At 41.3% G+C, this 72,089-nt stretch overlaps 1 protein-coding gene and 1 long non-coding RNA gene across 2 annotated transcripts; both read right to left on the bottom strand.

Moving 5' to 3' along the window:
- Positions 1 to 15,418: 15,418 nt before the first annotated feature.
- On the bottom strand, positions 15,419 to 36,091 carry LOC135561923 (uncharacterized). Its single transcript, XR_010459804.1, has 2 exons — positions 35,874 to 36,091; positions 15,419 to 16,449 (listed from the first exon to the last, which is right to left on the bottom strand). It is a non-coding gene; the product is annotated as an uncharacterized LOC135561923 (long non-coding RNA).
- On the bottom strand, positions 24,598 to 31,805 carry LOC115146692 (foot protein 1 variant 2-like). The gene is made up of 2 exons (XM_065004356.1): positions 25,976 to 31,805; positions 24,598 to 25,453 (listed from the first exon to the last, which is right to left on the bottom strand). The coding sequence occupies exons 1-2, from the start codon at positions 26,076 to 26,078 to the stop codon at positions 24,603 to 24,605; spliced, it is 954 nt and encodes a 317-aa protein (XP_064860428.1). The 5' UTR covers positions 26,079 to 31,805; the 3' UTR covers positions 24,598 to 24,602.
- Positions 36,092 to 72,089: the final 35,998 nt, after the last annotated feature.

Genomic DNA, 72,089 nt, shown 5'->3' with positions numbered 1-72,089 from the left:
GGACATGTATCTCAAATCAAATCAAATCCAATGTTATTTGTCACATGCGCCAAATACAACAGGTGAAATGCCTTTCACCTTACTGTGAAATGCTTACTTACAAGTCCTTAACCAACAACGCAATTTTAAGAAAAATAAGTGTTAAGTAAAGAATAATCCACTGCTGATGGCTCTATTTGAGCTACTGGTTTAGTCTGGCTTTCATTCCAGTTTGTTAGTCTGGCTTTCATTCCAGTTTGTTAGTCTGTCTTTAATTCCAGGTTGTTAGTCTGGCTTTCATTCCAGTTTGTTAGTCTGTCTTTAATTCCAGGTTGTTAGTCTGGCTTTAATTCTAGGTTGTTAGTCTGGCTTTAATTCCAGGTTGTTAGTCTGGCTTTCATTCCAGTTTGTTAGTCTGGCTTTCATTCCAGTTTGTTAGTCTGTCTTTAATTCCAGGTTGTTAGTCTGGCTTTAATTCCAGGTTGTTAGTCTGGCTTTAATTCCAGTTTGTTAGTCTGGCTTTAATTCCAGGTTGTTAGTCTGGCTTTAATTCTAGGTTGTTAGTCTGGCTTTAATTCCAGGTTGTTAGTCTGGCTTTCATTCCAGTTTGTTAGTCTGGCTTTCATTCCAGTTTGTTAGTCTGGCTTTCATTCCAGTTTGTTAATCTGGGTTTAATTCCAGTTTGTCTACAAATTAATAATGGATATGTTGGATTCTTGTCTCCATCTCAACCAAAAATCCAAGTTAAAGAATAGGACTAAATCAAATCAAACTTTAAATGCAACTTTGATTTGATTAATCCTAATCTTTAATTTAGAGTTTTGGTTGAGATGGAGAAGTGAATGCGACATATCAATTATTAAATTGTAGAAAAACTAGAATTAAAGCCAGACTAAGTCCGTGGTACAGATGGAACCATCCAAGCAGAAGATAAATATCCTTGACAACCAAACACAATTCAATATCACTAAATATCATTACACTTGAAATCAACCAGAGCTTGAAACTCTAAGCCTATTGTATTGTCTGTTTTTTTGTTACATTTACTGTTGATTTGAAACAATTGCTGTTGATGACTTTGCAAATGCTATACAGTATAGGCCTAACTAGCGTAATTTATGATATGAGTATGCTCAGATTGAATTAAATTTACCCTTTGGAATGACTTAAAAAAAAAAGACTTTTTAAGTAGAGATCTCTCAACAATCATTCTCATGATAGCACATTGGTAATAATCAGTGACAAATATCATGGCTGGGCTTAGTTAAAACCCTGGATGGGAGACTAAAGGGGAGCTGTAGATACAGTAGATCTCCAGTAGGAGGTGCTGCACAACCTGATAGTTGATATAACGTTGAAGATCTTGTATATTTTTAGGTTTGAGGTTTGACTATGTTGAAATTTGAATACCTTCAAAACAAAAGTTAATGACAAAAATATAAATGCAACATACAACAATTTCCAAGATTTTGCTCCTACCCTCTACTTTTTTGAACATTTTGTTAAAAATCGCGCAACATTTCAGCGCCCTGCTACTCATGCCAGGAATATAGTACGTTCATATGGTTAGAATGTGTGGATAGGAAACACTCGGACGTTTTTAAAACTGGTTAAATCACGACTGTGGCTATAACATAACGTGCGTTACATCGGAAAGCGCAGGAAAACCTGATCACAGAAAATGGAAATAAATATCCTTGCGCCACTTCCAGCAATTGTTCACAGTGAGCCGAATTAGATAAGACCGAGCATTCAACTCCCACAGCATCCCCATGTTGTCTAGAGTCTTGTGAATTGAATCATCTTTGATTCTTGGTTGAACCGAAACAGGGGAACCACTTACCTCCAGTCTCCGCCCAGATCATTTTGAAGAGCTCTCTCGTGAAATTTTTTCCAAGACGACAGCTAATGATTTTTACATCGCCTCCTGATGATTTTTATCGCTTATTAACGTTTACTAATACCTAAAGTAGCATTACAAACGTATTTCGAAGTGTTTTGTGAAAGTTTATCGTCTACTTTTTGAATTTTAAAAAATGACGTTACGTTGTGAAATCGCTGTTTTTTTCGTTTATCACACAGTCTACATATAACGATATCTTGGCTTTATATGGCCCGATTTAATCGAAATAAAGACCCAATAGTATTTATGGGACATCTAGGAGTGCCAACAAAGAAGATGGTGAAAGGTATTGACTGTTTTCTATTTTATTGTGCGGTTTGTGTAACGCCGAAATGCTAATTATTTTGTTTACGTCCCCTGCTGTGCTTTTGTGTTGTAGTGTATTGGTGCATGCTATCAGATAATAGCTTCTCATGCTGTCGCCGAAAAGCATTTTAAAAATCTGACTTGTTGCCTGGATTCACAACGAGTGTAGCTTTAATTTGATACACTGCATGTGTATTTTAATGAACTTTTGAGTTTTAACTAATACTTTTAGCATTTAGCGTAGCACATTTGCATTTCCAGAGCTCTAGTTGGGACGCAAGCGTCCCGAGTAGAGGGAAGAGGTTAAAGGTCATAAAAAGAAATCAGTCAATTGAAATAAATCATTAGGCCATAATCTATGGATTTCACATGACTGGGCAGGGGTGCAGCAATGGGTGGGCCTTGGAGGGCGTAGGCCCACCCACTTGGGAGCAAGGCCCACCCACTGGGGAGCCAGGCCCAGCCAATCAGAATTAGTTTTTCCCCACAAAAGGGCCTCATTACAGACAGAAATACTCCTAAGCTTTTTGTGCATATGGAACATTTCTGGTATCTTTTATTTCAGCTCATGAAACATGGGACCAACACATTACATGTTTACATTTTTGTTCAGTGTATTTTCCACGTAGATTCCACGTCACAATACATTGACAATTGATGTTGAAACAACGCTGATTCAACCAGGAAGAAAGTGACTGAAACAAAAGTAAAAATGTTTAAAAATCTGGCTAAATGTACTTCATGGCATGCTACTGCATTTCTGTTCTATGCTAATATTTGAAAGAGACGATTGTACGTGTGCTTTAAGGATAAAGTCAGCATAGGGGGATTGCTGTAATAAAGTATGAGCTAAAATAAAGTAATATAAAGTATGACCTTTGAAATTGTACAGCTGTGGCTCATCTTTAAGACACCATTGCATCAATCCAGAGTCCTCTACTTTGGCATGCTACATACAGAGCATTCGGAAAGTATTCAGACCCCTTGACTTTTTCCTACATTTTCTTACGTTACAGCCTTATTCTAAAATGGATTTTTTTTTAAATTCCCCTCATCAATCTACACACAATACCCCATAATGACAAAGCAAATACAATAAAAAACAACCGAAATATCACATTTACATAAGTATTCAGACCCTTTACTCAATACTTTGTTGAAGCACTTTTGGCAGCAATTACAGCCTTGAGTCTTCTTGGCTATGACGCTACAAGCTTGGCACAACTCTATTTGTGGAGTTTCTCCCATTCTTCTTTGCAGATCTTCTCAAGCTCTGTCAGGTTGGATGGGGAGCATGGCTGCACAGCTATTTTCAGGTCTCTCCAGAGATGTTCAGTCGGGTTCAAGTCCGGGTTCTGGCTGGGCCACTCAAGGACACTTCAGAGACTTGTCCCAAACCCACTCCTGCGTTGTCTTGGCTGTGTGCTTAGGGTCATTGTCCTGTTGGAAGGTGAACCTTAGCCCCAGTCTGTGGTCCTGAGCACTTTGGAGCAGATTTTCATCAAGGATCTCTCTGTGCTTTGCTCCGTTCATCTTTCCCTGGATCCTGACTTGATGCTGCCACCACCATGCTTCACCATAGGGATGATGCCAGGTTTCCTCCAGACGTGACGCTTGGCATACAGACCAAAGAGTTCAATCTTGGTTTCATCAGACCAGAGAATCTTATTTCTCATGGTCTGTAGAGTCTTTAGGGGCCATTTGGCAAATTCCAAGTGGGCTGTCATGTGCCTTTTACTGAGAAGTGGTTTCTAACTGGCCACTCTACCATAAAGGCCTGATTGGTGGAGTGCTGCAGAGATGGTTGTCTTTCTCCCCCGATTGCTCAGTTTGGCTGGGCGGCCAGGTCTAGGAAGAGTCTTTGTGGTTCCAAACTTCTTCCATTTAAGAATAATGGAGGCCTCTGTGTTCTGGGGAACCTTTAATGCGGCATACATTTTTTGATACCCTTCCCCAGATCTGTGCCTCAACACAATCCTGTCTCGGGGCTTTAGAGACAATTCCTTCGACCTCATTGCTTGGTTTTTGCTCTGACATGCACTATCACATGTTGGATCTGATATAGACATGTGTGTGCCTTTCCAAATCATGTCCAATCAATTGAATTTACCACAGGTGGACTCCCATCAAGTTGTGGAAACATGTCAATTTCGAGTCCCAAAGGAGTACTTATGTAAACAAGGTATTTTTGTTTTTTATTTGTCATAAATGTGCAAAAAAATTGAAAAACCTGCTTTGTCATTGTTGGGTATTGTGTGTAGAATGATTAGGACAAAATGTATTTAATCTATTTTAGAATAAGTCTGTAAGCTAACAGAATGTGGGAAAGTGAAAGGGTCTGAAAACTTTCCGAACGCACTGTAACAATCAGTTATGGCACGTTTACCTATTTTAGGTCCTAAAATATTTCCCATATCAGTTAGCCATGCCAGAAAAGGCACTGCTCAGCAAATATGACAGGCAGACATAGTCATACAGAAAATGTGTTACACATGACTGTTTTCTACAACCTCTGTGAAGCTTAAGAGTTTTGAACACATTTTTCATCTAATTTCAACAACTTGATATTTGTTCGTCAGGTGCATGAAAATGTGCTTTGCCTGTCTATTTCTCTCTCACTCGAGATCTCCCTCTGACTTCTCCTCATACCACCCATCTGATCTCCCAGAATGCACTCAGAGGGACGTATCTCTCTCTCTCTTTTCTCAGATTAAGATGTGTATATCAGATCGATCAGAGAGAAAGGCCAAACATTGGGGCGGTCATCCAAGAATTACAGTGTAATGACCCAGACAAAAGTGCTTTCCCAAGTGCCACTGTTAATCCAAATGATTTGATCTTATTTTGGAGGCGATCATTGATCAAGTGTCTCTGTTCAAATCAAATTAAAAGTGTCTCAACTCAATTTCAATCGCACCTGTCGCAACAGGTAACTCTCTACAAGTATAAAAGTAATCTGTATTTACTGGTGTCGTCTGTCAATTATGTTTTTCTCTACGCGAACGAGGCAGAAGCGGAACCACTTAAAATATTGTAATTGAGGTTGGTTTGGTATAGGAACATCCAAAATCTGTATTTCTTAGATTTTTGACAATGCTTATCACCTAGAATAGCACATTATTAGTCCATCTGAGACTTTGTGTGTTTTGGGAAGCAGACCTGAAGACAAACACAACTGTTGTAATGCCTGAAAGCTCTGGTCATCAGAGTAGCTGGGCTGTATCACCCATTATTACACACAGATTGTTTGTCTTTAAAATGGAATTCTGGAAGTATTCCATGAATGCAACGAAGATGGGACTTTGAAAGAAAAAGCAATAAAAGGGTTACTGTTTAGTAGGCACACACATTCACATATAGAATATCTATGTTTTTTTGTTAGCAGATGTTTTCATATTTGTTATCCGCCACAGCAAACAGTGAATACAGACCACGAGAAGCATCTACTGAAATGAGGACAAGCTAAGTCAAGCACAAACTGTTCTACACTGATGTGAAAGTATATCGAAAGGACATTGGCCTTTTTTTGGGCAGCAAACTGCAGCTGTCAGAAATGGCTAAGTAGCCTGGTGGTGAAACTGACATTCTGACAAACGTTTACATCAGCACTGCAGAGTGTGTGTCATTCCCCTTTCGAGATATCCATGACCTGACCTTTTATTGTAGGCCCAGAAGTTGGTTGATGATTATCACAGTTACTACAGCTGTAGTAAACCGTTGTAGTCCACAATATTATAAGCCTAATCTATTTACCAATATATGTATGTAGCAGATATAATCGACAATGTCCTCATACCAGCAACTACTGTGACTTGTTACATTTTTACTCCTGAACGTATTTAGGTTTGCCATAACGAAGGGGTTGAATACTTATTGACTCAAGAAATGTTAGATTTAAATATTTTTTATTAATTTGTGAACATTTCTTAAAAACATAATTCCACTTTGACATGATTGGGTATTGGGTGTATGCAAGTGACAAAATTCTCCATTTAATCCATTTCAAATTCAGGCTGTAACAACAAAATGTGGAAAGAAAACCATCGGGTATGAATAGTTTCTGAAGGCTGGTTATAGGCAGACTTTCATATTAGACCTATACCTTAGTAGACCATATAGCAGAGTCATTGTTTTACAAGTCACAAGTAAGTCTCAAGTCTTAACACTCAAGTCCCAAGTTGAGATAGGCAAGTCCGAGTCAAGTCTCAAGTCAAGTCTCAAGTCAAGACCGTCAAGTGTCAAGTCTCAAGTCCTAAATTTGAGTTGAGTCCTAAACAAGTCATAATGTGCCCTTCACCAAATGTATTACCATTTCATATTTTTAACAAGAGTAATAGTATATTACCTTTACACAAATCATGAATGCTTTAAAAAATATCTATATATTTATTACTTTCCAAATAAACGTCATATTTCCATGGAAATACATGGGTAGCCATGAGAAATACTAGGATCACTATGGGGTGCAGTCGGGCGATGTAGGCTTGTACACAACCTACACGCCCAACCTTAACACACACACACACACACACACACACACACACACACACACACACACACACACACACACACACACACACGGTGGGGTTACAGTAGGCTAACATATGTCAATGGTTTTAGGAACAGCAGTAACATCAGACAGGATTTAGGCTACCAACTGCCTAGCCAGTTGTAGCTCAATCGTGGGTGCAATAATCATGTTCCCACACTGACTGACTGTGTGGAGGCTCATTGATGTAACGTTGGCCTACATTATACACTAGTAAAGTAATAAAATATATAGCTGTCGGCTATATTAGCCACGACTTACCGTTCTTTGTGCAGCTTCAAATGTCGAACAAATTTGGAAATTGTTGCGCCTGTCTAATTTTCTTCCTGCATGTTTTGTAAGTTGCAATATGTTTTTTGTTGATACAGAGTTGTCTTTATATCCGAAAATAATCATTTTGGGTATCATCTTTCCAAGGGCTCCATCTGAATTCACCCGCCTACGTTCCTCTGCACTGCCACGCACAACTTTTTCTCAGCTGGCACAATTTGATTGGCTGCTGTCCGATTCAAATTGTTTTTTTTTTTTTTAATAGCATAATTTTTTATATTTGGGCTTGGGGAGGGTATCAAGTCAGGTCGAGTCATAAGGCTCACGTCCAAGTAAAGTCAAGGGTCATTGGTGTTAAAGTCAAAGTCGAGTTGCAAGTCATCATATTTGTGACTCGAGTCCAAGTCCACACCTATGCCATACAGCCCATCTATCCTATTTAAAAAAGGACTGAAGAAAGAAACTGATCACTTGGTTCCATTTCAACATATTTATTAGTGAAACCAAAGTGTTGTAACATACATAAATTATATCAAAAATAAACACTAAAACTTTTCAAATGTTCAAATCAAAAGGCTATTGCACAGAAAAACGTGGAAACACTGGACAGCGCGTGGTTAATACATAAGATCAAGATCAGAATGATTGTTAATGCTCGACCCATAAATTAAATAAATAAGTAGCCTAGCCTACAAAACTAAAAGAATCCGTTCAAATCAAAAGGCTATTGCACTGTTTTGCAAGGAGGAATGGGAAAAAATTTCAGTCTCTCGATGTGCAAAACTGATAGAGACATACCCCAAGCGACTTACAGCTGTAATCGCAGCAAAAGGTGGCGCTACAAAGTATTAACTTAAGGGGGCTGAATAATTTTGCACGCCCAATTTTTCAGTTTTTGATTTGTTAAAAAAGTTTGAAATATCCAATAAATGTCGTTCCACTTCATGATTGTGTCCCACTTGTTGTTGATTCTTCACAAAAAAATACAGTTTTATATCTTTATGTTTGAAGCCTGAAATGTGGCAAAAGTTCGCAAAGTTCAAGGGGGCCGAATACTTTCGCAAGGCACTGTATATATACATAGATTTGGAATCACTAGCCACTTTAATAATGGAACACTAGTCACTTTAATAATGTTTAAATAATGTTTGCATTCTGCTTTACTCATCTCATACGTATATACTATATTCTACTCTACCATATTTTAGTCAATGCTCCTCCAACATTGCTCAATATTTATATATTTCTAAATGCCATTCTGTTACTTTTAGATTACTGTGTATTGTTGTGAACTGTTAGATACTATTGCACTGTTGGAACTAGGATCACAAACATTTCGCTACACCAGCAATAACATCTGCTAAATATGTGTATGTGACCAAAACCATTTGATTTGATTTGATTGCACTGCAGCCAGGCTCAAATGACAAAATGTCAATAAACGACTAGCAATGTCTTGAAAGAAAAACCCATGAGAGGTCATTTTTGGCACACAAGCAACCAGAGCCCTTTTCAGCTGACTCATACCACTGCGTCTTAAGTGTTCTATGTAGTCAGTCAGTCTCTGTCTTTCTCAAACTTCCATTATCCTAGAATGACTGTTTTAGATTGCCCAGTTCCATTCTAAATGTTTTAGCAAATCCATGAAATTGGTTCCTGCTGCAAATAGGTATAACACATGCAAGTAATAAGGAACTATGTGTATCTATACTGTAACTATCTGTCTAATGTAGCCAACCATGCAAATACACAGTTTTTCCAAATACCACTTGGTGTACTGTGGGACCACAAATACACCTGGAGGAAGAACAACCAGATTCTATAAGCATCTTAAAAAGGACGCCAAGTGACGTTCACAGAGACAAATGTCTACGTTAGTGCCTCCGAGGCGTTCCCTCGAGCTAAAGAGATATTGATTTTGTGTCCACTGTTAATGTCGGGCGATTCTGACGCCCCACAGCATTGGAAACATCTGTGCGATTTGCTTGCAGTGGAGACGAGCGTGAGCAGCAGGCTTTGGACTAACGAAGAAGTGTGTTTGAGATGCACTAATAGTTCAGACACCTTTCACTGAGGATGGAGGGGTGGGGGGGGGAGACATTATGAAATTGCAATTCTGTCCCCCCAGTTTTGTAATTGGAATGTGATACAAAACGAGGCAACAGTGTGTTTTATGATCATGCAGATGACTCAGTCAGTTAGGCTGTTTGGAGTGTTTATCTATATATATATATATTCACCCCCCCACTTCTAAAAACAAAAGTTGCACCCCTGAGTTCAGATGTCAAGTTGACAGCCTTTCAAAGATGCTTCCATGTGTAGCAGAAATAAATCAAGTTCAGATAAAGTTTGACAATCAAAATTCATCATACTACTGACTCCCTTATACTTCTTCCTGAAATTCACATGTTTAGTGAAGATACTCTATGGCAGCATGCTCTTCTGTGTGGTATAGTTGAAATAACTTCTAGATCAGGCTGTTCAATTGCGGTCCTGGAGGGCCGAAACACTTCTGTTTTTTGTTTCTACCCAGCCTGGTCTCATAGACTAGACGTAACACAGATGACGTAACATAAATGTAAATCCGAGGACACTCAAATTAGTATGATATGTTACGTTTGGTATGTTTACATGACATAGATAGTTATTTAAAGGAAACCTTCACCCACAAGTTATATTTTGGTATTTGTTTCATTAGTCCATTGTTGACATAGTGACAAAATGTTTTGCTTGTCAACACTCAAGATATGTAATTTACATAATACAGAAATCATCCCAGGTATGACGCAAAACGCAGCATCTTATGATACAAAACGCAGCATCTCATGATACAAAACGCAGCATCTTATGATACAAAACGCAGCATCTTATGATACAAAACGCAGCATCTCATGATACAAAACGCAGCATCTTATGATACAAAACGCAGCATCTTATGATACAAAACGCAGCATCTTATGATGCAAAACGCAGCATCTTATGATACAAAACGCAGCATCTCATGATACAAAACGCAGCATCTTATGATACAAAACGCAGCATCTCATGATACAAAACGCAGCATCTTATGATACAAAACGCAGCATCTCATGATACAAAACGCAGCATCTTATGATACAAAACGCAGCATCTTATGATACAAAACGCAGCATCTTATGATACAAAACGCAGCATCTTATGATACAAAACGCAGCATCTCATGATACAAAACGCAGCATCTTATGATACAAAACGCAGCATCTTATGATGCAAAACGCAGCATAGTACAATGCAAAACGCAGTATCTTATGATACAAAACGCAGAATCGTATGATACAAAGCGCATCATACACAGGGATCATTTCTGTATTTTGAATGTTACACAACTTGAAAACAGGGAATTGTATTGATTTATTGCCATCTCACTCGCTGACATCCCTTTTTATCATATGTCAGGTATTTCCCCACTTTTACTTGTTTTTTTTTACTGTATTAAGCTCTGGTTGCTTTGCTTTATCTTGGCCAGGTCGCAATTGTAAATGAGAACTTGTTCTCAACTTACAAGCATGTATTTAATTAATTTATTTATTTTGTCTTGAGATATCCCCCGAATGCAATAGATTACAGGCTGATGGTTAAAGGTTGCGTGGTTTTATGGTTATTGGTTGTCGGTTATGTCGCTCAATCCAGAGGCAGTAAAGAGATTCCTAAGTGTGTTAGCTAAGACCCAAGCAGCAAATACATCAAATGACATTGAATGACATCAATCACTTTGTCTATTTACGATTGTTTGAATTGCTGAAGAATCTGAAGGCACTATACCTGCAGATGTCTTACTGATCAAGGAAAAATGTAGTTGAATCATCAAATTGAATCTGGAATCTAATGCAGATGTACAGTGATGTGTGACTGTCCTAATATGGATACCACACGGCTGCACAGAATTCATGTCTGTGTGTCTACCGTTACCAGAGATCTGTATATAATGATGAGATGCTCATGTCTCCTCCCTAACAATGGGAGTCATTGTCCCAAAGGCAGGAAGACAGGTTGATAAGCTTAGGTTTAAAATAAGCCCATAGAAGCACATTGGACACATTTTGAAAGATTTTTGGCAAAAGTGAAAACTCTCGCTTCACATCTTCCTCTCTGCCTTTACTCTTGCTGTACAGATGTAGGATCTTAATTTGATCACCTTGTTGTTGTAGAAAATGTCCTGCACAGTAGAAAATGCAAACTTGTAGTATATTCAAGGTTTAAAAAGGCTTCTCAAGTTTGTCATTTCCCCTTTAACATAGACTTGATTTGCTCCAATGAAAAATGTATCAACCCTAACAATTATAATCCACACAACAATTCAAATGTCTTATTGCTGCAGGATTATTTTTTATTTCTGTGAGAAACTGGTCAAATTCAGATCCTATATCTGTAGGTCCATTTGCAGTTGTCGAAAGACAACAGCCACAGAGATTTCTTCAACAATTCCAGACCTTCAAGGTCACAAGAACAATACGGACACCTCTGATTTGTCCCTTGGTGGATAAAGATATCTGTCAACAAACCTGGTGAGTGGAAATAGGCCATCGTGGGCTGAGAATATGATTTTGGATTTCATACGACACACGAAATTCACACCATAAATGGAAAGTTAGCTCCAACGAGGGATCATTGCCTGGTGTCATGCTGTGAGCTAGATCTCCTGTATCTATTTTCTAGAATCGCAAACAAAAAGCAATGTGAAAATCATCTTCTTATCTCTGCACCTAATATAACACATTTTAGTGGATCAGAACAAAATGGATGGGAATGCCTCTGACTTGATCATGTGAAAAAAATGTATTACTTTTGTCAGGTCTGTCTGAAACAGAGCAGTGATCTGGTTGCCCTTGAATGGTAACTCTGTGATGAAAGTGCGCTAAAATAGGCCTGCGTGAGTACAGTGGAAGTGTTCTTTCGATTGGCAAAACACTGTCATTCAAGACTATAAATATTGATTGAAATTGAGCAGAAGAGGTACATCCCTTTAGTGAGTGCTGTACAAAAAAAAAGAACCTCATAAATTCTTTTCACGTTTGACAATTAACATATGAGAAAATGGGTTAAAGTCCAAAACTCTGAATTAATGTAGGGAGACCAGGCCAGCTGCTGCTCCCCTACCACCCAACCCCGTTGAGGGATCACCATCACTGTCTGACATTCATCTCTATTTACATGGGCGTCACATCACCCCCAATTCAACTCAAACCAACATACAGAGGTAGCGTGGAGAGAAATGTTCAATAGAAATGATGAAGTCATCTGTGGAAATCCAGACACGCTTAAATAACTATAGGATTATATAAAACGACTGGCAGTCCATCTGTGTAATGGTTTAATTCTACACACCCTGACAGATATTGGATATGTAACAAAATTATAAATATATTATTACACCGTTTTATACAAAGAGCATGTTGTCCACTGTTGTTACATGCTCAAGTGAGGGAAAGGGTGTAGAACTGACCACTATCTGGGATAATAACAGACAAAGAGAGTTAAACTGCTCAACCATTATATGACACAAACATGTAACTACACCCACAGATGGGATATCCGGGGTCGGTTGCACACCAGCCCGGCTGAATCTAATTGCCGAAAGATGTTGGCTAGCTTACTAGCTAGTCTCGGTTAATTCCAGACACAAGACCTGGTTAGACTGTTTCAAGTCATCAAGAATGGTGAGTGACTAACTGTGTACTGTTCCCTTTCAGTCGGTCATTCAGTATAACAGTCAACGACCAATCATATTCACCTGAAAACTGAAATCCCACCCAATGAGACAATGGATGCTGAGCCCGCCCTCGGAAGCACTGCCTTCCTCGCTATAATACCAGGGCATGTATTCATTTTCTAAACGATTTGATCTTCTGCTGGCCTGAAGTAAGAACGTGTCACGTAATTTACAAACTTTTCAAGCACACGAAGACTATGACAGTCGACTCTGACTTAGGCGTCTGTTAGTGGGGAGAGAATACTAGTCCCCCTAGATGTTGCAAGTTTTTGGTCTTGGTTTTTGTGTCTGCTAAAAGCTAACTACATTCTGCTCTGCTTGAGTAGTAGCTAATGCTTCTTTGCTTGGGTAGGATTAAGAATAAGTGTCCAGTGGTAAGAGTAAGTTCAAAAAGGCTAACCAGCCAAGTTTGAACCTCCAACTGTGCCCTAGGATGCCAAGAGTGTGCAAAGCTGTCATCAAGGCAAAGGGTGGCTAGTTTAAAGAACCTCAAATATAAAATCTATTTTGATTTGTTTAACACTTTCTATGGTTACTACATGATTCCATATGTGGTTTTTCAGAGTTTATGTTTTCACGATTATCCTACAAATGTAGGAAATAGTAAAAATAAAGAAAAACCGAGAAACTTTTCACTATTACTGTACGTGGATAAGACCAAGGACATCCGCATTTATGATCAGCTTTTGTTTCGCTAATCCAGCTCGGGGTAGGGCGCTTTCTGAGCAGTGTCTTACTCATTTCTCCCTGGCGTATGACAGCAAAGGACAAGGGTTTCCAACAAGTCAATTCGTCAAATTTCTTCCCTGCTAGAGCTGCCCCGGTCAACTTTAAGTGCTGTTATTGTGAAGTGGAAATGTCTAGGAGCAACAACGGCTCAGCCATGAAGTGGTAGGCCACACAAGCTCACAGAACGGTACCGCAGAGTGCTGAAGCAAGTAAAAATCCTCAGTCTTGGTTGCAATACTCACTACAGAGATTCAAACTGCCTCTCGAAGCAACGTCAGCACAAGAACTGTTCGTCATTGAGTTTCATGAAATGGGTTTCTATGGCTGAGCAGCTGCACACAGGCCTAAAATCACCATGCGCAATGCCAAGTGTCGGCTGGAGTGGTGTATGACAATGCCACAACCTCAAACAGTCACACTCCAAATTCCACTATGGCCAAGACCAAAGAGCTGTCAAAGGACACCAGAAACAAAAGTGTAGACCTGCACCAGGCTGGGAAGACTGAATCTGCAATAGGTAAGCAGCTTGGTTTGAAGAAATCAACTGTGGGAGAAATTATTTGGAAATGGAAGACATACAAGACCACTGATAATCTCCCTCGATCTGGGGCTCCACGCAAGAGCTCACCCCGTGGGGTCAAAATTATCACTAGAACGGTGAGCAAAAATCCCAGAACCACATGGGGGGACCTAGTGAATGACCTGCAGAGAGCTGGGACCAAAGTAACAAAGCCTACCATCAATAACACACTATGCCATCAGGGACTCAAATCCTGCAGTGCTAGACGTGTCCCCCTGCTTACGCCAGTACATGTCCAGGCCCGTCTGAAGTTTACTAGAGAGCATTTGGATGATCTAGAAGAAGATTGGGAGAATGTCATATGGTCAGATGAAACCAAAATATAACATTTTGGTAAAAACTCAACTCGTCGTGTTTGGAGGACAAAGAATGCTGAGTTGCATCCAAAGAACACCATACCTACTGTGAAGCATGGGGGTGGAAACATCATGCTTTGGGGCTGTTTTTCTGCAAAGGGACCAGGACGACTGATCAGTGTAAAGGAAAGAATGAATGGGGCCATGTATCAGCAAGGGCATTGAAGATGAAACGTGGCTGGGTCTTTCAGCATGACAATGATCCCAAACACACCGCCCGGGCAACGAAGGAGTGGCTTCGTAAGAAGCATTTCAAGGTCCTGGAGTGGTCCAGATCTCAACCCCATAGAAAATCTTTGGAGGGTGTTGAAAGTCCGTGTTGCCCAGCAACAGCCCCAAAACATCACTGCTCTAGAAGAGATCTGCATGGAGTAATGGGCCAAAATACCAGCAACAGTGTGTGAAAACCTTGTGAAGACTTACAGAAAATGTTTGACCTCTGTCTTTGCCAACAAAGGGTATATAACAAAGTATTGAGATAAACTTTTGTTATTGACCAAATACTTATTTTCCACCATAATTTGCAAATAAATTTATTAAAAATGAAAAAATGTGATTTTCTGGATTTTTTTTCTCATTTTGTCTGTCATAGTTGAAGTGTACCTATGATGAAAATTGCAGGCCTCTCATCTTTTTAAGTGGGAGAACTTGCACAATTGGTGGCTGACTAACTACTTTTTTGCCCCACTGTATGTCCCTCATAGTATGTTATACAGAGTGAAATGGAACGTACAGTTATTAATATAACTACTGTTCCCTGAAGAAGGGAATGAGGTATTACATGTTTTGGCTCCGCCTAGTCAGAATTAAGGAAATTAATATGAACCCCGGTATTATAGGCAGGAAGGCGGGGCAGGAAGGCGGGGCTTCACCATCCATTGGACCGTTGGGCGTGATTTTAAGTTTTCAGGTGAATACGATTGGTCGTTGACTCCCCATAGTGTCACGAACCGGCTCAAAGCCCGTAACTAAAGGGAGACAACGTGGAGATAAGGAGTAACAAAACATATATTTAATAAAGTAAACTAAGTACAATATACAATGGTGTGTGTAATCAGTAATCAGTAGTGTAAGTGAGTGTTTTGCATGCATGAATGTGATAATGCAGGGTGTTGAAAGGTGCCAAAGCAGACAACCAGAAGGCCTCCAAGATACACAACATCTGTAGAGGTGTCTGCATGGAGAGAGTCTCCTCCATGAATGGGGAAGTGGTGTATTTATCCTGGGAGACACCGGGCCCAGGTGTGTCTGCATGGAGAGAGTCTCCTCCATGAATGGGGAAGTGGTGTATTTATCCTGGGAGACACCGGGCCCAGGTGTGTCTGCATGGAGAGAGTTTCCTCCATGAATGAGGAAGTGGTGTATTTATCCTGGGAGACACCGGGCCCAGGTGTGTCTGCATGGAGAGTCTCTTCCATGAATTGGGAAGTGGTGTATTTATCCTGGGAGACACCGGGCCCAGGTGTGTCTGCATGGAGAGAGTCTCCTCCATGAATGGGGAAGTGGTGTATTTATCCTGGGAGACACCGGGCCCAGGTGTGTCTGCATGGAGAGAGTTTCCTCCATGAATGAGGAAGTGGTGTATTTATCCTGGGAGACACCGGGCCCAGGTGTGTCTGCATGGAGAGAGTCTCTTCCATGAATTGGGAAGTGGTGTATTTATCCTGGGAGACACCGGGCCCAGGTGTGTCTGCATGGAGAGAGTCTCCTCCATGAATGGGGAAGTGGTGTATTTATCCTGGGAGACACCGGGCCCAGGTGTGTCTGCATGGAGAGAGTCTCTTCCATGAATTGGGAAGTGGTGTATTTATCCTGGGAGACACCGGGCCCAGGTGTGTCTGCATGGAGAGAGTCTCTTCCATGAATTGGGAAGTGGTGTATTTATCCTGGGAGACACCGGGCCCAGGTGTGTCTGCATGGAGAGAGTCTCTTCCATGAATGGGGAAGTGGGGTATTTATCCTGGGAGACACCGGGCCCAGGTGTTTCCCATGTAGCTGACGACCCTCCCAACTCCGCCCACCGGCATCCTTATAAGGAAACAAGAACAAAGAGAGAATAGTAGTTATATTCATAGCTGTACGTTTTAGCAGAGTGAAAGTACAAACGCTTCCCACGTTCAAACATACACACACAAGAGACACCCACATGAAAGCACGCCTCCAAAACACACATCTCGTTCTAGGTCGCATTTCCTGAAGAAGATCATTGAAACCATTCAGCCCTCCTTTAATTACAGATTGTGCACCAATATTACATTTTAAATTCCTGTTTTATTCAATTAAGTGCTATTTAATATGTACCACATGGAGAATTCAATAAATAATTTTTATTTTCAATGAAGATGCAAAAGATGCAAAATTTCTGCATTTTGACATGTCCCTCCGTGCACCCTTTGACTTCTAGGAAGATTTTAACCCACCTAACCCCCAACATTTCTCAGTTTTCACCATCATAGTTATTTTGTTGCTTTGAGAAAGTAATTTTAAGGCCAACCCTGTTACGTGAATTGAAAAATGTAACATCTAATAGTCAAATCACAGTGTAAAAGCCGGTGAGCTGCTTCTATGCCATTTTCTGTTGTTTTGAGCGGGTGGAGAATAACAAGTCAACCCTGTTACTCATAGACAGACAGGCTAGAAATTGTTTTTGTGAAGCTTCAATTGCCCCTCCCTGTTGCGTACAACAAGCTTCCATTTCCCCCGTCATGAAGGGATTTATGGCTGATTTAAGATGAAAACGTCAACCCTGTTACGGTCAACCCTGTTACGGTCAAACCTGTTACTTTATTTGGAACTTAATAGGGATTTACTATAGTCACTTTTTATTTAACCTTGAGATTGGAAAATTAGTTTTTAATTGAGTTGGAAATGTCCTATTTATGATGTAAAAAGTATGTGAAATCATGCGTTTTTTTTACCAAGATACATTTCTCAAAGGACACCGAATTTGTGGAACGACCCAAATACTAATGACATTTTTCCCAGTAACGACAGATGGAAACGTCATTGCCTTCTGAACATACGGAAAGCATATCGTGGCTATTGTTCCCCATGCTGTGTTTGCTGTAAAAGCATTGCAAGTAGGACGTTCATCCATGCAACACCAAAATCAATTCCTCTCGAATTACCTTCCAATATCGACAACCTTTCTGTGCTCTGAGCAGATGCAGCAATGGTAATTTGTATATGTGTTTTTGTTTTTTGCACGCCACAAGATTGAGTGAGGACTTGGAAAGATACGTGTTTATCTTAGGACAGGACACCTGTCCTAATATGGACCCCGTACAGAGAGAGGCACAGTTTATGGCTTGATGAGTAGCAAGGTCAGAGTATTCTCATAGCCACTCTTCTTTGTCTAATGCTGGTATAAACACTGAGTCAGCACTGACAGTTGACATAATCTCTATTACTAAACATGATTTATTGTTTTTTTTTTGAAAACTGAAAACCTATTGGGTCTTCCGTTCTACCACTTTTGTTGTTTTGCCCTCGTGGCGTTTTATCATTATGCATTTTTGATTCTTTCCACTTAGGCAGCGTAATGCATCTCCCTAGCACTTTAAGGTTTATAAAATACTATAAATGTCTTGGCTAATGTGTTTCTCTGGGTTTGCGGTTCTCTGGGATAATGTCTCAAAGGGCAGAGGATATTGTCTGGACAGAGATGAAAGCGCCATAGAATGTGAGGCTTTCAGCAAGAGAACATACCACATGGCTCTAAAAGCATTGTCAGAGGCTCGTGCCCTCCTAGAATCAATATTTGAAATGTAAGGTTATCCACTATTCAGGAAATTAGTTCTGCTCAATTTCTGGGATCCTTGTAAGCTGTAGTCAATGTCGAGAAAGTTTTGTAATTGAATAGTGACATATAAATTGCAGCTTGGCTTTCAAAGATTTAATGTCAATTTGAGAATTGGACAAGGACCAAATCAATCACTCGTGCACAGCAGATTCATATGTATATTGTGCATATGAAGATTTTGACATATGTATTATATCCATCTGTTATTTTACCAGGTAAATTGACTGAGAACACGTTCTCATTTGCAGCAACGACCTGGGGAATAGTTACAGGGGAGAGGAGGGGGATTAATGAGCCAATTGTAAACTGGGGATTATTAGGTGACTGATGGTTTGAGGGCCAGATTGGGAATTTAGCCTCCCCTACGCTTACGATAAGTGCCATGGGATCTTTAATGACCTGAGAGTCAGGACACCCGTTTTAACGTCCCATCCGAAAGACGGCACCCTACACTGCCCTGGGGATTTGGGATATTTTGTTTTAGACCAGAGGAAAGAGTGCCTCCTACTGGCCCTCCAACACCACTTCCAGCAGCATCTAGTCTCCCATCCAGGAACTGACCAGGACAAACCCTGGAGATTATATAGTCTTGAGCTGGGATTTTTAATGAATGATTTTAACATTTCATTGTAGCGTGTCGTTATAACATTCCATTTACAACAGGATGTGTGTGTCTTGATGGATTCAGACTTTAGCAGGTAATAAAATAATATATACTTAAAATTCTTTTTGGGGGAATGTAGACCAAAGTAAACTGTGTTGTCATTTTTATTACTACTGACAGTTGAGATACAGCATCTCTCAGTTTCAAAGAAGTATTGTGAAAGACATTGATTATTATCAACAACATCCCCATATTCATAATACATGTTGCAAACAAAACAAATCTCCAATGAATCAATGAAATGAATTTGGACCTAACGTCGCCAGCTACGCTATTTAATTGTGTAATTCGTTTTTATAGAAAATGTCACATTAGAGCTATATTCAGTTACTGCTGCTCTTAAGAGAGCCTCTCGTGAATGTATAAATTCTATGTCGTAAAACGATAAGACAAACCTTCAATATAAAGTATATGCAGGGCTCATTGGTATTTCCCTTGTCATATTCTTGAGGAAATTAGTATGATTGGTTACTGAACGAAAGCAGGGGTGTTGGCGATATTGTCACCAAGTGATCCAGGAACAGCGGATTTATAACCCACTACTAGGGCTGTTTAGCGGGGTACAACCATAGAGATACAATATAACCTGATCTAACCTGATCTAACTGTGTTTAGCGGGGTACAACCATAGAGATACAATATAATACATAACCTGATCTAACTGTGTTTAGTGGGGTACAACCATAGAGATACAATATAACCTGATCTAACTGTGTTTAGCGGGGTACAACCATAGACATTTACATTACATTTAAGTCATTTAGCAGACGCTCTTATCCAGAGCGACTTACAAATTGGTGCATTCACCTTATGACATCCAGTGGAGCAGCCACTTTACAATAGTGCATCTAAAACAATATAATACAGAACCTGATCTAACTGTGTTTAGCGGGGTACAACCATAGAGATACAATATAACCTGATCTAACCTCATCTAACTGTGTTTAGCGGGGTACAACCATAGAGATACAATATAATACATAACCTGATCTAACTTTATATATGTGTTCCAAATCATGACATTTGCTTGTCAAAATGATTACTTCAAGGACGCAAGAAACTCGAAGGGTTAAGGTTAGGCATTAAACCCTATGTGGTTAAGGTCAGGGTATTGGTTAAGGTTAGGCATTAAACCCTATGTGGTTAAGGTCAGGTATTGGTTAAGGTTAGGCATTAAACCCTATGTGGTTAAGGTCAGGGTATTGGTTAAGGTTAGGCATTAAACCCTATGTGGTTAAGGTCAGGGTATTGGTTAAGGTTAGGCATTAAACCCTATGTGGTTAAGGTCAGGGTATTGGTTAAGGTTAGGCATTAAACCCTATGTGGTTAAGGTCAGGGTATTGGTTAAGGTTAGGCATTAAACCCTATGTGGTTAAGGTCAGGGTATTGTTAAGGTTAGGCATTAAACCCTATGTGGTTAAGGTCAGGGTATTGGTTAAGGTTAGGCATTAAACCCTATGTGGTTAAGGTCAGGGTATTGGTTAAGGTTAGGCATTAAACCCTATGTGGTTAAGGTCAGGGTATTGGTTAAGGTTAGGCATTAAACCCTATGTGGTTAAGGTCAGGGTATTGGTTAAGGTTAGGCATTAAACCCTATGTGGTTAAGGTCAGGGTATTGGTTAAGGTTAGGCATTAGCTCCTATGTGGTTAAGGTCAGGGTATTGGTTAGGGTTAGGCATTAAACCCTATGTGGTTAAGGTCAGGGTATTGGTTAAGGTTAGGCATTAAATCCCTATGTGGTTAAGGTCAGGGCATTGGTTAGGGCTAGTTTGTTGGTCGAGTGAGAAGGTGAGAGAAGCAATGGAGAGCAAACCAAAATGTGACTGTGGGCCTTGTCCTAAGCAGAACGTTGGGTGAACAGACCCAGAACGTTGGGCGAATAGACCATAATTTTAAACTTGCCCACCAACTTGTACTATCAAATAGAAACATGCTATGCTTGCGAGCCGGCTCTCGGCCGAGAGACGACAGCAGAAGATACAGGCTGAACTGTAAGTCAACAGACAGTGGTGGTGGTACCCAGCCGAATCCGACAGACAGTGGTGGTGGTACCCAGCCGAATCCGACAGACAGTGGTGGTGGTACCCAGTCGAATCCGACAGACAGTGGTGGTGGTACCCAGCCGAATCTGACAGAGAGGGGTGGGGGTACCCAGCCGAATCCAACAGAGAGGGGTGGGGGTACCCAGCCGAAGATACAGGCTGAACTGTAAGTCCAACAGAGAGGGGTGGGGGTACCCAGCCGAATCCAACAGAGAGTGGTGGGGGTACCCAGCCGAATCCGACAGACAGTGGTGGTGGTACCCAGCCGAATCCGACAGACAGTGGTGGTGGTACCCAGCCGAATCTGACAGAGAGGGGTGGGGGTACCCAGCCGAATCCAACAGAGAGGGGTGGGGGTACCCAGCCGAATCCAACAGAGAGGGGTGGGGGTACCCAGCCGAATCCAACAGAGAGTGGTGGGGGTACCCAGCCGAATCCGACAGACAGTGGTGGTGGTACCCAGCCGAATCCGACAGACAGTGGTGGTGGTACCCAGCCGAATCTGACAGAGAGGGGTGGGGGTACCCAGCCGAATCCAACAGACAGTGGTGGTGGTACCCAGCCGAATCCGACAGAGAGTGGTGAGGGTACCCAGCCAAAGAGCAGTGGGATGCTGGCATGCGAGTGTCAGCAAACGGAGATGCTGCGAGTTCTCATCAAATCAAATTTATTTATATAGCCGTTCATACATCAGCTGATATCTCAAAGTGCTGTACAGAAACCCAGCCTAAAACCCCAAACAGCAAGCAATGCAGGTGTAAAACCTCTTACACAGTCGGTTTTATAGTTTAAACTGCAAATGTAATATTTTTTACTGATATTACGGTTGTCTGGTTCAAATCTGCAAAGTAGTTCAAATGCTGTCAGTTCCACACAAACTTTAGGTCACTTTGTGTGCTAAATGTGAAATGTTTTTTTTGCAATTGGAAGTAATAGATGTACATTTCGATTGGGAAATGCGTAATAGTTGTGTTTATTTATTTTTTATGATTGGGTCCTACTGGCTTATTACTGTATGTCCGAGTTCATGGACTGCTTTTCGATGAAGTTGAGGTCAGAGCTCTGTGCAGGCCAGTCAAGTTCTTCCACAACAATCCCGACAAACCATTTCTGTATGGACATTGCTTTGTGCACGGGGGCATTATCATGCTAAAACAGGAAGTGCCTTCCCCTAACTGTTGCCACAAAGCTTGAAACACAGAATTGTTTAGAATGTTATTGTATCCCGTAGCGTGTAGATTTCCCTTCACTGGAACTATTAAGTTCTCCAGAGAACATGGTTCCACTGCTCCAGAGTCCAATGGCGCCGAGCTTTACACCAATCCAGCCGACACTTGTTATTGCGCATGGTGATCTTAGGCTTGTGTGCGGCTGCTCAGCCATGGAATCCCATTTCATGAAGTTCCCTACGACCAGTTCTTGTGCCGACTCTGTAGTGAGTGTTGCAACCGAGGACAGACGATTTTTACGCGCTTCAGCACTCGGCAGTCCCATTCTGTGAGCTTGTGTGACCTACCATTTCACGGCTGAGCCGTTGTTGCTCCTAGACTTTTCCACTTCAGAACAACAGCACTTACAATTGACCTGGTGCGGCTCTAGCAGGGCAGACATTTTACGAACTGACTTGTTGGAAAGGTGGCATCCTATGACGGTGCTATGTTGTAAGTCACTGAGCTCTTCAGTACGGGCCGTTCTACTGCCAATGTTTGTCTATGGAGATTGCATGGCGTTGTGTTTGATTTTTTTATACACCTTTCAGCAATTTAAAGGCGTGTCCACATACTTAAGCCATGTAGTGTACTCGCCACTGCTCTTAACTCAGAAACAAGTGTGGAATAATGCAGAAGGCAATCACATTGTGTAGCTACATCACATAACTTTTCCCCACCCTCTGGTGGACATAGGAAAAAGAGATGTTGTATAATAAATGTCACTCTAGGTATGGTGAACAATACATTACGTTTTGGTAACCTCTCTGCACTTTCCAAAACGGGATGCAAGGTGTGAGCGATAAATAATCCTCGTCCACCTGGCTGTAGTCTCTCCAGTAAGGCCATAGTTCAGTCCCCCTCCTGCCAAGTGGCTGCCTTGTCAGCATTCCTCCAGGGCCATCATGGTCACATGCTGACACATTGAGGAGCAATCTCCCTGATTAAGAGGCACGCTATATGACAGTAACAATGGGGAAATTCATCAGACAACCTCTGACTGAGGAAAAAATCTAACTCCATGCAAAGTTTTTCCAATCGGCATATACACTGAGTGTACAAAACATTAAGAACACCTGCTCTTTCCATGACATAGACTGACCAGGTGAAAGCTATGATCCCTTATTGATGTCATGTGTTAAATCCACTTCAATCAGTGTAGATGAAGGGGAGGAGACAGGTTAACAAGGATTTCTAAGCATTGAGACATAGATTGTGTATGTTTGCCATTCAGAGGGTGAATGGACAAGACAAAATATTTAAGTGCCTTTGAACGGGGTATGGTAGTAGGTGCCAGGCGTACCAATGTCAACAACTGCAACACTGCTGGGGTTTGACTCAACAGTTTCCCGTGTGTATCAAGAATGGTCCATCATCCAATGGATATCCAGCCAACTTGACACAACTGTGGGAAGCATTGCAGTCAAAATGGGCCAGCATCCCTATTGAATGCTTTCGACACCTTGTAGAGTCCATGCACCGATCAATTGAGGCTGTTCTGAGGGTAAAAGGGGGTGTACAACTCAATATTAATCTACAGTAAATTCTTAACAGACTGTAAGCAAATAGTGCACTTGTCTTTTATACTGATAACAAGTTCAAACAGGTGCCATTAATACAGGTAACGAGTGGAGGACAGAGGAGCGAATGGAGGACAAAGAAGGTCTGTGAGAGCCAGAAATCTTTCTTGTTTGTAGGTGACCAAATACTTATTTCCCACCATCATTTGCAAATAAATTCATTAAAATCCTACAATGTGATTTTCTGGATTTTTTTCTCTCATTGTGTCTGTCATAGTTGAAGTGTACCTATGATGAAAATTACAGTCCTCTCTCATCTTTTTAAGTGGGAGAACTTGCACAATTGGTGGCTGACTAAATACTTTTTTGCCCCACTGTATATCATTATACTTCCATTCATTTGTATGGGTTACCTTCAGACGAGTCCTGTGACACTTGTGGGAGTCAAAACATTGTGTTCGTAAGTGTTTGCCTCTTTCCACAGTGAGTCATATCAGTTTGTAGCCCAAACGGTTTGGACTCTACAAACAGAAGTTGGCACATCAGCCTTACTGACATCCCGTGGGGCTTGTGGGGGGGAGCAAAAGGAGAGCACCATCGTGTTTGTGAGAGTCTCATCTTTCCATAGTTTGTAGGCAAAACCATCCGGATGCAACAGAGGTCTTCTTGAGAAGATTTTTGGGATGATTTATTTCACCTTTATTTAACCAGGTAGGCTAGTTGAGAACAAGTTCCATTTACACCTGCGACCTGGCGGTCTCATGTTCAGACAAACACCGCTGTAGCTCGGCCACCTTCCACCGCAGATGCAGAAGGCCGACATCGGCGGATGGGTGGATTGAGACACAGCCCATACAGTGACCCCAGCCACGAGTCTGACTCAAGGCCATCACAAGTTCAGGATGAAGGTAAGGATACAGCTTATCAATTTCATCAAATTAATATTTATTTATCATGATATTCGAAAACAAATTGTTTCACATAAGTAACAAATAAGTAACTGTAGGCTAATAACGAATCAAATAACTTGACAAGGCATTGAGACAAGTTAAAAATGTCTGTTGCAGAGTGACTAGCAGAGATCCAGTGCCAGTGCAACCCAGGTGGAGTCAACTCATGCCAGTGCAACCCAGGTGGAGTCAACTCATGCCAGTGCCACCCAGGTGGAGTCAACTCATGCCAGTGCCACCCAGGGGGAGTCAACTCATGCCAGTGCCACCCAGGGGGAGTCAACTCATGCCAGTGCCACCCAGGTGGAGTCAACTCATGCCAGTGCCACCCAGGTGGAGTCAACTCATGCCAGTGCCACCCAGGTGGAGTCAACTCATGCCAGTGCCACCCAGGTGGAGTCAACTCATGCCAGTGCCACCCAGGTGGAGTCAACTCATGCCAGTGCCACCCAGGTGGAGTCAACTCATGCCAGTGCCACCCAGGTGGAGTCAACTCATGCCAGTGCCACCCAGGTGGAGTCAACTCATGCCAGTGCCACCCAGGTGGAGTCAACTCATGCCAGTGCCACCCAGGGGGAGTCAACTCATGCCAGTGCCACCCAGGGTGAGTCAACTCATGCCAGTGCCACCCAGGGGGAGTCAACTCATGCCAGTGCCACCCAGGTGGAGTCAACTCATGCCAGTGCCACCCAGGTGGAGTCAACTCATGCCAGTGCCACCCAGGTGGAGTCAACTCATGCCAGTGCCACCCAGGTGGAGTCAACTCATGCCAGTGCCACCCAGGGGGAGTCAACTCATGCCAGTGCCACATCAAGTAGGGAGCCAAGGGTGCTGACTGACACGGTCCTGAAAAAAACAAGATGACATCAATAACTCCATCCTCGAAAGGAACAATAAATTGAATGTGATTTGCATTCCATTAAATAACACAAAGGATTTGCTAAAGAAACTGGTCACATGTGAAAATCAAATGTTCTCTTGGATGAATAAATTATCTAAACTACAATCAAGTGTGCACTTTTTAATTAATTCATTACTTTACAGAATTAAATTATATGCTAAATGGACTTGCGGCCAATGCATTGGGAGGTGGGAGAGGTCGTAGGGTCATCAGGTCTGTCCTACTATAGCGGGATGCCATGTTTTGGAGCACACTGCAAGTCATTACGATATGGCAAGCCTTTTTCAGGTCGATATTGCAATGTGCCACCATCAGAAGACAAGCACATTCACAGATGGATTTGTCACGGTAGTCATCAGTCAGGGTTTTAGCGGATAACCTCTGTCTTCTACAAAAATAAACAATTGTGACAATTCAAGTTGCTTTACCAATGGCAAATACATTTCAAATGTGTAGGCAACACTCACCAATAAGCCATCGCCAAGAGCTCCAACCTGCAGGCGAAGGCCAACATTGCTGTTCGGCAGAATTAAGTTGTGTGTTCCACCTGGCCACCACATTCAGCAGCATCACATTTCTCCTGCATATTAAGTGATTGGACTACCTGACATGATGACTCCTTGCTGTCCCCAGTCCACCTGGCCATGCTGCTGCTCCAGTTTCAACTTCCACCTGACTGTGCTGCTGCTCCAGTTTCAACTGTTCTGCCTTATTATTATTCGACCATGCTGGTCATTTATGAACATTTGAACATCTTGGCCATGTTCTGTTATAATCTCCACCCGGCACAGCCAGAAGAGGACTGGCCACCCCACATAGCCTGGTTCCTCTCTAGGTTTCTTCCTAGGTTTTGGCCTTTCTAGGGAGTTTTTCCTAGCCACCGTGCTTCTACACCTGCATTGCTTGCTGTTTGGGGTTTTAGGCTGGGTTTCTGTACAGCACTTTGAGATATCAGCTGATGTACGAAGGGCTATATAAATAAATTTGATTTGATTTGATTGGAAGCCTAGTTGAACTCATTTTGGGATCGTGATTTTATGGCGATGTGGTAGACGTCTATTGCTCTGATCGTATTTGGGAACCCATTGATGGCACAGAAACCCATCTTGACTTCCACTTGTTGTGCGATGGAGAAATTGGATGCAACTATTGATTTTGCTGGTGATTGCATCCAAAACAGTATCAATCGGCTCATCAAGGGTTGTGCTACAAATACAAGGAAACCATTTAAATTATTAATTTCACAATTTAACTCATTTTCAACATATATTTATTCCCATTCTACCTTATTCCACCACTTGGCACTGTGCGTAGGCCTATGGTTATGGCTGTGCTGTAAAATGTACATTTACGCACACTCATATTTTATAAATCTCACATTCTGCATGGAAATGAACCAACGCATGGTTTACGCACAGATTTCTGCCTTTCTGATAAATGAGGTCCCAGATATGTCTCGCTTACTAGCTGACTGATTTTAATGAGGATTTGTTTTTATTTTGTCACTTACTCTTCAGCCTTAATATGAACTCATGCAGAATTAAGCATTTCTTGTAGTAAAAGGCTACACCAAATGTAGGCTAGATTTTTGACTCGGGACAGGAGTTCTCATCATGTTGAGAGAATTGTGAATGAGCAGTTCATAACTATCTGTAGAGGTGCCATCTTTATCAGCATCATACAAGCTGATAGTAGCCCAGGCTATTTCACCATAACATATGCATCCAAGCCAAACTGAAATCTTGTTTTCACAGCTTTCTATTTCCTTATAACTGGTCAAACTGAATGTTTGGAAATTTTGCAAAAAATGTTTACCTTTTTAGGTCTTTGCTCTATGAAAGAAGCAAAAAAAGGAAAACGTTGCAATGTCAGCTAGATTGAAGCAACCATTCTATTGATTTCTGACATTATTCTGCTGTGCAAGTGTGTATTTAGTCTTTTAGGGCAACATATAGGCCTTTATGAAGCTGCATGTATCGAATTATAGACATGTTGAGAAAAAAGTAGTCTACTGAAATGTCAGAAATTATAAAACAGAAACGTATCTAAATCAGGCAACAAAACCCCTTCAAATCCTTCCCGCAGTCTGACTAGCATACAGCGCATTTTCTATATTAGCGGGTTAGTCGGGTGCAGACCACAGATTTTCACTTAATCATGTACAGTTGCGGGCGGATACGGGCGGGTTATTAGCAATTGCATGCAGGCACCAGTGAACAAACATCTGACCTGAGCACCACTAGTGGTTACTAAAATCTGATTTTAAACCTAACCCTAACCACACTGCTAACCCAAATTGGTTGTAGCCAATTTTGACTTTGCAGCCAGCCTATTATTTCCTGGGATGCGCATTTAAAACCCTGGATTTATTTTAAAGCAAGCTTGTCCCTTTTCAGTGCAAATCTGTTTGTCCTCTCTCTCTGAAGAAGAAGCAGTGTATTAATCTGACTACAAAAGGAAAATGGAGTTATCATTTGTTGATGTAGGAAGATTAATTATTGGCTCATTTTCTAACTTTGTCTAAACCATAGGTGGAGTTTGTACTCCAGCCACAGTCAGGTCGTCCTCCAGCCACAGTCAGGTCGTCCTCCAGCCACAGTCAGGTCGTCCTCCAGCCACAGTCAGGTCGTCCTCCAGCCACAGTCAGGTCGTCCTCCAGCCACAGTCAGGTCGTCCTCCAGCCACAGTCAGGTCGTCCTCCAGCCACAGTCAGGTCGTCCTCCAGCCACAGTCAGGTCGTCCTCCAGCCACAGTCAGGTTGTCCTCCAGCCACAGTCAGGTTGTCCTCCAGCCACAGTCAAAGTGAAAAACATTCCAGGGAGGCAGTAATGATTAATTTAGCTACCTGATACCGGACTTCATGGAGCAGCGCTTGGTTAGCGATTTGTTTGCAATTGAGATGAGTTACGAGCAGTGTGAATGCCAGGAGCTACTACCCACTAATGACACCGTGAGAGATGTGGATCTAGTTTTTCTTCATAATTATTGTTGGTAAAGTATGCAGTGTGACAAATGCATTAATCCTATAGTTAGAGAGTAATCACACTGCGTCTACCGGTCTCCAGTCTCCTCCTGAATGTACCACAGCAACACTATGCAAGCCGGTTGATGTCTAGAAATCCTTTTTTAGGGGTTTTCACAATTATTGAGACACATGAGAGAGAGAGCAGGGCGGACTGCCGAAGCCGTGTTCTTTCATTATTATGGGACATAAAACAGTGATGCAATCTGAAGTGGACTGCCGAGTTGCACACCAATTCTGTGAAATAAAATGTCCATTAGTGTCTTTACATGATCTGTAGCTATATTGAATCAAATGAAACGTCTTGCATTTTAAAATAGGTTTAGCTGAGAAAAATGGAAGACACTGAAAAAAAAATGGTCCAGGTGGAGTATGGTCTATCATTAAAAGTCGTTACATGTACCTGTGTAGTAACCTAGTAACCCTGTAAATTACTACATTAACAAATTAACACATCGTTCATATATTCTTCCTGTGTGTCTACCTGGTTAATGCATATCCAACAGTAACAGCTCCCATTGCTGACCATTGAAGATACAACCAGTGTATCTATTTTCCTCCAATCCAAACCACTTATTTACACAGTCTGTTTAAGTTAATGGAACTTTGTAACCTATGGCCACCCGTTAGTCTTGAAGTTGCCATTGGTCAGTTGCACTGACATTGAACAGTTCTCTGTGTCATAACAAAAAGTTTTCCATGTAAGAAGCTGTGCGTTGTTGCATATGACATCACATGTGTCTCGTTTCAGGAAACTAGGCGTATGTCCTACGTCATTACTTTACAGGAGAGGCATTTGAATACAATTCGTTTTTAAAAATCAAAATATGTTTGTTTTTTTGTTGCAGAAATGCCTTCTGGAACGTGTGAATTTTCATGTGTTTTAATATCAAACTTGTATTCCATCAGTAAATAGGAATAAAATTGTTAAAATTACAAGCCTAGTTGGTTTAGCCACGGAAAAAGTCAGGAACCTTCCCGCTAGTCATGATTGGCTGATAATGGATGGGCTGGACATGCCGGGAGATGAGTTTTGATTGGTCTCCCATGTAGCATGCTTCTGTCGTGAGCTGCTGAGTATGTGTTGAATGTCCTTTCTACCATGCCGTTTTTGAAAGATTTAACGTTAGCCGTCGCGAACTACAAAAGTTTTGCTACTTTTCTCAACAACGTAGATGCCCTGAATCTAGCAGGCGCTATCGGCAGATCAGTTGGGAAAAGTGATGGGCTACTTTCTGCACACGCCACGGTCCATGTGAACCGGAGTGACTTGGCACAACGCTGGCCAAACAAGATGTAGCTGCTAATAAAACAGAGGTAGACGGTTTCAGTCAGTCGGGAAGCGTTCATCCATGTATACGGGTAAGAGTCTAGCTACATTTCCAGATATTATATGTTTCTAATTTAGTCAGAAAGTCGTTTTCATTGTAAATTAAAGTATACTGTTCCGCTAGGTAGCGAACGTTAACTTGCTGGCTCGCTAGCTAACGTTACGTGTATGAGCTGTGTAGTAATGTTATTCTCAGAAATCCACTTGCATTACCAGTTATAGCCTAATGTTAGCTAGCGAACATTGAACCTAGTTTGTTATCTCTTTAACTACCTGCAAATTCATTCTACAGCGATGACAATGTTTGTATTGGTAGTAGTATGAGTTGGGATTATGCCGGTTCATTGTTTGTATTGGTAGTAGTATGAGTTGGGATTATGCTGGTTCATTGTTTGTATTGGTAGTAGTATGAGTTGGGATTATGCTGGTTCATTGTTTTGTATTGGTAGTAGTATGAGTTGGGATTATGCCGGTTCATTGTTTGTATTGGTAGTAGTATGAGTTGGGATTATGCTGGTTCATTGTTTGTATTGGTAGTAGTATGAGTTGGGATTATGCTGGTTCATTGTTTGTATTGGTAGTAGTATGAGTTGGGATTATGCTGGTTCATTGTTTTGTATTGGTAGTAGTATGAGTTGGGATTATGCCGGTTCATTGTTTGTATTGGTAGTAGTATGAGTTGGGATTATGCCGGTTCATTGTTTGGCTAGCTAACTATATGCCTAAACAAAATACTGATTATATGACCCATCAAGTTAGCCAGGTGTGTCTGGGGGTGATTACAGTCATCTATTGTATTTCATGAAAATGTGTACATGTCTGGACAGTAGTGATCCAACCACTTATCTAGATCTATCTGGGCTTGGTTATAGCATTTCCTTCACATGACCCATCAATTTAGACCAGTGTGGCAGGTACTGTGTACGTCATCTCATAATTATGAAATATTTTCATCTGGACACTTTCTGTTTTTGATATTGCTGTTATGCAAGAAACAATTTCACTGTAGCGTTTACACCTTCTGTATCATATGCATGTGACAAATACATTTAGATTTTATTACATTTAGTGTGTGTTTACGAGAGACTGTAATGTGAAGAACATGACCTGCACCAAAGTCAGATTTGGATATAGGCCAAGGACTAGATAAACGTTTATTTTTACCTGGAGGTTTCCCTTATTGAAATCTTTGGTTGTTTACTAAACTACTCACTATGTTCAGTACATAGCCTCACGTGAATCCTTAAAGAGATGGGTGGGGCTAAAGCTTAAGAGGGTGTGAACGATGCTGAATGGGTGAAGACAAAGAAGAGCTCTCCAGTAGGTCTACCAAAACTTTTGAGGGCCATTACAAAGCTATAAGTCTATCATCTTTCAAAGCAGAATTCCTTTCCCATTGTTCCTCAACTGCAGTGTATGATACACAATTTTCTAGCTCTAGGTCTATACTTTTATCCACTGTAAAAAAGGAAACTTTGTAAAAATGTTGCTACATGAGACGGAATCGAGGCGGTCGGTCACATATATATGAATGTAAAACAGTGATGTTTTGGGATGCATCATTATGTTTTGAGATGTTACTTTATCTGACTGTTGATGGTTGGCATCTCTGGACTGTTCAACTGTACCACACTGTACACCAGCCATGTGTCTGAGGAACCCAGTGGGCCCCCTCCGCCAAAAAGCCCATTTAGAAGGCCGAAGGGGTCAACGAAAGCTGCCAATATGTAGGTAAGTCAGATTTGGCAGGGATTGCAAACTATTATGGGCTAAAAAGGGATACAAAGCCGTGAGCAGCTCAGTGACGCAAGCCTACCAGAAGAGCTAAATGCCTGTTATGCATGCTTCGGGGAAAACAACACTGACGCATGCATGAGAACACCACCTGTTCTGGACGACTGTGTGATCACGCTCTCCGTATTCAATGTGAGCAAGACCTTTAACCTGTTGCTTCTACTCGGGACGCTTGCGTCCCAACTAGAGCTCTGGAAATGCAAATGCGCTACGCTAAATGCTAATAGTATTAGTTAAAACTCAAAAGTTAATTAAAATACACATGCAGGGTATCGAATTAAAGCTACACTCGTTGTGAATCCAGGCAACAAGTCAGATTTTTAAAATGCTTTTCGGCGAAAGCATGAGAAGCTATTATCTGATAGCATGTAACACCCAAAAAGACCCACAGGGGACGTAAACAAAATAATTAGCATTTCGGCGTTACACAAACCGCACAATAAAATAGAAAACATTCATTACCTTTCACCATCTTCTTTGTTGGCACTCCTAGATGTCCCATAAACACTATTTGGGTCTTTATTTCGATTAAATCGGTCCATATAAAGCCTAGATATCGTTATATGTAGACTGTGTGATAAACGAAAAAAACATTGTTTCAAAACGTAACGTCATTTTTAAAATTCAAAAAGTCGATGATAAACTTTCACAAAACACTTCGAAATACGTTTGTAATGCAACTTTAGGTATTAGTAAACGTTAATAAGCGATAAAATTCATCAGGAGGCGATGTAAAGATCATTAGCTGTCCGTCTGGGAAAATGTCCGGCTAGAAACTCAACGAAAATATCCGGTCCTAGACCATAGGAGATACGGTGCCCTGCATGTGTTTGACCAAGAAAAAACTCGAAGGGAAATGACAAGACTCTAGACACCGTGTGGAAGCTGTAGGTACTGCAACCTCAGTCAATTAATTGTGGTTCACCTTTATCAATGGGTTCAAGTAGCGCATGGATATATTTTCCCATTTTCAGTGATCAGTTTTTCCTGTGCTTTTCGATGTAAATGCCGTTCTGGTAAAGCCACAGCAGTGATTTAACCAGTTTTATAAACGTCTGAGTGTTTTCTATCCACACAGACTAAGCAAATGCATATACTATATTCCTGGCATGAGTAGCAGGGCGCTGAAATGTTGCGCGATTTTTAACAGAATGTTCAAAAAAGTAGAGGGTCGACTTAAGAGGTTAAACAGGTCAACATTCACAAGGCTGCGGGGCCAGATGGATTACCAGGACGTGTACTTAAAGCATGCATGGACCAACTGGCAAGTGTCTTCACTGACATTTTCAACCTCTCCCTGACCGAGTCTCTAATACCTACATGTTTCAAGCAGACATCCGTAGTCACTGTGCCCAAGAAAGCGAAGGTAATCTGCTGAAATGACTTCTTTCCCGTAGCACTCACGTGGGTTGCGATGAAGTGCTTTGAAAGGCTGGTCATTGCTCAAATCAATACCATCATCCCGGAAACACTAGACTAACTCCAATTCGCATACCACCCCAACAGATCCACAGATGATGCAATCTCAATTGCACACCACACTGCCCTTTCCCACCTGGACAAAAGGAACCCCTATGTGAGAATGCTGTTCATCAACTACAGCTCAGCGTTCAACAACATAGTGCCCACAAAGCTCACCACTAAGCTAAGGACCCAGGAAATAAACATTTCCCTCTGCAACTGGATCCTGGACTTCCTGACAAGCCGCCCCCAGGTGGTAAGGGTAGGCAACAACACATCTACCACGCTGATCCTCAAGACTGGGGGCGCCCCCACGGGCCAAGCTTCCTGCCATACTGGACCTATATACTAGACGGTGTCAGAGGAAGGACCCAAAAATTGTCAAAGACTCCAGTCACCCAAGTCGTAGACGGTTCTCTCTGCTACCGCACGGCAAGCGGTCCCAGAGCGCCAAGTCTTGGTCAAAGAGGTTTCCAAAACAGCTTCTACCCCCAAGCCATAAGACTCCTAAACATCTAATCAAATGGCTTCCCAGACTATTGCATTGCCCCCCCATTTACGCTGCAGCTACTCTGTTATTATCAATGCATAGTCACTTTAATTAACTCTACCTACATGCACATTTGACCTTAACTTCTCATGACTCTCAAACCCGCATGCGGGAGCGTAACGTAGCCTCAAACTAATTAGCATAACGCAGCGGACATAAATCTTCCTAGAAAATCTTCCTATTCATGAAAATCACAAATGAAATATATTGAGACACAGCTTAGCCTTTTGTTAATCACACTGTCATCTCAGATTTTCAAAATATGCTTTACAGCCAACGCTAGACAAGCATTTGTGTAAGTTTATCATGGCATAATGCTATGGCTAGGCTCTGCTACCAGCAGGCAACATTTTCACGAAAATAAGAAAAGCAATCAAATTAAATAATTTACCTTTGAAGAACTTCGGATGTTTTCACTCAGGAGACACCCAGTTAGATAGCAAATGTTCCTTTTTTCCAAAAATATTATTTTTGTAGGCGAAATAGCTCCGTTTGTTCTTCACTTTTGGCTGAGAAATCGACCGGAAAATGCAGTAACTACAACACCGAACTTTTTTCCAAATTAGCTCCATAATATCGACATGGCAAACGTTATTTAGAATCAATCCTCAAGGGGTTTTTCTCATATCTATTCGATAAAATATCCGTCGGGACAATTGGTTTCTCATAAGCGATTGGAAAAATGGCTACTTGTGTACTTTACGCAAGATTTTCTGCGGGAGCCGTCATGTGACCACTTGCTAAATGTGGTCCCTTACGGCTATTCTTCAACATAAATGCGTAAAAAGACGTCACAATGCTGTAGACACTTGGGGAATACGTAGAAAACGTAAGCTCATTCGTAGTCATTGGCATGAGGCGGTTTCAAAAAATGCGGCACTTCCTGATTGGATTTTTATCTGGGTTTCGCCTGTAACATCAGTTCTGTTGCACTCACAGACAATATCTTTGCAGTTTTGGAAACGTCAGAGTGTTTTCTATCCAAAGCTGTCAATTATATGCATAGTCGATCATCTTTGTGACAAAATAACTTGTTTAAAACGGGAACGTTTTTTATCCAAAAATGAAAATACTGCCCCTTGAGTCGCAACAGGTTCTTGACTAACCGCACATTGACTCTATACCAGTACCCCCTGTATAAAGCCTCCACATTGACTCTGTACCAGTACCCCCTGTATAAAGCCTCCACATTGACTCTGTACCAGTACCCCCTGTATATAGCCTCCACATTGACTCTGTACCAGTACCCCCTGTATAAAGCCTCCACATTGACTCTGTACCAGTACCCCCTGTATAAAGCCTCCACATTGACTCTGTACCGGTACCCTCTGTATAAAGCCTCCACATTGACTCTGTACCAGTACCCCCTGTATAAAGCCTCCACATTGACTCTGTACCAGTACCCCCTGTATAAAGCCTCCACATTGACTCTGTACCAGTACCCCCTGTATATAGCCTCCACATTGACTCTGTACCGGTACCCCCTGTATATAGCCTCCACATTGACTCTGTACCGGTACCCCCTGTATATATCCTCCACATTGACTCTGTACCGTAACACCCTGTATATAGCCTCCACATTGACTCTGTACCGTAACACCCTGTATATAGCCTCCACATTGACTCTGTACCATAACACCCTGTATAAAGCCTCTCTATTATTTTACTGCTGCCATTTAATTATTTGTTACTTTTATTTGTTTTTGTATTTCTATTTTTCTTAAAACTGCATTGTTAAGGGCTTGTAAGTCATCGTTTCACTGTAAAGTCTACACATGTTGTATTTGGCGCATGTGACAAATACAATTTTATTTGATTTAAAGACAAGTACACTGAATATAGACTACCAAACACCAATTTAGACCCAATCTTCAAAGTAAGTTACTAGATAAAACATTTATTTCAGTCTGTGCCTCATAGCCATGTTGCTCTTCCTAATGACCTCAGCAAAATAAAAAAGAACAACAAAACACCAAAAAAGTAGGAGCTGAGAGCAGCAGTCCGTAAAACAGAATGCCTTCACTCTCCAGAGAGTTTCTCAGTGGAGGTGAGCAGCTGCATTAAAAATCTATTGGCCAAAACTTCTGCTGTCTCAGAATAGTTTTGTTTCTCACCTACAGCGGCGTCAAGGGAATGGAGGATTTAATGTTTTAACATCATTGATTTCTTGCCAATGTTTTTTGGGGAAAAAAACATCATGGTACTTACCATATATTGAGCTTGAGGTCTGTTTTCCAATAAGGAGTTTTATCAACAGGAGGAGGTGCAGACCTAACCAATGTCCGATTCAATTCAAATTTAACTGAATTGGTGAAAGATTTAACTGGCATTCAATCAAACCTGTACTACCGGTCAAACAGGAGCTGAACTGCAGAGTCATTTTATAGTTCAGTATGTATGACTTTCACCTTTACATGCAAATGCAGCCTTTTTCTTAAATAATATACATTTGTGGTTTACAGAAAAGGGAACTAACAAATGAGTCACTGACAACCGAACCGGAAGGGGTTTCAAACGGTTTCTGAAAGACACCCATGGGGATGTCCACTGGATGTTGGCAAAGCAACTACACTAAACCAAAATATAAACGCAACATGTAAAGTGTTGGTCCCATGAGCTGAAATAAAATATCCCAGAAACGTTCCATACACTCAAAATGCTTATTTCTCTCAAAATGTGTGCACAAATTTGTTTACATCCCTGTTAGTGAGTATTTCTCCTTTGTCAAGATAACCCATTCACCTGACAGGTTTGGGATACCAAGAAGCTGATTAATCAGCATGGACATTACACAGGTGCACCTTGTGCTGAGGACAATAAAAGGCCACTCTAAAATTTGTCACAACACAATGCCACTGATGTCTCTAGTTTTAAGGGATTGTACAATCGGCATGTGGACTGCAAGAACTTCCACCAGAGCTGTTGCCAGAGAAATGTTCATTTCTCTACCATAAGCCACCTCCAACATTGTTTTAGAGAATTTGGCAGTACGTCCAACCGGCCTCACAACCTCAGACCTCGTCTATGGCGTCATATAGACGTTGTGAACAGATTGCCCAATAGTGGCGGTGAGGTTATGGTATGGGCAGGCATAAGCTACAGACAACAAACACAATTGCATTTTATCAATGGCAATTTGAATGCACAGAGATACAGTGATGAGATCCTGAGGCACATTGTCATGCCATCCATCCGCTGATATCAACTCATGTTTCAGTACGGTAATGCACGGCCCCATGTCGCAAGGATCTGTACACAATTCCTGGAAGCTGAAAATGTCCCAGTTCTTCCATGGTCTGCATACTCACCAGATAGGTTACCCATTGAGCATGTTCGGGATGCTCTGGATCAACATGTAAAAGACCTAAAAGACACCCACCATGGATACCCACGAGAATTGCCTTTAGAAAAGACAAACTAATATAAACGCCCCACAAGAGTTACACAGAATACAGATCAAACTAAACAGAGGAGAAGACCAGATTCAGGTTTTGTTGGCTACCTAAAGTAGAAGTGCTGAGGAGTAGCTCTCCTAACATATGTTTTTTCAAGTGGTGCACTGGGACAGCAGGTCTTAAATACAAGCTGGGCACGCACAGGTGAAACACATCCTGATTAATGAGGTGACTCCAATCAGTGCGTGCCTCACCTCACATGCTAACCTGCTAACCAACCTCGAAATGGAGAGAGAACCCAAAGCCTGTAACAATGTTTAGGTGTACACATTCGACTTCAGTGTGGGAAAATCAACCCTTAGCATAAAGAATAATTCATAATCTTCATGAAATATTTGTCATCCCATCATGTCATGACAGCTTTATGAATATTGACATTAAGGGCAGGGGTGTCAAACTCATTCCATGGAGGACATAGTGTCTGCTGGTTTTTGTTTTTAATTTTCAATTAAGACCTAGACAACCAGGCGAGGGGAGTTCCTTACTAATTTGTGACCTTAATTCAACAATCAAGTACAAGGAAGGAACAAAAACCTGCAGACACTCTGCCCTCCGTGGAATGAGTTTGACACGTGCATTAGGGTGACAGTGCACATACACTATATATACAAAAGTATGTGGTCACCCCTTCAAATTAGTTTATTCAACTATTTCAGCCACACCCGTTGCTGACAGGTGAATAAAATTGAGCACACAGCCATGCAATCTCCATAGACAAACATTGGCAGTAGAATGGCCTTACTGAAGAGCTCAGTGACTTTTAACGTGGCACCGTCATAGGATGCCACCTTTCCAACAAGTCATTTTGTCAAATTTCTGCCCTACTAGAGCTGACCCAGTCAACTGTAAATGCTGTTAATAATGTGAAGTGGAGACGTCTAGGAGTAACAACGGCTCAGCTGTGAACTGGTAGGCAACACAAGCTCACAGAATGGGACCGCTGAGTGCTGAAGCGCTTAAAAAGCGTCTGTCCTCGGTTGCAACACTAACTACTGAGTTCCAAATCGCTTCTGGAAGCAACGTCAGCACAAGAACTGTTCATCTGGAACTTCATGAAATGGGTTTCTATGGCCGAGCCTAAGATCACCATGCGCAATGCCAAGTGTCGGCTGGAGTGGTGTAAAGCTCACCGACATTGGACTATGGAGCAGATCTCTGGAGTGATAAATTACAATTTTCCATCTGGCAGTCTGACAGTCAAATCTGGGTTTGGCGGATGCCAGGAAAATGCTACCTGCCCCAATAAATAGTGCCAACTGTAAAGTTTGTCATGGTTCAGGCTGTCATGGTGATAAGGAGAAGACCAGTTTGTCATGGTTCGGGCTAGGCCCCTTAGTTCCAGTGAAGGGAAATCTTAACGCTATAGCATACAATGACATTCTAGATGATTCTGTGCTTCCAACTTTGTGGCAACAGTTTGGGGAAGGCCCTTTCCTGTTTCAGCATGAAAATGCCACAAAGTCTGTTAAAACTCCTACTGTGTTATGACCAATGAATTCTGTATATTCTCACGGAATGTAATCTACTGGACGATCAGATTGAGATTTATCAGAAATAGAAGCCTTGGGGGCTCTCTTCATTCTCGTTGCCGGGTGCTTGGGGATTTTTAAGAGGGCAGTTAAAACAATTATAATAGACTGGGAAATGTGTCTTCCTTCTGCCTCAGTACCTGCTGTCCTCCCAATAACCATCTGCTCTTCCCGTAACAAAAGCACACCCGCACAAAAGGGATCCATTTAAACAACTGGAATGAAACTACCTAACCAGAAGTAGATGGAGAATGGTCCCTTGTGATGTATAGGGTCATCCACCCCTATTGAAACTCTGATCACAGTAGAGATTGCAGTAGAGTTAGAGATGGATAATGCCGAAATGACAATTCATTTGCTGAGACTTTTCTTGTGGTGAGGAAAGAAGTTTGAAATAGAAGATATTTAGATCAGGCTACAATAGAAGATTGTTAGATCGGGCTACAATAGAAGATAGTTAGATCAGGCTACAATCGAAGATAGTTAGATCAAACTACAATCAAAGATGTTTAGATCACGCAACAATAGAAGATGTTTAGATCAGGCTACAATAAAATATGTTTAGATCAGGCTACAATAGAAGATAGTTAGATCAGGCTACAATAGAAGACAGTTAGATCAGGCTACAATCGAAGATAGTTAGATCAAACTACAATCAAAGATGTTTAGATCAGGCTACAATCGGACATAGTTAGATCAGGCTGCAATTGAAGATAGTTAGATCAGGCTACAATAGAAGAGAGTTAGATCAGGCTACAATAGAAGACTGTTAGATCAGGCTACAATAGAAGAGAGTTAGATCAGGCTACAATAGAAGAGAGTTAGATCAGGCTACAATAGAAGAGAGTTAGATCAGGCTACAATAGAAGAGAGTTAGATCAGGCTACAATAAGATCAGGCTACAATAGAAGAGAGTTAGATCAGGCTACAATAGCTTCTGATTCAATTAATTGCAAGTCAGTCTGCCACAGCTCCCCATTCACTCCTTTAAATAAAAAAAATATATTCTAGAATACCTAATAAATAAAGCTGTGCACAATACCCATCTTTCCTAAGGCACTATTGTGCTATTGTTTTTACTAGATAACCACACCATGTCCAAACATTCCAACTTATAGCAAATAAAAATTCATATCACTGCCTTAATCACTTTGAGGAAAACAAATTGTAAACCAAAATGAAAGCATTGTGCTATATGGACGGTTGGTATGGAGACCACGATGTAGTAATGCATTTACCAAACCTACTGTAAATCTACCTTGATCAGGTTCATTGGAGAACTATAATATTGGGGAACCGTTGGTTTGGTTAATTCCAGGATGTTTATAAGATAGTAAAGTCCTATTCGGACGGGATAAGTTTTAGTGGGGGAGCTCAGGTAATGTTATTATGTGCACGAGCACAAATCAGCACATTCGTAATTTTAGTCCTGCCGTAAAAACCTACTGTTTTTCAGGCACACTCCCAGGTCCTCTGATAATTCTTAACCCGTGCGAATCGTCATAGCTGTGCTTTTTGAGGGATATTACAGAGTTAAGCAGGTACTACACTCAGTCTGGGTAAAAAACATAGGAACTAATTGATGCTTAAATCAAATTGCTACAGATTAATAAACAGTTTTTTCCACATATGAACTTTCCTAGTGACATACATACATGAAGTGGACGATATTGTGCCAATGAATTGATAAATTGCCAAATCCGTCAGGTAATTAAATGTCTGCAGGTTACAGTTCATGGTGCCTACTGATATGCATTATTATTTAGCCTTTCTCAGAACTGAAGGTCATTAGGTCAATATTAGACGATCCCTAGACATTTGAACTGAAGGTCATGAGACGATCCCTAGACATTTGAACTGAAGATCATTAGGTCAATATTAGACGATCCCTAGACATTTGAACTGAAGGTCATGAGACTATCCCTAGACATTTGAACTGAAGGTCATTAGGTCAATATTAGAAGATCCCTAGACATTTGAACTGAAGGTCATTAGGTCAATATTAGATGATCCCTAGACATTTGAACTGAAGGTCATTAGGTCAATATTAGACGATCCCTAGACATTTGAACTGAAGGTCATGAGACTATCCCTAGACATTTGAACTGAAGGTCATTAGGTCAACATTAGACGATCCCTAGACATTTGAACTGAAGGTCATTAGGTCAATATTAGACGATCCCTAGACATTTGAACTGAAGGTCATTAGACTATCCCTGGACATTTGAACTGAAGGTCATTAGGTCAATATTAGACGATCCCTAGACATTTGAACTGAAGGTCATTAGACGATCCCTAGACATTTGAACTGAAGGTCATTGGGTCAATATTAGACTATCCCCTAGACATTTGAACTGAAGGTCATTGGGTCAATATTAGACTATCCCCTAGACATTTGAACTGAAGGCCATTAGGTCAATATTAGACGATCCCTAGACATTTGAACTGAAGGTCATTGGGTCAATATTAGACGATCCCTAGACATTTGAACTGAAGGTCATTAGACGATCCCTAGACATTTGAACTGAAGGTCATTAGGTCAATATTAGACAATCCCCTAGACATTTGAACTGAAGGCTATTAGGTCAATATTAGACTATCCCCTAGACATTTGAACTGAAGGCCATTAGGTCAATATTAGATAATCCCCTAGACATTTGAACTGAAGGCCATTAGGTCAATATTAGACAATCCCCTAGACATTTGAACTGAAGGTCATGAGGTCAATATTAGACGATCCCTAGACATTTGAACTGAAGGTCATGAGGTCAATATTAGACAATCCCTAGACATTTGAACTGAAGGTCATGAGGTCAATATTAGACTATCCCCTAGACATTTGAACTGAAGGTCATTAGGTCAATATTAGACTATCCCCTAGATATTTGAACTGAAGGTCATTAGGTCAATATTAGACTATCCCCTAGACATTTGAACTGAAGGCCATTAGGTCAATATTAGACTATCCCCTAGATATTTGAACTGAAGGTCATGAGGTCAATATTAGACTATCCCCTAGACATTTGAACTGAAGGTCATTAGGTCAATATTAGATGATCCCTAGACATTTGAACTGAAGGTCATTAGGTCAATATTAGACTATCCCTTAGACATTTGAACTGAAGGTCATGAGGTCAATATTAGACGATCCCTAGACATTTGAACTATCTTCACCCCTAGAATAGCCTCCAGGCTTCCGTCAAAATGGTCAATTTTGAAAAATATTACAGGGGCAGTTTGTAGAACTATTCCCGTCCAAATCGTCCACTGGAAAAACGGACATGCTGGGTTATAATTACATAGTCGATATTCTAGTAATACTAGTCCCATGCGAATAGTGCTTTTAAGACCACAGGCATTTTATGTTAATGTAACAGATGCTGATTACGTTAAAATTCACAGTAGCTTTTATCTAAATAAAGGAGCAATCTGCGATTACTGCAAACATTTGGGGATTTTAAATGAATGATAAAGTGCTTTCAGAAAGTATTCACACCCTTTGACTTTTTCCACATGTTGTTGTGTTACAGCCTGAGTTTAAAATGGATTACATTTAGATGTTGTGTCAGTGGCCTACACACAATACCCCTTAATGTCCATGTGAAATTATGTTTGTAGAAATGTTCACGAATTAATAAAACATGAAAAGATTAAATGTTTAAAAAATCCTAGATGAAAACCCGGTTCAGTCTGGTTTCCACCAGACACTGGGAGATGAATTCACCTTTCAGCAGAACAATAACTTACAACACAAGGCCACATCTACACTGGAGTTGCTTAGCAAGAAGACCAATGTTCCTGAGTGGGCGAGATACAGTTTTGACTTGAATCTACTTGAAGATTCATGGAAAGACCTGAAAATGGTTGTTTAGCAATGGAGGACCATCCTACTCTGTGAATTTCACAATTAATTATTAAAACGTTAGTCATCCTTTTTAGATAAAACTACACTACATATATCCACGTCACCAAATAACTGAGGAAAATACACTCTTTTGCAATGAATGTCTACAGTAGCCTCAACAGTACTCTCTGGGGTAGAACCACGGTGTAGCCAGAGGACAGCTATTTTCCATCGGCCTCTGGGTACACTGACTTCAATACAAAACCTAGGAGGCTCATGGTTCCCACCCCCATCCAATTATGACGACTTCCGGAGCTCAGAGCTCTTGCAGTATGAATTGACATGTTGCCCACCCAATCAAAGGATATGAGAATGAACGCTAGTGTTTTATTAACTATGAAACAGGCAACCATAATATCAGTAAAAATATAAAATTCCCAATTTATGCTACAAAACCGACTTTTTGAACCGAGGTTTTGAAAAGAGGTTCAATTTGACTCAACATTCCATGATGTACACTAAGGCATTGTTGTCAGAATAGATGGATGCAGTTCACTGCATGATTAATATAATTCACCAATACATTTCTTGGTTATCCAACAAATATTACTATCTGGTTGTAAATCACAGTTGGCTTCGTACATTGTTTGCTGCCTCCATTCGGGATGTACTGTTTCAGTTTCAATGACTAAATATTTTGGACAAATACCGACAAAATGTAACTAAGGCTGGGAATATCAATGAGGTCAAACTAGCAAGAGCTAATAGGCTAGCGTATCTATTTATGTAGCAACCTAAAAACACGAAGCCTAACGTTAGCTAGTTAGCGAGGAGGATGCTGGGAGGATGTCATGTCATTTGAGGAGTGGTTGAGTGAATGACCTTTTCCCCTCATTGTTTTTGGTGGCTATACACAGCTAGGGAATCAGGCATCATTTGGTTAGCTAGCAAGAACTTGAACATTTGTTATCCAGTTAACATATCTCTTGCGTTCGAAAATTCATTCTGGCTATTTACTCTGATTTCAGAGCACTCTCGTCTGAGTTTGCCAGAGCGCAGAACAACTGATTAACATATTCAGCAACACCTGCTGAATATGACCGGTGTCAGTGAACGTAGGCAAAAAAAGTAAATGGTTGATCAAGAACACTCTAGATAACATGTAAATACCTTAACCAGTCCTGCTACAACTTTGCCAGTTAGCTTGGATGCTTGGTTGGAACAAGAACGAATACATCATCAGGCAAGTCATCTACAATTCCCCATCGTTTATCAGTGCGATTTTGATGGGCAACTAGCTTAAAAAGTGTGAGGGTTTATCTAATGTTAATTAGTTAGATTTTAGCTCATCTTGCTCTGGCTAGCATTAGTATTTGATCTTGTTGTTGTTGATGAGTATAACTGAGGGAGAGAGAACCTACCTGTTTATGGTTGTTTAATTAATCAATAGGACTGTAAAGTTCCCAAATGTAAGAGGACTGCTGTGAGATTGACATATTTGCAGAAATCCATTCAGGTGGCTTTTGGCGAATGCGCTATAAAGATTTAAAGTTGCGCTGTTGCACCTGCCTGTAAACACACATTCCAGTTATAGGTTAATGATGGCAGGCCTGTGTGGCAAATGGCTTGTTTGCATAAATGCCTACTGTAGCTCTGATTTGCTATGGCGCACCTGTCTGCGTAGACTCCGGTCTCAGACGAGACATGTGTTTTTATTAGGATTTATTTACTGCAGTGTCTATTCATTTCCCACTCTATATTGCTATATAATTTGCACAAATGCCTTAGTATACGTAATTCCCAAACACTTTAAGAATTTTTGAAAATGTGAAAATGACCATATCTAATTGCTCGCTTGTGAGAAAATGGTTTTAAAAAAGTGTCATTCGTCCTGAACAGATTTCAATCAAATTTTATCTTTCTAAAACGCTGTCAGTTTCACTTTAAATAGTTTTGAACAAATTAATTTCTTCAAAAATTAATGAGACGCAGCAGAAAGAGGGAGAAAGAGCTATATTCGTTCAAATGGCTATATTTCGTTGTTTTTTGTTTACTATCACTTACTTAGTTAACTAATGCAGCTAGCTAATTTAGCCTACTCAAACACCCGGCTCAAACAGAAAGGAAGGCTATTTAAGCCTATCCAACACTGGAACTCTTCCAAGTCAAGGTAAGCTTTCGGTTGTATTAATTTATTGCCACTGGGGCCTGCCGGTGTAACTGCTAAACTGCTAGCTGTACACTGTACTGCGTAATTGTAGCAGGTTGTTGACTATGACATTAGCTAAGATGCTGACAACGATGTAGGCTGTGTGTAGCGGTTATGACATGTGGTTTGGCTTGGGAAGGTTCCTTCACCTGGTCACAGACAGCTGATGTGTTGCACACTGAAGTCCACAAGCGAAGGGAAAAAGTGAGAGGAGGAGACCCCATAGATGCGAGAAGTAATTATACAACAACCAAAGTGATGACTATGAAATTGAACTGTGTGTGCGGGTGATCAGGAGTGTATTGATTCTGCTGATTTTGTTGAAAAAAGTTTCTTAAACGGAAGCAAACGCAACAAAACTGGGATAAACCTACCTGAATTTATCCAATAGAAAATCTTGTTTGCAAATGTTTGGACTAATGATTACACCTTAGGTCAGCTAGATCCAAGCAAGAGTGTGCAAGGTGGTTTTGAATGTGTCACTGTCTTCATTACTCCAATTTGTCTCTCGACTTGTGCACCTATGTTATAAACTTTAAATGTTACATTGAGCTGGTTGAATGGAATATGAATGACAGTCGTCCAATATGCTGTAATAGAAATAAGGCCATGCTCATTAAAAAAAATTGCATCCTCCCAAATCTAGCTGGTCTGTCATAATATAATAGAGACAGTAGATCTAGCTGGTCTGTCATAATATAATAGAGACAGTAGATCTAGCTGGTCTGTCATAATATAATAGAGACAGTAGATCTAGCTGGTCTGTCATAATATAATAGAGACAGTAGATCTAGCTGGTCTGTCATAATATAATAGAGACAGTAGATCTAGCTGGTCTGTCATAATATAATATAGACAGTAGATCTAGCTGGTCTGTCATAATATAATAGAGACAGTAGATCTAGCTCGTCTGTCATAATATAATAGAGACAGCAGATCTAGCTGGTCTGTCATAATATAATATAGACAGTAGATCTAGCTGGTCTTTCATAATACAATAGAGACAGTAGATCTAGCTGGTCTGTCATAATATAATAGCGACAGTAGATCTAGCTGGTCTGTCATAATACAATAGAGACAGTAGATCCAACTGGTCTGTCAAATTATCATAGAGACAGAAGATCTAGCTGGTCTGTCATATTATAATAGAGACAGTAGATCTAGCTGGTCTGTCATAATATAATAGAGACATAGAGACAGTAGATCTAGCTGGTCTGTCATAGTATAATAGCGACAGTAGATCTAGCTGGTCCGTCATATTATAATAGAGACAGTAGATCTAGGCGGTCTGTCATAATATAATAGAGACAGTAGATCTAGCTGGTCCGTCATATTATAATAGAGACAGTAGATCTAGCTGGTCTGTCATAATATAATAGAGACATAGAGACAGTAGATCTAGCTGGTCTGTCATAGTATAATAGCGACAGTAGATCTAGCTGGTCCGTCATATTATAATAGAGACAGTAGATCTAGGCGGTCTGTCATAATATAATAGAGACAGTAGATCTAGCTGGTCCGTCATATTATAATAGAGACAGTAGATCTAGCTGGTCTGTCATGTTATAGTAGAGACAGTAGATCTAGCTGGTCTGTCATAATATAATAGATACAGGAGATCTAGCTTATCTGTCATGTTATAATAGAGACAGTAGATCTAGGCGGTCTGTCATAATATAATAGAGACAGTAGATCTAGCTGGTCTGTCATGTTATAATAGAGACAGTAGATTTAGCTGGTCTGTCATGTTATAATAGAGACAGTAGATTTAGCTGCTCTGTCATGTTATAATAGAGACAGTAGATTTAGCTGCTCTGTCATAATATAATAGAGACAGTAGATCCAACTGCTCTGTCATAATATAATATAGACAGTAGATCTAGCTGGTCTGTCATAATATAATAGAGACAGTAGATCAACTTGGTCTGTCATATTATCATAGAGACAGTAGATCTAGCTTGTCTGTCATAATATAATAGAGACAGTAGATCAACTTGGTCTGTCATAATATAATAGAGACAGTAGATCTAGCTGGTCTGTCATAATATAATATAGACAGTAGATCAACTTGGTCTGTCATAATATAATAGAGAAGCTCTTGGAGACATACCCAGAAAGACTCACAGCTGCAATTGCTGTCGAAGGTGCTTCTACAAAGTACTGATTGATAATGATTGGTAATGAAGTACATTCGATTTTTCTGTATTTCATTTTCAATAAATTTGTAACAATTTCTAAAAACATGTTTTCACTTGGTCATTATGGGGTATTGTGTGTAGATGACACTGAGTATACAAACATTAAGAAAACCTGCTCTTTCCATGACATAGACTGACCAGGTGAAAGCTATGATCCCTTATTGATGTCACGTGTTAAATCCACTTCAATCAGTGTATATGAAGGGGAGGAGACAGGTGAAAGAAGGATTGTTAAGCCTTGAGACACTGTAGACATTCATTTTGTATGTGTGCCATTCAGAGGGTGAATGGCCAAGACAAAAGTGCTTTTGAACAGCGTATGGTAGTAGGTGCCAGACGCACTGGTTTGTGCTGGGTTTGTTCCACGCTCAGTAGTTTCCCCGTGTGTATCAATATTGGTCCAATATCCAAAGGACTTCCAGAAAACTGGACACAACTGTGGGAAGCATTGGAGTCAACATGGACCAGCATCCCTGTGGAATGCTTTTCGACACCTTGTACAGTCCATGCCCCCGATGAATTGAGGCTGTTCGCAGGACAAAAGTGAAGTGCAACTCAATATTAGGAAGGTGTTCCTAATGTTTGTTTTACCCCCAGCAGAACCCAAAATATAAGATTGTTTTACTCCTTTGTTTATATTCAATGTAATTGTAAACAAACACGGTATAACCACAAACATGGTTCAAACTATAATTTTGATAGCTATGGATGCAAGCATTGACCATTCATTACTTTATATATTTGAAATTGGTTACATTTCTCCAGCCCCATCCTTCAAATATTGACCCAATCAGTGGCTTTATTGTTGGAACAGCAAACTTCCCCTTTAAGGGAACGATGTGTTCAGTCCAATTTCAATGTTCAGCATCTAGAGTCTATGTTTAAGCCCAACAGCAGCCACAATACATAGTTTAGGAAAGAACTATCTGAACGAACAGCACTCTGGCTTTAAGGGGAGGCAGTTGTCTCTTTGTTTACCTGCTGACTTGCAGATACAGGAAAATCCACACAGGAAAGTCACAATACAACAAATGTCAAACATGACAAACATCCATACATGGATCAGCTTTAGCCACATCAGTTTCTAGACAACTCTTGTCCAGAAGTCAAGGACATGTCTAGTTACTGTAGGTTCTTAACAATGGTCAAAGCCATAAATACTATGTTTACATGTACTCTTCTGCCTGTTAAACTAATAACATGGTAATAAGTTGAGTCTACCTTGGTGGGGCCGGTGGAATTCTGGTGGTATCTCTTCTTTTCAACGCTTCACGGTGGGGCCTTTGTCCACAAGAACAATTCTTGAAATAGAGGGAAATATAACAGTATGTGTTCTACTGCCTCTTCACAAGGCTTTTGTGGTACAGATGGTCGAGCACTTGTATCTGCTCTGCAGGATTAAACATACCCTTCCCCTACAACTGTTCACTCTCCCACATCACAAATATCAAAGCATGCTAATTAGTCTGTGGAAATCTTCCGGAGTCTGAATTGGTCCCTGTGAGAACTGCCAACACAATAGAAGATGACTTAAAAGATGTCACAGGAGATTAAACTGTTACAGTAGATAATTGTGTTTATCACCATTTTTTAAAAAATGATTTATTCAATGACATGATTGATGTATTTATTGTAGGCTTAAGCTTAAATCAATGGGTGGCTGCAGTTTACAGTGAAAGAAAGGGATTTCACAGTAAAAGTATTACAATAGTTTATTTGGATACTTATCTCTGCTGCACGGGCCATTGTAGGAATGTGCTGAGATAGTCTAAATTGAAAAGCACTATCATCCTGGTCTTTTAGGGGAACCAGTGCTTCTGGAATCCCTTAATAGTTTGACTTCCTACAACATACTCTGTTTGGGGGAAAAAAACTACGTATATTTGTGTCTCGTTTCAGAAAACTAGGTTGTATGTTGCACGTTCATACTTCACAGGAGAGGCATTTGAACGTAAACTTTTTATTTTTATTTAAACAAAATGTTTTATTTTTTTATTTTTGCGAAATGCGTTCTGGAACATGTGAACTTTCATGTGCCTTAATAACAAACATGTATGCCATCTGTAAATACAAATAAAATTGTTAAATTAAGAGACTAGTTGGTTCAGCCATGGAAAAAGTGAGCAACCTTCCCGGTAGGTCATGATTGGCTGAGATAATGAGTGGGCTGGACATGCAGAAAGATGAGTTCGGAAAGGTCTGCCATGTATCACGCTTCTGTCTATAACATGAGCTGGGCAGTATGTGTAGGTAATCCTTTCTTACGCTGCTTTAAAAAAAAGATATCACGTCAGTAGAACTGCATAAGTGTTGCTCTCCACTATGATTTCATTGCAAATACACTATCGGTCAAAAGTTTTAGAACACCCTACTAATTCAAGGGTTTTTCTTTATTTTTACTATTTTCTACTTTGTAGAATAATAGTGAACACATCAAAACTATGGAAATAACACGTGTTAAACAAATCAAAATATATTGTATATTTGAGATTCTTCAAAGTTGCCTTGATGATAGCTTTGCACACTCTTTACATGATTGGACGCGTCAATGGCCAGGGACACAAATTCAACCTGGTCTAGGTCCTGTGTTACCAAAGTAGGTGTCCATGTTGCTAACACGTTACTCACTGTGGCGTCACATTTTGTCCTTGCACATATACACTTTGGCCCATAAAGCTTCCGTGTCAGTTGTGCTGTGCAGTCCATAGATCTGTAACTATGATTGTGTTCTATAGTGTGGTATACAAAGACACCCTCCTGCACAGCTAAATCATGTTCTTCTTGGGAAGTGTCTACCTTCTTGAAGAATGTGGTGACAGAGGGCATACCAACACGGCCAATCAGACAGACTTTGTGCCTTTTTTTTTGTCTGTACATGGTCTACCACTGCCGTCCGTTCTTCCCCTGCTGCAAATTGAAAAAGAGGAAGAACCATTCTATCGTCTTGACCTGAGCGTATAAATGGAAATTCTTTCATCATGTTGTCATTAAAATGTCTTTTTCCGTTTCTTGGAAAGAGCCATTGTGCCTCCTCTGTCTGCTCTTCTTCACTCTACTTGTGTCACTCTTCTTACTCTCTTAACTTTTTCTTCTCCTTCAATCTTTCTCCTCCTCTTTTTTTCTCCTCCAATCGCTCTCCTCCTCTTTTCTTCTCCTCCAATCGCTCTCCTCCTCTTTTCTTCTCCTCCAATCGCTCTCCTCCTCTTTTCTTCTCCTCCAATCGCTCTCCTCCTCTTTTCTTCTCCTCCAATCGCTCTCCTCCTCTTTTCTTCTCCTCCAATCGCTCTCCTCCTCTTTTCTTCTCCTCCAATCTCTCCTCTTTCCTTCTCTTTTCTTCTCCTTCAATCTCTCCTCTTTTCTTCACTCGTATTCCTTCTCTTTCTGCTTTTCCTTCTCTTTACCTTTCCACTTCACTCTTTTTACTCCCTTCATTTCTTTCTCACTCTCTTCTCCTTTCTCTCCAACCTTTAATACTAAATAGTAGACTATTAGATAAAATAATTTGGTTATTAACAGATTCCCATTGCTTGCCTCCTTTTTGTATTTGATCTCAAAAACATTATTTGGAATAATAAATTGGCAGGCTCTGTAATCATATCTTTACCTTTCCTCCTCTATCTGTTGTCTACATAGCTAAAGTTAGCTGGCATAACCTATTTATAACCTTTTAGAGCAGATCATCTATTTATATAATAAGTTGTGACATTATAACATCACTAGCTAGTTTCTCAAATGATTGTAACTTACCTGGGTGGAAAATATATTTGTTGTGATGCTGTGGATTCACTTGCTAGCTTCTAGCCGAGTTTTCCACAGCAGTTTTCTCTAAAACTAGTTAGAGCAAGTAGTTAGTAGAATAAGAAGAGTGAATGAAGCTGCTATAGCGAGCAGCCCCCTCTGTTGGCCAAAACAAGCACAACGCGATTGAGACGTCAACCAGTAGGCTCTGCTGCCTGGTATTTCTTGCCACGTAAAACATTATTTCACTTTGCTGTCTGGTTTTAACGCACAGTTAAAAATGGGGACATTTCCGGGGACAGCTCCAGCTGGGGACAGGTCACCAAAAACGGGGACTGTCCCAGGAAAATAGGGATATCTGGTCACCCTAAGCTAGCTGGACTATCTTACCCATGGTCTGAAATCAGAGTCGATAGCTAGAGGGAATTTACCAGCTAGTACGTCTTATCAACAGTTGCAGTGACATTCTATTGAAATGGATGCTTGTATAGTGGAGTCTTTTGATAAGACGTTTAGCCAGCTAGCTAGCTAAAGAACGGACCATAATCATGACTCATGATGTTACTACCCTCCATGAATCTCCAGGTAGCTAACCAACCAGGTTCTATGGCTATAAATAGTCAAGCAAATGTGTCTGATATACAAAGAATAATATCATACACATAATGTTAGCTAGCAACCCAGCCAGCTAACGTTAGCTAGCTAACAGTACACTTGAAATGAAACCACTTTCTGTCAAAATTTAAAATGTGTAATATCTGAAAATGTAGCTAGCTAGACTCGAACAAAAGGAACATTTATCGAATAAATTAATGTCTTCTGAGTGCAAACATGTCACGTTCTGACCTTAGTTCTTTTATTTATGTCTTTGTTTTAGTATGGTCAGGGCGTGAGTTGGGTGGGTTGTCTATGTTCCGTTTTCTATGTTGTGTTTGCGTTTAGCCTGGTATGGTTCTCAATAAGAGGCAGGTGACGTTAGTTGTCTCTTGATTGAGAATCATACTTAGGTAGCCTTTTCCCAATTGTGTTTTGTGGGAGTTTATTTTCTGTTCTGTGTTTTATTTCACAGTTCGGAACTGTTCATTTGTCGTTTTATTGTTTTTGTTTCAGTGTTCACTATTCGTATTAAAAATCAAGATGAACACTTATCACGCTGCGCTTTGCTCCTCTCCTTCATACGACGACCGTTACAAAACATATGAAGATCATCAAAGGTAAGTTATTAATTTGATCTCTATTTCTGACTTGTGTAACTCTTCTACTTGGCTGGTTACTGTTTGTAATGATTTGTCTACTGGGCTATGTTTTCAAATAATTGAAATCTGACACTGTGGTTGGATTCACAAGAAGTTAATCTTTAAACCAATGTAAACTAGTTGTGTCTTGGCACTCTGCAATCTCACTGGATTTTGGCCAGAGAGTTTAGGGCAAATTAAAGTTCACATGATCAAAAAGGCATTTCTGCCAAAAAATGCATTTTGATAAAAACATATTTTTTTAAACTTTCAAACGGCTCTCCTGTGAAGTCGTGACTTGCGACATACGCCTTTTCTGAATTGGGTCACATTTGTGTCTGGAAGTAGTTAGCAAGCTAGCCAACGTTAGCCAGTTACTTCGGGTGCTTGACTGCTGTTGTTAGGTCAGAACGCTATGATCAACGCTACTCCCTTGTCAGATAATACACAGGGAGCTTTGAACGCCCCGGAACGCTCTGAATTTATGAACGGACAATCTGACAACGCGCTGAGTTTACGAATACCCAGAGCACACTCTGACACTCCAGATTAAATTCATGAACAGACCCGTAGTCTAAACCAGCTTTTGGTCTTGAAATCTTTGGTTGTTTAGTACACATTTGAATCCCTAAAGAGATGGGTTGGACTAAGTTTTAAGAGGGTGTGAACGATGATGAATGGGTGTAGACAAAGAAGAGCTTTCCAGTAGGTGTACAAAGCATTCAAGGGCCATTTTCTCAAAATTGAGGTTACAATTCTAGCAACTTTCAAAGCAGAATTCCTTTGCCAATGTTCCTCAACTGTAGTGTATGATATACCATTTAATAGCTCCGTGTCTACTTTTATCCAATGTAAAAAACACAATTTAAAATGTTGCTACATAAGACCGTATCGAGCCAGTCAATCATATTTCAGGAATAGTCTGACCCAAAAAAAATAATTTCAATCGTTTTGTTTTAGGTCAGGGACAGGCCACCTTAACAGTTTACATTGTCCCTCAGAACTACAAAGTGTTCAATAATGCAGGTGGCTGGTTTAAAAGCACACTCACCTCTGCAACTGATTTCGAGAATCCCACCTCTTCACAGATCATACAGTAGATAAGTCAACCACCGACCATGGGCCCCTCTAGATCATCAAATTCTCTGACTGATCCGATCACAAACAGGATAGATTTTTAAAAATCACAATCATATCATATCTGTCTGAATGTATATTTGGCCTGGAGTCTGAATGTCAGAATTACAGTATTTCACATGATGAAATTACAGAAATGAATGTAAATCTTCGTAATAACGCTGACCTGAAATGAATGTGCATTTTATTGTTCCACATTAATCGTTTTAGTTAGGTGCCGAATTCCCTTAATTCCAGAGGTAGACTATTTCGAAGAGCTTAAAAATGAATAAAAACCCTATTTCAAAATAATCGCATGCAATATAATGAAGATAAAATACATTAAATGGTCCCTAAAGCTCCATTCATAATGTCCATTGAAATAGCCTCTGATAAGACCGTCGTGACTCATTAAATGCTGTCTCAGTGATAGCCTGGGCCTGGGAAAGGCTCATCCTGGACATACTGTACCAGAGCATCTGCCTGTCCCATTTGTCATTAAGATTAGAAAGATAATAAAAGGCTGATAGAATAATTGAGCTGAGAGTTGGACATCTCTTCTGGAGGAGATTCACTGTCCGACACCTCATTGTTCACCAACTGCTTAGGAATGTGAACATAAAGTTCAATTCCATTTCACTTTCATTTCTCTGGGACGTCTCACAAAAATAGTCAGGTCACGTCAGGATTTACAAGGCGCAACAATCTTGACAAAGCAAAGGGGAAAGAGATGAGGACAAACTTTTACAGGAATTTGTGGGCCTGTCTTTTGTGTCACCAATCCTTTGTAAAGTTGGAAGCAATTTATTTTGAAAACCCAACTTGTTAATGGAGTTATTGGATGTAATTGAGGTTTGAGGGGAAAGACCTCCCCTCCACTCTAATCATTGGCTGTATATACAAACCTGAACTACTGTAGCTGTTCCCCCTTGTGCAAATGCATTACATAGCACTACTGTCAATCAAAAGACCAGACTTAAGGAAGAGTCGAACTGCACATCAATATCAGACTGCAACCTCCAACCTGTATGTTATATAGCCTCACCCCAGTGTCCAAGATGTCCCCTTCTCTTTGGCCTTCTGTGGCCTTGATGGCTATCAGTGTACCTTTTTCAAATATGAGTCTTTCAGATGTCATGTTTAATGTAAACCATGATGTTACAATTGTAGGTGCTCACACACAGTCCTCCCGATATGACAGAATGATTGCATCAATTTAGATGAACTTTTTTCAGCTTCAATTTTTTTTTAATGCAGAGAAAAACATTCGGTACAACAGGAAATTGTGGATGATGTAACATTTGTGCCTTTTCAAAGAAAATTCTGTTCCATATTTCTTGTCATCTTCAGTTAAAAGTGACTTTAACATTTCAGAATGTACCGTTCTACAGTTGTCTGATTCCTTTGCTGAGGCCTCTATGGCTATATGCTTGCAGCACATGCTGAAAGAACACTACAACATCAAAAGTAAACATGTCAGAACCCGATGAGTGTGTGTTTAGAGATAGCCGTGGCCCTTAAAGTAAAAAGCTACTCCTATATTCCCATTTTTGATGTGCTTCGAAAGTATTGCTCTCATGAGGATGTATGAGATCATATACAGACACAGAACATTTAGGATAGAGAGGAGTAAGTTCAAGTGATGGACTGTACTTTGAGGAGCATCAATTCTTTGCAGCTCATCCTAATGCTTTATGGCAATATTTTTTACGAGGATGAGTTTGAAGTGGTAAACACACATCAATATCCAGCCACAACCTCCAACCTGCCTGCTTCAAGTGCAACATACAGTAGTTGCCTCACCTCAGTGGCCAAGGTGGTTCAACACCTAGGTGTCATGATCGGCCGCTTCTCTTTTACGGCAGGTTCAGTTGGATCTGCCCTTCAATCTACTTCCTGAGTGTCCATCATCCTTGAAAACAAAGTGGTAGTGGGGGATCTCAGATGCTGTCCTGATATATTTGTGACTCTATTTGAGCTCCTCTATGTCCATCACTGAAAGAACCCCCAAGGTATGGTAAATACATTTGAGTTTGTTCAAAAAAGTGTTGCTCAAAATGAGTAGTGAGAAACTAAAATTGAAAGCCTTGTAAAAAAAAAAAAAACGTGAATACATTCAGTTTATCGTCATTGTTGAAAATGGTTTCAGTACTCCTGTCCATCTTCTGCCATCTCCAGTGCCTGTGTCCTCTTACCTTCCTGCCTTTGGGAGGCTGTGTGCGGTTAGTGAAGGTGGCTCTAGAGGCCCCCGGGCAGACATTAGGGGCCCTCGGCCCGGGACAGAAGCACCCAGGGGACTGGTTCAGGGCCTATTATTCCCGTCTGTGAGAGGAATTTCCTCTCCATGGACAATGAAGTGTGGAGTAGCTTTAAGAGATGCCAGTCACATCAGATAGCCATGATGATTATGTTTGACATTATCAGGTGACCCCTGACCTACTCTCGGCTAACCCAGAACTAGTCTTGCATAACTGGTCAGATACTCAATTAAGTTCTGGTACCATACATGTTATGAGAAGAATGTTGATATAATTCATGAAATTAGGAAAAGTGTTTGTTTTGTTTCTGTAGCTAGCCTGGTTGTCTAGCAACAGTAGCTGAGACAGAAGAGATGAGAGAACGTTTTTTCTGACTGAAGCGCGTAACTTCTGACAGTGACACAGTGCCCCCCTGTGGAGTGAAGCTACAACTAGATCCTGTTTAAAATGGGCAATGTTGAGGTGGTAGAACTGTCAAAATGAAATGAATCATAGAGGTCTTATAACCTATTCCATCCTACAGGTAAATATGCTTGGATCATGTTTGTTATTTCCATATAGGCCATGTAACTATTTGTTAAAAAAAAAAAGTAAATTAAACTGCCCATTATTTATTTCTATTATTCATTGAGCTACTTAATTTTTCTATTGTTGTTGCAATTTTGTGCCAGAACGCTCACCACACATCAGCTATCAGGTAGAGCAGGGAGGAGTGATATATCCAGTGGAAAGTATTCAGACCCCTTGACTTTCCCCACATTTTGTTACGTTACAGCCTTAATATAAAATGGATGAAATCGTTTTCCCCCTCATCAATCTAAACACAGTAGAATAACCCATAATGACAGAGCAAAACCTGGTTCGTAGAAATGTTTGCTAATTCATTAAAAATATAAAACTGAAATATTACATTTACATAACTATTCAGACCCTTTACTCAGTATTTTGTTGAAGCACCTTTGGCAGCGATTACAGCCTCAAGTCTTCTTGGGTGTGACGCTACAAGCTTGGCACACCTGTATTTGGGGAGTTACTCCCATTCTCCTCTACTGATCCTGTCAAGCTCTGTCAGGTTGGATGGGGAAAGTTCGATCGGGTTCAAGTCCGGGCTCTGGCTGAGCCACTCAAGGAAATTGAAAAATCGAATCAAATCAAATCAAATGTTATTGGTCACGTACACATATTTAGCAGATGTTATTGTGGGTGTAGTGAAATGCTTGTGTTCCTAGCTCCAACAGTGCAGTAGTATCTAACTAAATGCTTGTGTTCCTAGCTCCTACAACGCAGTAGTATCTAACAATTCACAACAATACACACAAATCTAAATGTAAAATAATGTAAATAATAAATATACATTAGGACAAGCAATGTCGGAGTGGCATTGACTATAATACAGTAGAATAGAATACAGTATTTACATATGAGATGAGTAAAGCAGTATGTAGACATGATTACAATGACTAGTGATTCCATGTATATTTATATACTTTAGGGCAGCAGCCTCTAAGGTGCAGGGTTGAGTAACCAAGAATTGTCCCAAAGCCACTCCTGTGTTGTCTTGGCTGTGTGCTTAGGGTCGTTGTCCTGTTTGATAGTGAACCTTTGCCCCAGTCTGAGTTCCTGTGCGCTCTGGAGCAGGTTTTCATCAAGGATCTTTCTGTACTTTATGCCGTTCATCTTTCCCTCGATCCTGACTAGTTTCCCAGTCCTTGCCGCTGAAAAACATCCCCACAGCATGATGCTGCCACCGCCATGCTTTCACCATAGGCTCTGGCTGGGTCACTGAAGGACATTGAAAAATCAAATCAAATCAAATGTTATTGGTCACATAGACATATTCAGCAGATGTTATTGTGTGTGTAGTGAAATGCTTGTGTTCCTAGCTCCAACAGCACAGGGATGGTGAAAATAGTTAATATTTTCAGACCAGATAATCTTGTTTCTCATGGTATGAGAGTCCTTTAGATGCCCTTTGGCTGTTGTGCCTTTTACTGAGGAGTGGCTTCCGTCTGGCCACTCTAACATAAAGGCCCTTTAGAGTGTGGCCTGGTAGTGTGGTGGAGTGCTGCAGAGATTGTTGTTGTTCTGGAAGGTTCTCCCATCTTCAGAGGAACTCTGGAGCTCTGCCAGATTGACCATCGGGTTCTTGGTCACCTCCCTGACCAAGGCCCTTCTCTCCCGATTGCTCAGTTTGGGCGAGAGGCCAACTCTAGGAAGAGTCTTTGTGGTTCCAAACTTCTTCCATTTAAGAATGATGGAGGCACTTGTGTTCTTGGGGACCTTCAATGCTGCAGAAATGTTTTGGTACCCCAGATATGTGCGTTGACACAATCCTGTCTTGGAGCTTTACAGCCAATTCCTTTGACCTCATGGCTTGTTTTTTTCTCTCTCTGTGGGACCCTATATAGACAGGTGTGTGCCTTTCCAAATCATGTCCAATCAATTGATTTTACCACAGGTAGACTCCAATGAAGTTGTAGAAACATCTCAAGGATGATCAATGGAAACAGGATGCACCTGAGCTCAATTTAGAGTCTCAATAGTAAAAAGGTCTAAATACTTATGTAAAAAGGTATATACGTAATTTTTATATTTTATACATTTGCAAACATCAACAACAAAAAAATGTGTTATTTGTTCAGCACTTTTGAAATGTACAGCGACAGAAATCAGAACATGGGCCGTTCTTACAGTATTCTCCCTGTACACTAACAGCTTACTACACAACATACACCTAGTATTACTTTCTTAGGTACAGTATACATATCTCCCTGGTATATTACATCATTTATACAGCAGCATACAATACATTTTTTGGACTCACTTCCTTCCAAACCATTCGTTGTTGAATCTGACTTCCAACTTGTTGTGTAATGTTTATGTCCAATGGCTGATGAGCACCGATACGTTTTATCTTTAAAATCTCGTCATATTAAGATTAATAATAAAAAGGATTGAAAAGGATTTACCAGTAGATTATCGATTTGATTCATGACGATAACTGCTAGCTAAGATTTTGAAAGTATGATGTTGACATGATCAGTCCAATCGAAGCTACTGTAGATATAACGTGATTTGACAACATTTTATCTGTGGCCAATGACCTTGAGCCTTCTTGGATGGGCACTTATAAAATATCTATCTCTATGTCAATACCCAAAGGGCTCGAATTCTTGAGGTCTCCTCTTTGACTTCGCAGTGACGTAGTTCCCCCATGAGTGACAGAACACTGAGCCAATCACAGCGCAAAGCTCTGTATTTTCTGCTGGCTTGCCCCACCACCACAGGAAGCACTGAGCTAGGCTTGAAACATCAACATTTTGGAGCTGGCTTTCTCAGGAAAATGAAAAAGAGACCATGTTTGTGTGCAGCTTTATTAACTCAATATACATTTTCGGCCATTGTTTGCAAACTGATATGTGACACGTATTAATGCCAAAATAACATGGAAAACAGGCAACCCCCCCCCACCCCCAATTTCTTTTAAGCTTTTTTGCAAAAAATGGGCCTCTAAACAGGTGGGGCTTAGCCCTGAATGACAGGCCCCCACTGATTATGGGGTATTGTCTATAGATTAATTAATGAGGTGGAAAAAATCAAATCCTTAGACTAGAATTAGGCTGTAACGTAAAAAAAAAAATGGTAAAAGTCAATTGGTCTGAATACTTTCCGAATGCACTGTATATACACTACCGATCAAAAGTCACTCAGAAATGGTCACTTAGAAATGTTTTCTAATGATCAATTAGCCTTTTAAAATGGTAAACTTGGATTAGCTAACACAACGTGCCATTGGAACACAGGAGTGATGTTTTCTGATAATGGGCCTTTGTAAGCCTACGTAGATATTCCATTAAAAATCAGCCGTTTCCAGCTACAACTTTAACAATGTCTTCACTGTATTTCTGATCAATTTGATGTTATTTTAGTGGGCAACATTTTTTGCTTTTCTTTCAAAAACAAGGGCATTTCGAAGTGACCCCAAACTTTTTAATGGTAGTGTATAATATTAAATAGGCTTAAGCTTAAGCTTTAAGATTTCGTGCCCTTAAGACAACAAGGTCCATATTTTACAGTACAATAAGGGATTCCTGTACATTCATTTTTTTATTGACTGAGAGTTATTGACTGAGAGAAAAGCTACGCTTTACATATGCACTAAACTGAGGCATCGCTAAAGCAGTACATTTACACTGTAACTAGTCTATTGGACATGTTACTTTTTGCATTTAATTGAAACCTGGGGGTAAGAGTGCATACTGCGAGAAACTCGAGCTGCTAAACATGAACTTATACTCGGGTTCATTTTTCAAGATTTGGACGCATAGCAAATCCCCGAAAAACAATGAGGTGATGTGGCTCGTGCCAACTGGCACCAGTGTGCCAATTTTTATGCTTCTATACCAAAGTGAACAATGCTCCTTTTTTCGAGAGCTTATATACTCGACTATAATTTGACAGTCTAACCTCTTGGTGCTCCCCAAATACACTTGTTGCTAGGAGACAGTAGAAGAGGGGGGGGGGGGGGAGCTACATCCCCTATGATAGAAAACAGCCTTCACTCGGAGAGATGAGCTACAGGCATTGTCACTGTGGGTAAGGGGGTTAAGCCTTGTGATGAGTTGTATGCTGTAAGGGCAACTGATCATGCATGTTCCAGGTCCTCTCCTGTCTCATGTATGTGAAGGATGGGCTTACCCCTCTACAAGGACATTATCTCCCATACCACTGTCCGGATGTATGGGCCGGGGGTCACCGTAAAAGCTAGATGACCTTTAAGGAGCAGGTGATCTCATTGTTCTGTCTCCTGTGATATTGAGCTTGTTCACGGAGGGTACAAAACACGAGGAACTCTTTCCATGACAGACTGACCAGGTGATTCCAGGTGAAAGTTGAGATCCCTTATTGATGCCCCGACGAATTGATGCTGTTCTGAGGGGTGCAACTCAACTCAATATTAGGGTAGCCTAGGGTAGTGTTAGAGTGTTGGACTAGTAACCGGAAGGTTGCAAGTTCAAACCCCTGAGCTGACAAGTTACAAATCTGTCGTTCTGCCCCTGAACAGGCAGTTAACACACAGTTCCTAGGCCATCATTGAAAATAAGATTTTGTTCTTAACTGATTTGCCTAGTTAAATAAAGGTAAAAAAATAATTTAAATAAATAAATGTTGTACAGTTAGTATATATCTGCAATGCATTCTGACTGTTGGACAGGGTTAGACAGGCTAAATCCACAGATTTGGGGTGATTTCACATTGTCCATTTCAGCACGGTTCCAACAACTATGGTGGATGTGTAACCAGGTCAGCTCAGTATTGTGAAAAGTGAGTAAAAGGCCAAACTTCAATATCTGTGTTTTATCTTGTCCCATATTCATCTGACGAGTTTACAACCCAACTTTGCTATTTAGTTAAATTTTTTCTCTCTCGTGTTTATCAATATTTTTGTTGTTGTTGTAAAGAACGTTCATACTATTACCACAGTAACTAACCTCAATTTCAACTTCAAATATAACTTCAACTCTGTCTCAGCTGTTCCCTTGTTTACACCGGGCCGCATTCCTACGTTTCATTGAATACCAGAACGCTGCAGGCGTAGACGTAGGGGACATTCCTCCGTTTCATTGAATACCAGAACGCTGCAGGCGTAGACGTAGGGGACATTCCTCCGTTTCATTGAATACCAAAACGCTGCAGGCGTAGACGCAGGGGACATTCCTCCGTTTCATTGAATACCAGAACGCTGCAGAACGCTGCCTAGGCGCTGCAGGCGTAGACGCAGGGGACATTCCTCCGTTTCATTGAATACCAAAACGCTGCAGGCGTAGACGCAGGGGACATTCCTCCGTTTCATTGAATACCAAAACGCTGCAGGCGTAGACGCAGGGGACATTCCTCCGTTTCATTGAATACCAGAACGCTGCAGGCGTTTCATTGACGAACGCTGGGGACATTCCTCCGTTTCATTGAATACCAGAACGCTGCAGGCGTAGACGCAGGGACATTCCTCCGTTTCATTGAATACCAGCTGCAACGCATTCCTCCGCAGAATACCAGCGCAGGCGAGACGTAGGGGACATTCCTCCGTTTCATTGAATACCAGAACGCTGCAGGCGTAGACGCAGGGGACATTCCTCCGTTTCATTGAATACCAAAACGCTGCAGGCGTAGACGTAGGGGACATTCCTCCGTTTCATTGAATACCAGAACGCTGCAGGCGTAGACGCAGGGGACATTCCTCCGTTTCATTGAATACCAAAATGCTGCAGGCGTAGACGCAGGGGACATTCCTCTGTTTCATTGAATACCAGAACGCTGCAGGCGTAGACGTAGGGGACATTCCTCCGTTTCATTGAATACCAGAACGCTGGACATTCCTCCGTTTCATTGAATACCAAAACGCTGCAGGCGTAGACGCAGGGGACATGGCGGCATCATGGTGTTCTATTGGCAAGTGTCCAGTCACTCGAGAATGAGAAGGATGTATTATTTATATTTAACCTTTATTTAACAAGGCAAGTCTTGCAGAAACGTCGCTGGATGACTACGTACGTTGAACTCCGTGGGTGCTGAGACATGATCGAACGAAGGTGGCCTCGGGAAAATCCAAGGGAGGGGGGGGATGGTTGTTTCTTCATAAACTACAACTAGTGTGCTGTTTCCAGTGTAAAATAAATCTCAAGTTTTTGCTCACCTGATAGAACACCTCCTGGTAGGCTTCAGACCCTTTAATCGATCCAGAGAGTTCTCATCCATAATCATCACAGCTGTATACATCCCTCCACAAGCGAACACCCGCTTTGGCATTCAACGATCTGTATGGGGCCTTTAACAAACAAGTAATCACTCACCCTGAGGCAGCATTTCTGGTGGGCGGAGACTTTTAACGCAGGGAGATTTAAAACAGTTCTAGCTCACTTTTACCAACACGTCTCCTTGCGCCACTAGGGGAGCTAAAACGCTACCGTACTTTTATTATTTTATTCCCACAGAAATCAAATCAAATGTATTTATAAAGCCCTTCTTACAGCTGATGTCTCAAAGTGCTGTACAGAAACCCAGCCTAAAACCCCAAACAGCAAGCAATGCAGGTGTAGAAGCACAGGTGTCGAAGCACATGCAAGGCACTCCCTAGTCCTCCCTTTGGCAAATCTGACCATGACTCCATTCTCCTGATCCCTCTCCCTGTTTATAAACAAAAGGTCAAACGGGAAGTAACCTGTCTAAATGACTATCGCCCTGACTATCGCTGGTCAGGACACACAACACCATCATCCCAGACATGACACACAACACCATCATCCCAGACACCCAGGACACACTACAATTCGCATACCACCCCAACAGATCCACAGGAGACTGAATCTCTAATGCACTCCACACTACCCTCTCCCACCTGAACAAGAGGGGAAATAACTACTGTATGTGAGAATGCTTTTCATAGACTACAGCTCAGCGCTCAACACCATAGTCCCTTCCAAGCACATCACCAAACTGTGGACCCTGGGACTAAACACCTCCCTCCAAACTGGATCCTGGACTTTCTGTCGGGACTGCACCAGGTGCTGAGGGTAGGCAACAATAACTCCACCACGCTGATCCTCAACACGGGGGCCCCTCAGGGGTGTGTGCTTAGTCCCCTCCTGTACTCCATGTTCACCCACGACTTTGTGGCCACACACGACTCCAACACCATCATCAAGTAAGCTGATGGTGGTAGGCCATAGACTGTTCACTCTGCTACCATCCGGCAAATGGTACCGGAGCATCGGTTCTCGGACCAACAGGCTTCGAGACAGCTTCTTCCCCCAAGCGATAAAACTGTTAAATAGCCATAAGACTGCTTAAATTGTTAATTAAATGGTTACCTGGATTATCTGCACTGACCTATCTTGCATTGACTCTATGCATACTCACAAGACTATACAAACACACTATATACACATTCACACTAGTCTGACACTCTCACACAAAACCCCGGGGATATGATCAGTATCCATAGGAAAATTGAGAATCAGTCGCGTTTCTTTCTGTAACTTTAAAGCCTCTGAGCATAAAGATGGGAGATTATGATACCCATGAATCGCCTGACTAGACCATTCACTTTCAATGCCTTAGGCTAGAAGCTGGGTAGATAAAGACTAATTAGCTAAATATGATTACACTCCCTAAGGCCTAGAGAGTGAATTACTTCGGCATATAAAGGCCCATTACATCATTGTTGGCCAGTACAGTATAGAGCTTTTTATCTCCTATGGAATATTTCACACTTTTCCCCGAGATGGATGTGTTGGTATTTAGGGGCTATTTAACGTCAAATTCAATCAGGAAATGGAGGTGGATCTCCTCTCATCGAAAGAGACCTGGGTTCAAATAGTATCTGAAATCCTTCTACTGCTGTAGCTGCGCTTGATTGAGCGTGCCTGGCGTGTTAGAACCAATGCAGTAGGCCAAAAAAGTGTGAAACCCTCACCTATCCGGCTCTCCAGGCAGGCTCTGGCAAACGCTCAAACTACTTGCAAGAATTCAAATTCCAGTTCAACCCAGGTCTGAAGAGAAGTGCCACTATGAGGCAATCTCCCATGGGGGCTAGCTGGAGGCTGTTGCCGCAGCAACGGGAGACAGACCCACTCAGGCAAGCTGAGCAGCTCTGCAGACACGCCTTCAAGACACATTAAGGGGTTGTCACCCCGACGTACAATAGCCTACTGCTTATTGTTACACTGAGAGGAACAGTCACATCCAAGTGGATTTTTTAAAGGTGCTCCTCTGTAACTCAGTTGGTAGAGCACTGTGCTTGCAACGCCAAGATAGTGGGTTTGATTCCTGAGAACACTCATAAGTAAACATTTATGAACGCATGACTAAGTCGCGTTGGATAATATCATTATATAAAGTACTCCTAGTGTTCTGGTTTCCCATCGTTATCTCAAGAGCAACATGTTACTTTAAAGGCACTATCCGTAATACATTTTTCAGATAAACGGCAGCCCTACCACTTTTTTTTAGTAATTGTCTTGGTGGTGTTACGTACGCCTCTAGGAAGAGGGAACGCAACACCCTGCTACAACTCAACTCCCCGTGGAGTGAAAGAGGTATGGGACTGTAGGTGGAGGTATGGGACTGTAGGTGGAGGTAAAGAGGTATGGGACTGTAGGTGGAGGTATGGGACTGTAGGTGGAGGTAAAGAGGTATGGGACTGTAGGTGGAGGTAAAGAGGTGTGGGACTGTAGGTGGAGGTATGGGACTGTAGGTGGAGGTAAAGAGGTATGGGACTGTAGGTGGAGGTAGAGGTATGGGACTGTAGGCTGAGCTCGTCCAGGGAGGTTGAAGTGGCACCCCTCGACCATGCCCCTTCCCCACCAACCCCTCCATTAACCTGATGGCCACTTTGTAACGCAGCCCACCACTTCTATAAATCTCTAGCTAGCCACCCCCCCCCCTTTTTTTATCTATGATTTACCCCAAGACACCTGAGGGGGGGGGTCATTCACCCCACCCCATCTTCCACCTATGGGCGCTAGCTGAGGCTAAAGTATGAGTGTGCAAACGGCATGGCTTAATGTGTAAAGTCAAAACTACTACACACACACACAATCCACATCACCACCCTTAGATTCTATTGCTGGTCTCGGGAGGGGGGTGGTTGAGAAAGGGAGGGGGGTCGAGAAAGGGAGGGGGTCGAGAAAGGGAAGACGGGAGAAGTGGCTGGTGATGTAATGTTCTCGTCAAACTCTAGCACCCTCCCAAAGGACCCAAGGGGGAGGGACGGGGTGCAAAGGTGTGGGATATTTCACATAGTTGGACATGGTTAATGGTTTTTAATTACATTGTCCCATGAGATAAATTGGACCAGTCACCTTCGTTAGCTACATGAGAGGACGGAGAAAGTAGAACAAGTGCCTGATACCAAAATCTCGCAGTATCCCTTTAAAGTGCCCCTAAAAATACTTTTTATATTGCCCATTGTTAGTAATTGCCCATATTAGCAGACTTATTTCATGTCAAACATCACATTTCTGTAGTATAGACTAATGTATTTATCGATATCAGTAAAATGTCCTCGAGAAGTGGTCTGGTCAGTTGTCACGCAGTCTGCGTTGACTATTCCAAATACCGGCTACCGCTGTCTGCGCACTATAGACAGAAAGCATAAGCCTCTCTACAGAATAATAGACAATGCATGAAAATGAACCAACCTCCCAAGTCAATAGTTCTTTGATTCTGAGACAACTGAGCTGGTTGCTGAACATTCCAAATTTGTTGCTGAACACTCTGAAATGGTGGTTGCTGACCTTGATGAACACTCTGAAATGGTTGTTGCTGAACACTCTGAAATGGTTGTTCCTGACCTTGATGAACACTCTGAAATGGTTGTTGCTGACCTTGATGAACACTCTGAAATGGTTGTTGCAGACCTTGATGAACACTCTGAAATGGTTGTTGCTGACCTTGCTGAACACTCTGAAATGGTTGTTGCTGACCTTGATGAACACTCTGAAATGGTTGTTGCTGACCTTGCTGAACACTCTGAAATGGTTGTTGCTGACCTTGCTGAACACTCTGAAATGGTTGTTGCTGACCTTGATGAACACTCTGAAATGGTTGTTGCTGACCTTGATGAACACTCTGAAATGGTTGTTGCTGACCTTGCTGAACACTCTGAAATGGTTGTTGCTGACCTTGCTGGACACTGAAATGGTTGTTGCTGTTGGAAGCCCTGCTGAAACGTTTGCCGTGGCACGATAGGGCTGTCTGCCTGATGCTGCCGAGGATGGTATCCTCCATGAAGTCGGTATGTTGCTTGGACTTCCAGGGCAAGGAAGGAAATACAACAGACGAGTCCTCCAATTAACGATGTCATCCTGTGGCAGGCAGTTAGTTCTTTTAATAGGTCCGTATCAAGAAGCAATTCATAATACTAAATCACGAGTACAATGCATAGCAACTGTAATAATCTACAGTGGAGTTATATTCTGACTTTTGTCCATCCAATTATTAACAGAAATATCTGTTCTCTAATCAAATTAATATTTTTGTTCTATTACAATGGACACAAATCTTTCAGAAGTGGTCAATAGATGAACCTCATTTGCTTAACGAGTGCTGTACCATTTTCATGAATGCTCGAGTTGTTACTGTACATTCAATTGATCCTAACACGTAGGTCAAGAAGCTAAATGGATTGGCCCCTCAGTCCTCGTTGACTAACACTGTGTCATTGTGTCATTGAATGGTCTCACTACCCCAGCTCAGAATGGGCTTAGTTCAGCGCAATGAAAATGGATCTCATTCAACGACTATTCATCTTTTAAGTGGAGTGCTTGAAGTGGAGATTTATTTGACATACATTAAATTCTCTTTGACTGAGGAGGCTAACAGTAGGGATCCTCTCAGAGAGAGAGAGAGATCTTACCACGTGGGCCCTGTTCAACAGTAGGGATCCTCTCAGAGAGAGATCTTCCCACGTGGGCCCCGTTCAACAGTAGGGATCCTCTCAGAGAGAGATCTTCCCACATGGGCCCTGTTCAACAGTAGGGATCCTCTCAGAGAGAGAGAGAGAGATCTTCCCACGTGGGCCCTGTTCAACAGTAGGGATCCTCTCAGAGAGAGAGAGAGATCTTCCCACGTGGGCCCTGTTCAACAGTAGGGATCCTCTCAGAGAGAGAGAGAGATCTTCCCACGTGGGCCCTGTTCAACAGTAGGGATCCTCTCAGAGAGAGATCTTCCCACGTGGGCCCTGTTCAACAGTAGGGATCCTCTCAGAGAGAGATCTTCCCACGTGGGCCCTGTTCAACAGTACTGCCCTACAGTGCATTCAGAAAGTATTCAGACTGTTACAGCCTTATTTTAAAATGGATTCAATTGTTTTTTCCCCTCATCAATCTACACACAATAACCCAATAATGACAAAGCAAAAACAGGTTTACTTTTGAAAATGTTGCAGATTTATATATATATATATATATATATAAAATATATTTAAAAAAATGAAATATCAAATTTACATGAGTATTCAGACCCTTTACTCAGTACTTTGTTGAAGCACCTTTGGAAGCAATTACAGCCTTGGTTTTCTTGGGTATGATGTTCGAAGCTTGGCACACCTGTATTTGGGGAGTTTCTCCCATTCTTCTCTGCAGATCCTCTCAATCTCTGTCAGGTTGGATGGGGAGCGTCGCTGCACAGCTATTTTTACGGCTCTCCAGAGACTAGTCTTCCAATCCCTGACACTGGAAAATATCCCCACAGCATGATATTGCCACCACGCGGCTTCACCGTAGGGATGGTACCAGGTTTCCTCCAGATGTGACGCTAGGCATTCAGGCCAAAGAGTTAAATCTTGGTTTCATCAGACCAGAGAATCTTGTTTCTCATGGTCTGAAAGTCCTTTAGGTGCCTTTTGGCAAACTCCAAGTGGGCTAATATGTGCCTTTTACTGAGGAGTGGCTTCCCTCTGGCCACTCTACCATAAAGGCCTGATTGGCGGAGTGCTGCAGAGATGGTTGTCATTCTGTAAGGTTCTCCCATCTCCACAGTGGAACTCTGGAGCTCTGTCAGATTGACCATTGCGTTCTTGGTCACCTCCCTGACCAAGGCCCTTCTCCCCTGATTGTTCAGTTTGAGCAGGTGACCATCTCTAGGAAGAGTCTTGGTTGTTCCAAACTACTTCTATTTAATAATTATGAAGACCACTGTGTTCTTGGGGACCTTCAATGCTGCAGAAATGTGTTGGTACCCTTCCGCAGATCTGTGCCTCGACACAATCCTGTCTCTGAGTTCTACGGACAATTCCTTCGACCTCATAGCTCTGACATGCACTGGGACCTTGTATAGGCTGGTGTGTGCCTTTCCAAATTATGTCCAACAATTGAATTTACTACAGGTGGACTCCAGTCATGTTGTAGAAACATCTACAACTTGGATGATCAATGGAAACAAGTATCACTTGAGCTCAGTTTCGAGTCTCATAGCAAAGGGTCTGAATACTAATGTAAATAAGGTATTTCTGTTTTTATTTTTAATCTATAAACCTGTTTTCCCTTTGTCATTATGGGGTATTGTGTGTAGATTAATGAGGAACTTCAAAAAAAAAAAAAACACTTTTAGAACAAAGGTATAACGTAACAAAATGTGACTAAATCAAGAGGTCTGAATATTCCCGAATGCACCGTATGTAGGGAATAGGATGCTATTTGGGAAGCAAGCCGTTGAAAATAATGCAGTGGGGTCTTAATTGTCTTGGACAGGTAGTTTTGCTGAGTGGCTGGTCTGATGGTCATGAATCATTTAGAAATGAGATTCTTGGGAGAGGCGTGCAGGGCTGGGCTGGACAAACATTTCCTTCCCCTTAATTGACTTATCTTCAGTTTAGAGGGGTTGGTGAAAATGAATGGAATGAAGCTTTAGAAAAAGCTTGATCATGAGATGAACTGTGTGCATGATCTCCATTGTGAGATTCTAGAACAGTGTAATTCAGTTCACCCTCATTTGTAAAGACACACAGACCAGTATCACTATTTAATAAAAATAGACAATTTACTGCAAACAAAAAAGTCTAAGTGCAACACTGTATCAATTCAATTGATTGGGTCTGTATATTAACAGATCAGGTTCACTGATTGTATAGGTAGTGCTTAGTGTACATGGTGTTCTAGAATCAGGTTTACTAATAATAAAGGTAGTGCTTAGTGCACATGGTGTTCTAGAATCAGGTTTACTGATAATAAAGGTAGTGCTTAGTGCACATGGTGTTCTAGAATCAGGTTTACTAATAATAAAGGTAGTGTTTAGTGCACATGGTGTTCTAGAATCAGGTTTACTGATAATAAAGGTAGTGCTTAGTGCACATGGTGTTGTAGAATCAGGTTTACTAATAATAAAGGTAGTGCTTAGTGCACATGGTGTTCTAGAATCAGGTTTACTGATAATAAAGGTAGTGCTTAGTGCACATGGTGTTCTAGAATCAGGTTTACTAATAATAAAGGTAGTGTTTAGTGCACATGGTGTTCTAGAATCAGGTTTACTGATAATAAAGGTAGTGCTTAGTGCACATGGTGTTCTAGAATCAGGTTTACTGATAATAAAGGTAGTGCTTATTGCACATGGTGTTCTAGAATCAGGTTTACTAATAATAAAGCTAGTGCTTAGTGCACATGGTGTTCTAGAATCAGGTTTACTGATAATAAAGGTAGTGCTTAGTGCACAGGGTGTTCTAGAAATCAGGTTTTACTAATAAAGGTAGTGCTTAGTGCACATGGTGTTCTAGAATCAGGTTTACTGATAATAAAGGTTGTGCTTAGCGCACATGGTGTTCTAGAATCAGGTTTACTAATATAGGTAGTGCTTATTGCACATGGTGTTCTAGAATCAGGTTTTACTAATAATAAAGGTAGTGCTTATTGCACATGGTGTTCTAGAATCAGGTTTACTAATAATAAAGGTAGTGCTTAGTGCACATGGTGTTCTAGAATCAGAAGCTTGTATTAGTTATATTATATAGCTGTTGTGCCTCACCGTCACATCTAGCCTACCCCTAAATGTTTCTACAAATCTTTTGGACTTATGGAGTCCATTAGAGAAAACCCAGAAGAAGACTGCATGCTATCCCCATCCTCATGACCTGCAGCCTCAGCGTGCGCCACTTTCTTGGCGCTGGAGTGGGTGAGTGATGCCAGTGCATGGGCAGCAGGTCAGGTGAAGAAGCCCAGACGCAGTACAGACATTTTTTGGCTCATTGCCAATGCTGACTTCATATAATGAACTGCTGGCTAGGACAGTTATCTGAGAGAGAGAAAATCCCTAGTGGGCAACACACAATCTGTTCTTAGCTTTCAGATATTTGGGTTTGGCGAGAGGTCCTCTTTGGAAGCCTTCTAGTTTAAAAAAATGAAAGGGGGGAAAAAAAGTAGGGAAGAGACCCTATAAAAACGATGTTTTCCAGGTGCTGTTGGAGACCATGTTGAGAGCTATGGGCCGAATGTCTTCCTGAGTAGAGGCTCGGTGGCACATAATGTGTAATACTAAAGGGATTAAATGGATAGTTTACATCAAAATAAATCAAATGAACAGTTGTTAACACCTGGGAGTTGTCTCAAAGTCAGACTGCCTCCAAGTCCCACTGTATGTATCACATACATACAGATGGTGAGTCTAATGCTACCGTTTTGTCAAATAAACTTCGATATATAGAATTGTTTTTCATTACGATGTAGGCTTAGCCTATATCCTGAGCCTTCCTCATCCTTGTGAACCAACGGTGTGGCTGCTAGATGGCAGTATTGCACAGTTTAACAACTCCACTAACATTGCCAAATGTGAAAAACCGCAGTGAAAACCTGCCAAGGTTTACGCTGAGCGAATTGGGGGGAAATGGCTTGAGCCACTACTCATCAATCATTAGCTCCAGTTATATCTCCAAGTTTTCATTTGACATCATGTAATTCTCTCTCCTCCTCCCCATGTCATCGTTCATCTGGTTGTCACTGGAGAATGTAACGACTGTTGCAAATTCCACACAGTGACGAATGTGGGGGGTATTTTCCCAAATGTTTCCTGGATCGGCTGCATTTGAGCAATTTTGGACACCTATAGTGGACCCCCCAAGATAGTTCAAGGCTTTATGGAACTGGAAAACTGGAAAGCAATGCTGTTGACCATAAATGCTCTCTCTCGCCCTCTCTCTCTGTGTGTGTGTGTGTGTGTGTGTAGCAGAAAGACAGTCATTTGAAGAGAATGCAAAAGTTCGCTCAGAGTGGAATCTCCAAAGCAAACATTCATGAGTCTCCAACAACTAAACATTGGTTTGTTTGGAACATCCAAGTCAAAGTATACAGTTTTCCATGTAGAAATGGAACCGTGGATGATTACCTGTGGGGAAGTCAAGTTTCTCGGGAAGAAGAAATTCAGAAAGCATTTGAAGTTTTAGATGATAAACCAATGTGACCATTGTGTAGCTTGTGATATACTTGTACCTCAGGTTCCTTTTAATGAAAGAAAAGGTTCAATTATGGTCTGATAACATTCTTATAGATTCAGTCCTTTCAGATCTCAAAGGGAGTAAAGAAGTCCAGAATCCTACCTTGAGATCTGTACGTTTGACATGGAGATCAAACTTTCATGCGTCCTCCATTGACATCAATGAACGACACGTGAACGTCTGACCTAAAGCAGGATTACCCCTTGATCAGTTGTCAAAAGCGTATATAAGCTCCCCTACCCCGGCGTAGTTCAATGGGACTTGTTGAAGGTGTCCACGGCAGAGCCACGTTCTGACTCCAATCTGATGAGGTGATGAAGACGAACAACCAGGACTCCGTCGGCTCAATAAGCTTTTTGTTTATGGAATGGGGAGGTCACCGCATCGCTTTTATTGACCCGTCCTTAACTGGTCTTGTGGATGTGGCATTTTCTCTACGGTCAGCGAAACGAATCACTCTACTACTGCCAATGGCATGATCGATATAGAAGAGGGGAGGGAGGCACAATGAGGAAGGAGGGAGTCCCAATGACATGATCGATATAGAAGAGGGGAGGGAGGCACAATGAGGAAGGAGGGAGTCCCAATGACATGACAGATATAGAAGAGGGGAGGGAGGCCCAATGAGGAGAGAGGGAGGCCCAATGACATGACAGATGGAGAAGAGGGGAGGGAGGGAGGCCCAATGACATGACAGATACAGAAGAGGGGAGGGAGGGAGGCCCAATGACATGACAGATACAGAAGAGGGGAGGGAGGGAGGCCCAATGACATGACAGATCTAGAAGAGGGGAGGGGGGGAGGCCCAATGAAGAGAGAGGGAGGCCCAATGGCATGACAGACATAGAGAGGGGAGGGGAGGC

The sequence above is a fragment of the Oncorhynchus nerka genome, linkage group LG18 (genome assembly GCF_034236695.1).
Source record: "Oncorhynchus nerka isolate Pitt River linkage group LG18, Oner_Uvic_2.0, whole genome shotgun sequence".
Taxonomy (NCBI): domain Eukaryota; kingdom Metazoa; phylum Chordata; class Actinopteri; order Salmoniformes; family Salmonidae; genus Oncorhynchus; species Oncorhynchus nerka.
The sequence above is the reverse complement of the archived record's forward strand: the minus strand, read 5'-3'. Positions and strand labels throughout refer to the sequence as shown.

What these genes read in the sequence shown, in the direction of transcription:
- LOC115146692 (XM_065004356.1), bottom strand. Translation starts at nt 26,078, where the DNA reads ATGCTGCTGAATGTGGTGGCCAGGTGGAACACACAACTTAATTCTGCC. An exon ending in CTCTTGGCGATGGCTTATTG is followed by an intron (nt 25,454 to 25,975) that starts GTGAGTGTTGCC and finishes TGTTTTTTTCAG; the next exon opens with GACCGTGTCAGTCAGCACCC.